General features: G+C 37.8%; 2 protein-coding genes across 2 annotated transcripts in view; both read left to right on the top strand.

Annotated features, from left to right (window-relative positions):
• The first annotated feature begins 27,272 nt into the window (after nt 1-27,272).
• On the top strand, nt 27,273-55,367 carry LOC110703816 (DExH-box ATP-dependent RNA helicase DExH16, mitochondrial-like). Its single transcript, XM_021881602.1, is given in 17 exon segments — nt 27,273-27,348; nt 32,036-32,095; nt 32,098-32,152; nt 34,366-34,487; nt 34,587-34,777; nt 37,920-38,060; nt 40,719-40,841; nt 44,890-44,967; nt 46,411-46,579; nt 47,264-47,376; nt 47,532-47,612; nt 48,376-48,441; nt 49,631-49,695; nt 52,829-52,874; nt 52,968-53,084; nt 54,547-54,638; nt 54,730-55,367. Coding segments are annotated over 17 exon segments (1,692 nt in total). The 5' UTR covers nt 27,273-27,287; the 3' UTR covers nt 54,842-55,367.
• Nucleotides 55,368-66,986: 11,619 nt separating this feature from the next.
• The window catches only part of LOC110703815 (probably inactive leucine-rich repeat receptor-like protein kinase At2g25790), a 6,008-nt gene continuing 905 nt past the window's right edge, over nt 66,987-72,089 (top strand). The window contains exons 1-2 of the mRNA XM_021881601.1: nt 66,987-67,371; nt 68,362-70,960. Of these exons, the coding sequence (XP_021737293.1) occupies nt 68,473-70,960 (2,488 nt within the window). The 5' untranslated portion in view covers nt 66,987-67,371; nt 68,362-68,472. The remainder of the gene's footprint in view (nt 67,372-68,361; nt 70,961-72,089) is intronic.

Genomic DNA, 72,089 nt, shown 5'->3' with positions numbered 1-72,089 from the left:
TGGGGAATGCTCTACCCGGGGACTGAGTACGCGTGCTTCGACTTGCGTTATAAATACGCGAGTGAAGTATACGACGCCCAAGTACTCGGGTTGGACCAACCGGCACCTTTTGACGAATGGGTGCAGGCGGAGCTGGAGGAGGAAGAAGAAGAAGAAGAAGTGCTGGCTGAGGGTGCTGAAACCCAAGGCCAGGCCATTGAAGCTCCCCCAGCCGGCGATAGCCAGCCGTCTGTTGACCAGCCTGAGCAACCTCAACCTTCGCAGCAGCAGCAGTAGTTTTTCTTTTTATCTTTTTGTTTCATCCCTGGCTTGTATGCCATGTACTGATTCAACTCTGTTTTTACCGGACCTTGATCCGGGTAACGTTTATTGATATATATTAACCGGTATAACCGGTTTTCTCAAGTTATCTTTGCTTTCAATTATTTCAATTTTTTGCAAAAATTTTACAAGTGTTGGGTACGTCTGCCCCTGGACGGGTGCATGCTTCAAGTTGTTCCAACTTGAAGGAGGCAGCCGTCCATATTGCTAACCGGCTGCATAAAAGCATCTGCCGGGTGCGAAGCCTTTTATATTGGTTATGTATAGATCCGCCTGCAGGGTCCTCAGATGAAGACCGGCTGCAGGGGCCTTTGGCTAAAACACCGCCTGTAGGGTCTTCAAATGAAGACCGGCTACAGGGGCTGTTCGTAAATTACCGCCTGTAGGGTCTTTGAGCAAAGACCGGCTGCAGGGGCCTTTGGCTTGAACACCGCCTATAGGGTCTTTAAGTAAAGACCGGCTACCGGGCCTTTGGTAAATTACCGCCTGTAGGGTTTCTGAATAAAAACCGGCTACAGGGGTTTTGGGACATTTATTGGTGCATAGAGTTACGGCTTCTTTGGAAGCCGGCTGTCTGCCTCTTTTGGACAGTTAGGTTGTAATTATTGCGTTTTGTTGTTCGCGTGCCCCTGTAGGGCTTCAAGATTTTAGATGCCGCCTGTATCACCTTTGGGTAATAGGCGCCTGTATCTTGAATTCGAAGGATCATTCAACTGGCGTTGAGTTATGATCTTAGAACAATGTACCACCCGGATGGGAGATGTTCTCTTCGACGTTTGAAGCCAAATTCAGAACGCCGGATGCCTGTCTTTTTGGACAGACGGTTTAAAGTGTTTAGGCATTTTATGCGCATGCCCCTGTAGGACTTTCTTTGAAAGCCGGCTACATTGGGGGCTCCAAGATTTAAAGCGCCGTCTGTATTACCTTTTGGTAATAGACGGCTGCATCTTGGATTTGGGGAATCGTTCAACTGGGTGTTGAGTTATGATCCTAGAACAATGTACCACCCGGATGGGAGATGTTCTCTTCGACGACTGAAGCCAAATTCAGATCGCCGGATGTCTGCCTTTTTGGACAGACGGTTTTATTTTATAAGTGCCCGGTTGCGTATTACGCATGGGACCTTGAAGGATCCGGATGAGTATCCAGTTGTGCTTTGCACAATTACAAACAAATATATACACAAGTATTTAGACCAATAAGTGCCGGCTGCGCATTGCACAGCTGCGACATGATACAAATTGAGAATAAAGCTTTTATTAATACTCTATTACAATTTATCAAAAGTAGTACTTTTTTAAGTTATCTACATTCCAAGTTCTGGGTAGCTGTCTACCGTCTGGAGTTTCCAGGCGGTAGGTACCACCTCTGACTTCTTCAGTAATTCGGTAGGGCCCTTCCCAATTTGGGGTTAGTTTTCCTTGCTCATTTGCCCTACCGGTTGCCTCCATTTTTCTCAAAACGAAGTCACCCACTTTAAGAGGCCGCTTGTGCACCCGTTTGTTGTGGGCTCTCGTCATTCTCAGACGGTATATTTCATGACGCAAGGCAGCATTGCCCCTGCGCTCCGGGAGAGAATCCAATGCTAGCCGCATGGCCTCCCAATTAGCCTCTTCGTCATAAAGCATGACTCGAAGTGCTGGCTCATACAATTCTATTGGCAGGACGGCTTCAGTGCCGTATGTCATGAGAAATGGGGTTTCACCGGTTGCCCCTTTCTCAGTTGTTCTGATGGCCCATAGAACATGTGGCAATTCGTCTGCCCATAGACCACCAGCCTTTTCTATCTTCTTTTTTATGCCGTCTGAGATGAGTTTGTTGAAGGCCTCAACCTGACCGTTTGCTTGAGGACGGCCTACGGATGCAAAGCAGTGGGCGATTCCTTGATCCCCTAGCCAACTCTTGAGTATAGAAGTTTCGAACTGAGGACCGTTGTCAAAGACCATGGACATAGGCACCCCAAACCGGGTGATAATATTTCTCCATATGAAGGAGATAACGTCCTTTGTTTTTATGCCCTTGACCGCCTCTGCTTCCACCCATTTGGTGAAGTAGTCTACAGCCACTAAGATGTACCTACGCCCGCCTGAGGCTGGCGTGTATGGTCCTAAGATATCCATGCCCCACTTTGCAAATGGAACCGGGCTGTAGATAGCCGTCAGATCTGTTGCCGGACGGTGGATGAGCCGGCCAAATTTCTGGCACTTGTCACACCTCTTCACCAAATTCATGGCATCTGATTCAAGAGTAGGCCAAAAGTATCCCTGCCGCCTGGCTTTCTTGGCTAGGGACCTGCCGCCTATGTGCGATGCACAAAAGCCTGAGTGCAGATCTTCCAAGACCTCTTTTCCCTTTTCAGGGGTTACGCATTTTAAGAGCGGCTGGAGATATCCTTTCCTGAAGAGTTCCCCTTGGAACATTTCAAAGCTGGCTGCCCGTTTTTTCAACAAGGCCGCCTCAGTAGGAGCGTCCGGCAGGATGCCGTGTGCTAGAAAATTCCGGATGGGGTCCATCCAGGTAGAGCTTCGGTCCAGAACTCCAATGGGATCATGTTCAATACTTCTTTTTTCCATGACTTCCCAGAAGACTGACCTAGGCGTATCAGATGTGGCGGATGAGGCCAGTTTGGACAACGCATCCGCCTGGTTGTTTTCTGACCGGGGCACCTGACTTAGCTTGAATTCGTCAAGTGTCCCGGCTTCTTCTCTGACCGCCTGCAAATATTTGATCATTGCCGGATGGGTGGCTTCGAAGTCACCATTGAATTGGCTAACAATCAATTGAAAATCTGAGCAGGCGTCAATCTTTCTTGCTCCTGCTGCCTTACACATGCGGATACCGGCTAGCAGGGCTTCGTATTCTGCCTCGTTATTCGAGGCTTGAAATTTGAACTGTAGTGCATACTCATAAGTATCCCCTTCCGGGGATTTGAAAATTACGCCTGCACCACAGCCGTTCATTGTAGAGCTCCCGTCTACATACACCTTCCAGACCTGATCCGTGTTATCCGGCTGGGGTGGCCTTGTCATTTCCACAATAAAATCGGCAAACGCCTGACCCTTCACTGCCTTTCTAGGCTCGAAGGTGATTTCTAAGCTTTGGATGGCGATTGCCCATTTCAGAAGCCTACCGGATGAGTCCAGCGTTGTCATAGGCCGCTTGAGGGGTTGGTCGGTATAGACCACCACCGGATGTGCCAAGAAGTATGGTTTTAACTTCTTGACAGCCATAAATAGAGCGAGGCCAAACTTTTCAACCGTGGGATACCGGAGCTCTACATTCCGGAGGACATAACTTATGAAGTAGACCGGGAGCTGCGTGCCGTCTCGCTCAGCTAGGAGAACGGCACTGAGGGCATGGTCCGAGGCGGCTAGGTACATGTACAACACTTCACCGGTTAAGGGGCTAACCAGCCGGGGTAACGAGTGAAGGTGTTCCTTTAGTTTCTGAAATGCCGCCTCGGCATTCTCCCCCATTCAAATCTGGTCTTCTTCTTGATAGCTTGGAAGAAGTAGAGGCATTTGTCACCCGACCGGCTCAGGAATCTTCCCAAGGCGGCCAAGCAACCGGTAAGTTTCTGGACTTCTTTGACGGTACGGGGTGACTTCATGTCAATCACCGCCTGTACCTTGTCCGGGTTTGCCTCTATTCTTCTTTGATCAATCAAGAAACCGAGAAACTTTCCAAAATCAACACCAAATACGCATTTCTTGGGATTTAACATCACTTTATGCCGTCTGAGTGTTGAGAAAGTCTCCCGGAGGTTAGCGAGGTGATCCGCCTGCTGCTTGGATTTGACTATCATGTCATCAATGTACGCCTCCACATTCCTTCCAATTTGATTAATGAAGACCGTATTAATCATCCGTTGGAAGGTGGCAGGCGCATTCTTCAACCCAAACGGCATCACCATATAACAGAACAACCCTTGATCAGTGAAGAAAGCCGTCTTCTCTTGATCTTTTTTCCACAAGGGTATCTGATGGAAGCCGGAGTAGGCATCCATGAAGCTCATCAAGGCATGACCGGCTGTTGAGTCTACCAGACTATCAATCTTAGGAAGCGAATAACTATCCTTTGGACATGCCTTGTTCAGATCTGTGTAGTCTACACACATCCGCCAGGTACCATTCGGCTTTTTGACAAGAACAACGTTTGCTACCTGTTTCGGGGTTTTCTGATGTCCTGCGGGAGAGTTACAACACCGAGACTGGAACCGGACGCCTGTACCTGCAAAACAACGAAGACTCCTTGTGGTAGGAGCTCCGCCTCCAACGGTCAAGTTAGTACCTGATTAAGGAGTAATAAATGCGGGAATTAAAAAGGGGGAGATCTGGTTCCTCTAGGTGAGGAGTGATCAATGTGTTTTGGTTTTCTCTAGGTGAGAGTCATTAATTGCTGCCCTTTTCTTTAATGAGGATTAATTAAGTATTTATAGTCTTGAGAAGCGTGCCAATCCCTAGGTTTAGGGTAAACCTAGGGCTGACTGGGCCTCTAAACAGGATTGGGCCTTGTTGGCCGGTTTTCCCATTTGGCATGGGTGGACACGTGGCGTGTCTCAATTGGTCCGTAGAGGACGTATCTGCGGTTGACACGTGGCAGGCTCCTATTGGCCTGCGTGAAGGACACGTGGCGGAACCTGGTTGGTCCACTTGTCAGACGGTGATTGGTGGATAAAAATCCCCTAATCATTTGCCCCTCACAGGTGGCACGTGACTGGTCACGTGTCACCTGTGACAGGTGCCGCATGGTGACAGGCGACGGCCTGCTACAGGTGTCACCTTGCAGATGGCCGAGAGATTTTCCCGCCCAAATTTTGAATTTGGAAGCGACCTTTCGCCTTCTCACTTTGCCTATATAAGGAAGTGCTGACTTCGGTCATTTTCACATTTGAGAACTTTGCGAGAGAACATTCGGACCCCTGAACTTGCTCTGACACTTTGGACTTTTGTTGCCTACCGCCTGCTCTGACAAGCCGTTTGCAAAGGATTTCAGAATTTCATCAGTCGTCACTCGTTCAGGTAACAGTCGGTTCTCTTTTTCTTAATTTTTTTCCCTATTATTATTTTTTGAAATGGCACCATGGAAGCACACGACACGACCTAAGTTAGTGATCAGCCGGTCACCGGGGACGGCTGAATCTAGGACTAGGAGTGCCGCCTGCCCTTTTCTGGACCCATCTTTGCCCTTTATACAAAGTCCGACTGTATCTGTGTCTATGCAGAACGTGATGGCCAGAACAAAGAAGACTGCTAGGATCTCAAACTCGGACGGCTCCTCCCAAAGGGTGCCCATTAGTGAAACATCTGACCAGGCGCCAGATGTAGAAGGGAAACAAGGCGGCTGCCAAGCCGACAGTTCTGAGGGAGGGGTCAAGGTGGTCCCTTCCCATTTTTACCGTTGATATGTCCAACTTTTCTCCTGCTCCTTCTGAGGGAGAGGAGGCGGGCCCCTCTGGGAGAGGGGAGGAGTCGTCCTCTTCGGACTCGTCAGAGGACGAGTCCGAGTCCAGCTCTTCTAGCCACGCCTCTCCAGGCTCAGAAGAAAGAAACAGCCGCCTACAAGAGGCGAGGCTTTCTCATGCAGTTGAGAAGGGGGGCAATTGGGCGGAGCCGTCCGCCTCTTACAGAGAGGAAAACACCCCCTACTACTGCACGGTACCCCGGGGCCGGATCGCAGCCATGCAAGACAAAATGGAGAGCTTTTATGGCTAACCACAGAATGGGCCCCGGATTTTTACTGTTCGTGCCGGATCCAGAAGACACTGTCGTCTGGCCGGCTGGTACCAGCTATGATGACGGCTGCTTTGGCTGCTATGTGGCAGCCATCAAAGCTGGACTGCGCTTCCCATTACATCCGGCTGTTCAGCGGATTTTAGATGGGTATGATTTGGGGTTATGGCAGTTAGCCCCCAACTCTTGGGTAAACGTACTCGGCTATGTGGCCGGGTGCGAAATGTACGGGGTGGAGCCAAGCTTTGAGGCTTTCGCCCACATGAACTATCTCAGCCGGACCCCTAAGTCGGGCGGTACCGGCTGGTATCAATTAACAAGCCATAGGGGCTACCTCATGACGAGAGGTAAGGCGAACAAATGGAAGGATTGGCGGAACACCTTCCTTATCATCGAGGGTTCAGACACGGAGCTGAACAAACGCTTTAACAAGTGGAATAGGGATCCGCCTCTTCTCGCAGGCGGCCGCAGCATGCCGCCTGTTCCCCCAAAGGCTAAAAAAGAGATCCTAGACAAAGGACTCTTCAAAGTAGAGACTAGGGTGAACTCTACTTCAGGGGTACGAGAGCAAGTACCACTAAACTGCGTCCCGAGCTTCAAGTGGCTCTATGACGAGTACTTTTTGGCCGCCTGTGGCCTCAGCAGTCGGTGCTCTAGAGGTAGCCGGCTTGACAAATACTCTGTTTTTTCACGCCTTGTTTACTTGGGATTTTTACTAACTTTGCTGTTTATTTTTTTGCAGCTGACGCCATGAGTAAAATAACAGCATCCAAGACTGCGGCGGCCATGTTGCGGGCCTCTCTCATGCAACAGCCTTGTACCGACTCCCCCAACAAGGGGGCACCCTTGGTGGGCTTTGAAACTCTTCCTCTTTTAGGAGTTGTTGTCTTATGCATATACTAACTCTTTTTTTTTTTTTTTTTTTTTTCAGTCGGGCACTCCAAGAGCTTCTTCCTCGCAACAGCCGGACCCCAAGGCCCGGAGGACGACTGTTGCAAGCTCTCCTGGGTCTTCCAGGAAAACAGTGGCGGCTGAGAAGCAGCCGGCAACTTCTTCTAAAACTCCGGCGGGGCCGCCTAGAAGTATGGACAATTACTTGTAAAAACTTTTACACTTGCTTCCTTCTTGACTAGGTCTAACTTGCTTTTTTACGCTTGATGCAGCCGGCCCTCAAGAGCCTGACTTGGTAGAGGTAGCAAAGTCTATGATCAAAGCAGTTCCTCCATCTGAAAGGGAGGCGGTCAGGGGTGTCGGCACCCTTGACCTTGATGGGATTGCAGGGGTCCTTGCTGAGGTACACTTAGCATATTTTTGAGTATTTGAATTCCAGGACGCCTGTTTTCTTTTTGTTTGGAAACTGACGCCTGTTCCCCTTTTTACTTAGGCCCTGCTCCGAGTGAACGGCCTTCGCAAGCCGCTTGACCGGAAGAACAAAGAGGTAAAGGCTGCAAAAGCTATGGCCGCCTCTGACTGTGATAAGGCAATGTTTCAAATTGCCCAAAATGAAGTTCTGACAATTGATATTCTTTATTATCAGGCGCAGGCTGCCGTCGCTATTCGGGCTCAGTTAGAGGCGGCCCAGAAGAGGAACAGCGAGCTGGAGGCGACCGTCTCCAATCTCAAGGCCGAGCTTAAACCTCTCCGCCAAAAGATACTCTCATACGATGCCATGGAGAAATCCTTGGCTAACGTAAAGGAACGCCTGGTGACCCAGGAGAAGAGTCTAACTAAAGAGCTCTCGGAGAAGGCTGAGCAAGAGAAGAGAGAGCTCGTCCGAGAGATGATTGAAGACTCTTCCCAGATCCAGCGCATGACCTGGAGCCGCCTCTTCCCCAGTGCCGACTTTGCCTCGTGGGAAAAAACGTACCGCTAGTGTTCTGAAACATATAATCAAGAGATCCTGGCGGCTGCTGAGGACGAGGCGTTGGAGGAGGCCTTGGATGGGGATGAGCAGCCGATAGTGGCGCTTGTGCCACTTGGGGGCAAGGCATCGAAGAAGGATGCAGCTGAGGCCGAGTCTAACAAGGGGAATGCTGACCAGGCGGACGCTGCTAATGTTGAAGACTTGCCCCCTTCTTAAGCTTTTATGTCTTCTTTCACGGCCTGCGTGCCGTTTGCTTGTATTTACCCGGCCAGGAGGCCGGGGTTCTGAATATTTTAATCTTCTTTAATGCAATTTTATTTTGCTTGAAATTTGTCTAAGTGTTGAATATTTGATATTGAATTGTACACTATATCGACTGTTTTGCATGGCCGATTGTAGACAGGTACGGATGGTCCGCCTTTGCCCCTGGACGACTGGTTGTCTGTTTCCAAGCTGGGCGATCAGTCGGCCATTTATTCAATCGGTATTGGTCCCGTTTAAAAGACTGGATTACCTTTAGGCAGGCGGTCCTGTTATTAGTAAAATTAACCAAGTAAGAAAGGGTTTTCTTACTTAGACTTGTAGGCAGTCTATGACTGGATTACCTTTAGGCAGGCGGTCCTAGTCGCCGAGTGATTGAGTAGTAGAGGTATCAAGCGGTGGGTACCGGTTGTTCCCCTATATTCGCCAATGTTTGTTGGCTATTAACTCGAAGGTTGTTAATCCTAGCAGGAGTAGTGGTTGAGAGCCCCTGTTTGCTAAAAACAGGCGGACGACTCATACCTTTTAGGCTCCATACTAAGTTTGAGAGAGTGACTATGAGTCAACTTTGGTGTTACTCAGTCGCCGTCACTCTAGCTTGAGTAGTATAGGTACCAGGCGGCGGGGGCCGGCCGATCCCCTTGATTTGCCAATGTTTGTTGGCTATTAACCCAAGGAGTGGTTACCTAGTATGAATAGGGGTTTGAGTGCCCCTGTTTGCCAAAAAACAGGCGGTCTACTCAAACCTTTTAGGTTCCATACCAAGTTTGAGGGAGTGACTATGAGTTAACGTTGGTGTTACTTAGTCGCCGTCACTCCTGCTTGAGTAGTAGAGGTACCAGGCGGCGGAGGCCGGCTAGACCCCTTGATTCGCCAATGTTTGTTGGCTATTCACTCAAGAGGTACCCCCTGCATTTATCCCAAGTAATACAGGCGGTCATCTGACTCAGATGTCAACTGCTACCACTGGTTTGGTTAGTGATAGAGTTATCCTTGTCTCAAAAACGGCTACGTGGTTGCCCTTGGGGACAGTCGTATAGGTGCCGTGTAATTAGTTTATAGAACAATGTTCCACCCAAAAGGGAGCTGCTCTCTGCGACGAATTTCATCCGGATGGATGCCGTCGGACGCCTGCTATAATGTTGGGACAGGTCGAATTGAATTTTTATATTTTGATCAGTTGGCTTGACGCCTGGTCTGATCATGTTTTTTTGATAGTTCTTGGTGAACTGTATTATGTGAGGGTAGCCGGTCAAGCGGCGTGCCCCTCTTAAATTAAACATAGAGAGTGGCCGACTGTTTGTCAGTTGGCATGCCCCTCTTAAAATAAAAATGAATATAAACATGGAGAGTAGCCGACTGTTGGTCAGTTGGCATGCCCCTCTTAATACAAAATTGAATAGTAATTTGCAACTTTATTCAAGTAGTCCTTGACTTTTCATTTTTTTTTAGAAGAAATATTTCTTAAGATTATCTATGTTCCAAGTTCGAGGTAACGGCTGGCCGTCTGGTGTTTCCAGACGATAGGTACCGTTTCTAACCTCTTCATATATTCGGTAGGGGCCTTCCCAGTTGGGAGTTAGCTTGCCAGACTCGTTAGCCCTACCAACAGCTTCCATTTTTCTAAGTACAAAGTCCCCCACCTTGAGTGGACGCTTGTGCACTTTTCTGTTGTATGATCGAGTCATTCTCAGGCGGTAAATCTCATGGCGTAAGACAGCATTGCCTCTCTTTTCAGGGAGTGAGTCTAACGCCAGGCGCATGGCTTCCCAGTTTGCCTCTTCGTCATATAGCATTACTCGAATAGTCGGCTCGTAGTGTTCTATTGGAAGAACAGCTTCCGCACCATAAGTTAGGAGGAATGGAGTTTCTCCAGTCGCCCCTTTTTCAGTCGTCCTAATGGCCCAGAGAACATGTGGTAGTTCATCCGCCCATAGGCCGCCTGCTCGTTCAATCTTTTTCTTCAGACCGTCTGAGATGATTTTATTAAAGGCTTCTACCTGGCCGTTTGCTTGTGGACGGCCGACAGATGCAAAGAAGTGTGCAATTCCTTGGTCACCCAACCAGCTTTTGAGAACAGGCGTCTCAAATTGGGGACCATTATCAAAAACCATAGACATGGGAACCCCGAACCGAGTGATGACATTTCTCCAAATGAATGAAATTACATCCTTCGTCTTGATTCCCTTAACAGCCTCCGCCTCTACCCATTTAGTGAAGTAGTCGACGGCAACAAGTATGTATCTTCTTCCGCCTGTAGCAGGCGTATATGGACCCAGAATATCCATGCCCCACTTAGCAAACGGTAGGGGGCTATGAATGGTGGTGAGGCCAGTAGCCGGACGGTGAATTAGTTTGCCAAACCTTTGACACTTGTCACACTTTTTCACCATCTCCATAGCGTCAGCTTCTAAGGTAGGCCAGAAGTAGCCCTGGCGCCTTGCCCGTTGAGCAAGCGTCCTTCCACCTATATGTGAAGCACAGTAACCAGAGTGGAGATCGTCTAGTATCTCTCGCCCCTTTTCTGGAGTAACGCACTTTAAGAAGGGTTGTAGGTACCCCCTTTTGTGAAGTTCTCCCTTTATAATTTCAAAATTGGTGGCTCGTCTTTTCAGCACTGCCGCCTGTTGATGATCATCCGGCAGGGTACCGTTTGTCAGATATGCCCTGATTGGATCCATCCAGGTTGAGCTTCTGTCTAAGATTCCAATAGGGTCTCCCTCAATGCTTCTCTTCTCCACTACTTCCCAAAAAACGGTTCGAGGAGTATCACAGGAGGCGGATGATGCTAATTTTGAAAGCGCATCCGCTTGGTTATTCTCTGATCTCGGCACTTGGACCAGATGGAAATCCTCAAGGGAGCCGACTGCTTGACGGACCGCCTGTAAATACTTGATCATGGCCGGATGGGTCGCTTCATATTCGCCATTGTACTGACTCACTATTAATTGTGAATCGGAACAGGCGTCTATTTTTCTTGCCCCTGCCGCCTTGCACATGCGGATTCCGGCTAGTAAAGCTTCATATTCTGCCTCATTGTTTGAAGCCTGAAAACTGAAGCGTAAAGCATACTCGTACCTGTCGCCCTCTGGCGACTGACATATGACGCCTGCTCCACAACCATTTGAAGTAGAGCTTCCGTCCACATATACCTTCCAGACTTGGTCTGGAACTTGAGAGTCAGGAGGACGAGTCATCTCAACAATAAAGTCAGCAAAGGCTTGCCCCTTCACTGCTTTTCTAGGCTCGAAGGTAACTTCGAGGCTCTGTATTTCTATGGCCCATTTGATCATTCGGCCTGACGACTCCATGATGGTCAGTGGCCGCTTGATCGGTTGATCTGTATACACGACGACTGCATGCGCCAAAAAGTAGGGCTTTAATTTTTTAACAGCCATGAAGAGTGCAAGGCCAAACTTCTCCACTAAGGGATACCTCAACTCGGCATTTTTCAGCACATGGCTGACAAAGTAGACCGGGAGCTGACAGCCGTCTCTTTCAGCAAGAAGAACAGCGCTTAACGCATGATCAGAGACAGCAAGATACATGTAAAGTACTTCTTTGGGCAGAGGGCTGACTAGCCTCGGCAAGGAATGCAAATGAACTTTCAATTTTTGGAAGGCCGCCTCAGCATCCGGCCCCCATTCAAACCTTGCCTTTTTCTTAATTGCCTGGAAAAAGTATAGGCATTTGTCGCCTGATCGGCTTAGAAATCTTCCCAAGGCCGCCAGACAACCTGTTAACTTCTGAACCTCTCGGATGGTACGAGGCGACTGCATGTCGATGACCGCCTGCACCTTCTCAGGGTTCGCCTCTATTCCTCTATGATTGATAAGGAATCCGAGAAATTTCCCAGACTCAACTCCAAAGACACATTTCTTGGGATTGAGCATGACATGGTGCCGCCTGAGTGTGGCGAAAGTTTCTCGGAGGTCCGACAGATGATCTTTCTGAAGTTTAGACTTGACAATCATATCATCAATATATGCCTCGACATTTCTCCCAATCTGATCAAAGAACACAGTGTTTATCATTCGCTGGAAAGTGGTCGGGGCATTCTTAAGACCAAACGGCATGACCGTGTAACAGTATAACCCTTGATCAGTGACGAAGGCCGTCTTCTCGTGATCCTTCTTCCATAAAGGTATTTGATGGAAACCAGAGTAGGCGTCCATAAAGCTCATCAAAGCATGGCCGGCTGTTGAGTCGACCAGGCTATCAATTTTAGGCAGAGGGTAACTGTCTTTGGGGCACGCCTTGTTTAAGTCTGTGTAGTCTACACACATTCGCCAGGTACCATTCGGCTTTTTAACAAGCACAATATTTGCAACCCAGTCTGGGAAGTAACATTGCCGAATGAATCCTGCATCAAGTAATTTTTTAACTTCGACGGCTGCCGCCTGACTTCTTTCTTCGCCATGGTTCCGTTTCTTCTGCCTGACCGGCTTCTTTTTTGGATCCACAGCCAGTTTATGTACCGCCAGCTCAGGACTAATGCCTGGCATTTCATGGACTTCGAATGCAAAGATGTCCTTGTATTCTTTCAACAGATTGTGAAAGTCATCACCTAGGACCCCTAGAGCAGTCGTCCCAACTTTGACTGTTCTGTCAGGACGCGAGACATCTAAGATTAGGTCCGTATGCTCACCAGCCGGCTGAGGGCGGAATTCATCCGACCGCTCCTCTGCCAATGATTGCTATTTTTTATCTTTTCTTGCGGCCCCCATCTGGGATGCCTTTCTTTTTTTGCCGCCTGCTTCTTGAACAGGCGCATTATCCTTGATATTGTCAAGGTCTGTTTTTTCACCGCTTGACCCAGTGACCATAACAGTGGGCTTGATATCCGAGAGATAGCACTCTCGGGCCATCCTCTGATCTCCCCTTAGGGAGCCGACTGTTCCATTGTCCCTCTCAAACTTGAGCAACATAAGAGATGGGATTATTACAGCCTTGGAATTATTTAGGGTTGGTCGTCCCAGAATCATGTTGTAGGCCGAGAGTTCTTCTACCACCAGGAACCGGACTACCATGTGTCGTCCTTCCCCTTTTTCACCCAGGCGGATGGGTAGATCTACTCGTCCTACAGGGTGGACGACTCCTCCTCCAAACCCTACTAAAGGGTGGGAGGCCGGATGTATACAATCAGTTTTGTACTTCAATTTTGACAGACATTTGCTACTGATAAGATCTGAGGAGCTTCCGGTATCTATGAGGATTCGGCCAACTCTCTGATTGGCCACTTTACATTCAATGACGATAGGGTCGTCATGCGGCCCACTGACCCCTCCTAGATCTTCTTCAGTAATGACAATCCCAGGAAATGAATTTTTGGAGGGCCGTTCTGGGTGAACAGAATTTACATCTAGCCGCCTGATATTGTCTTTGTTGCCCCTAATAGTGGGACCTCCTCCTGCGAAGCCGCCTGCAATGGTGTAGACGACTGCATCATCTGTATCGGAGCTGTCGGCCTGTTGATTCTTTTTGGCCGACTGCTTTTTTGAGGAAGTGTTCCCTGTAGATTTCTTGACATAAGTGTCAAGATCACCTTGCTCATCCAGGCGGTCCAGATACCGCATGAGACTGATGCAGTCATTGGTGTGATGACCAACATCATCATGATAAGCACAGAATTTATCTTGGTTCCCGTTGTTTGCAGAACCCTTCATGGGGACCGGCTTCTCAATTGAGATCCGTCCCTTGATTTCTTTTAGGATAAACTGGTTATCCTTGTTAAACGCAAACTTTGGGGAGTATGGTTTGAATTCTTTTTTCTTTTTCTGGGCCGGCTGTTTAGAAGAATCAGCCGCCCAGACCTCTTTTGTCTTCTTTTCCTTGTTTGACGGCTGAGCTTGGTAACGCAAGCTTGTGACCCAAGTGGAGCATTAAAGTGGTGGAACATCTTGAAGTTTGAGACGGTAGCACATTCAACATATGAATGAAACACAGCTGCTGGCTAACACACACGTAGGGCCGTAGGACAGACCTAAAACAATCCCCACAGACGGCGCCAAAATGTTTCGGGGTTTTCTGATGTCCTGCGGGAGAGTTACAACACCGAGACTGGAACCGGACGCCTGTACCTGCAAAACAACGAAGACTCCTTGTGGTAGGAGCTCCGCCTCCAACGGTCAAGTTAGTACCTGATTAAGGAGTAATAAATGCGGGAATTAAAAAGGGGGAGATCTGGTTCCTCTAGGTGAGGAGTGATCAATGTGTTTTGGTTTTCTCTAGGTGAGAGTCATTAATTGCTGCCCTTTTCTTTAATGAGGATTAATTAAGTATTTATAGTCTTGAGAAGCGTGCCAATCCCTAGGTTTAGGGTAAACCTAGGGCTGACTGGGCCTCTAAACAGGATTGGGCCTTGTTGGCCGGTTTTCCCATTTGGCATGGGTGGACACGTGGCGTGTCTCAATTGGTCCGTAGAGGACGTATCTGCGGTTGACACGTGGCAGGCTCCTATTGGCCTGCGTGAAGGACACGTGGCGGAACCTGGTTGGTCCACTTGTCAGACGGTGATTGGTGGATAAAAATCCCCTAATCACTACCCAATCCGGGTAGTAGCATTGCCGAATGAACCGGGCATCAAGGAGCTTACTGACCTCGGCGGCTGCCGCCTGAGATCTTTCCTCGCCATGGTTCCTCTTCTTTTGCCTAACCGGCTTTTTCTTTGGATCCACAGCGAGCTTGTGAACTGCAAGATCCGGATGTATACTCGGCATCTCGTCCACTTCAAAGGCAAAGATGTCTTTGAATTCTTTGAGAAGTTGGTGCAATGCTTCACCCAACTCCCCTAAGGCAACCGTCCCCACCTTGACAGTTCTCTCTGGACATCTGTCATCCAGGATGAGATCAGTGTTTTCACCAGCCGGTTGGGGACGGAACTCATCTGATCGTTCCCCAATCAGTGATTGCTATTTTTTGCCTTTCTTGGCGGCCAAGGGATGGTCCGCCTTTCTTTTTTGGCCGGCTGCTAAGGGAGCAGGCCCGGCTTCCATGCTTTCTCCCAAGAGGAGGGGTTCCTCATTGATGCCGGCTGTGTGCACAGTCGGCGTGACGGCTGTGAAGTAGCACTCCCTTGCCGTCTTCTGATCTCCACTCATGGAACCCACCGTCCCATCATCCCTCTCAAATTTGATCAACATGAGAGAGGGGATGATGACTGCCTTGGACTCATTGAGGGTTGGACGGCCCAAGATTATGTTGTAGGCGGTCAGTTCTTCAACCACAAGGAACTTAACCACCATATGTCGTCCTTCCCCCTTCTCGCCCATCCGGATGGGTAGGTCAATCCTCCCCACCGGATGCACTACTCCTCCCCCAAAGCCAACTAGGGGTGAGGAGCCGGCTGCATGCTACCAGGCTTGTATTTCAGCTTTGCAAGGCACTGGTAGCTGATAAGATCAGACGAGCTCCCGGTATCTATAAGGATCCGGCCTACTCGCTGATTGGCAACCTTACACTCTACGACCAGAGGGTCGTCATGAGGCCGCCTGACCTTGCCCCGGTCCCTCTCATATACGAGGACTTCGGGGAAGGTATCTGGCGACGCCTGGCCCTCATCTACTGAGTTGACCAGACGCCGGATGTTATCTTTAGCCCCCCGGATGGTAGGACCCCCCCCCCCCGGCGAAGCCGCCTGCTATGGTGAAGATTTGTTCTTCATCCGTATCAGAGCTGGCAGCCGGCCTCTTGGACGGATGCCCTTTGTTTTGCTTGGCTCCGCCCTTGGGCTTTATTATGTAGGACCTCAGGGCCCCTTCATCAGCCAGACGGTCCAGTTGCCGCCTGAGGGTATAGCAGTCACTGGTGTCATGGCCAATGTCCTCGTGGAATTGGCAGTACTTGCTCTTGTCCCGGCTGCTGACGGGACTTTTCATGGGAGCCGGTTTCTCAATAGTCATCCGGTTCCTGACCTCCACGAGGATGGAGGATGGGTCTTTGTTGAACTCGTACTTAGGGACGTACGGTCTCAACTCCCTTGCTTTCTTCTGGGACGGCTGACCAGTGCGGTCGGCTGCCCAGACTTCCTTTCTCTTGCCCTTGTCTTTGGCAGCCGGCTGGGAGAAGGCTGGGAGGTTGATGCACCCGGCTGGGAGGTTGCCAAACCACCTCTGGGCTATGCCCTTGAGGGTAGCCGGGAAGCACTTGCACCAGACGGCGTCATCCAACCCCTGCAAGTACATGAGGTTGGTGTATGCCATGAGGTGATCTTCCGGGTTGGTGGTACCGTCGAAGGTACCTACCAATACGTTCTTAACCTTGGCCGGCTGAGCCGCCTCGGCTATTTCCCGGGAGAAGGCTGACGGCTGCTCACCAAGGTTGAGCAGCCGGAGCTGCCAGTCGGTTGACTGGATGGGTGCCGCCTGACCTCCGAAGAGACCCGGCTGCATGTATGGAGACCCATAGGGCATGTATGGCGGCTGGGGCGCATACCATGCCGGCTGGATCACTTGAGGGCCAGTGCGCGCGGATACTCCAAGCGACTGACTTCCTCTGTTGGTCTCCGAATGCTTCATTGAAGTATTGCGGAAGCTGTCAGGGAAGGTCGAGGTGGAAGCCAACCCAGACAGTTGCTGACTTCTCTTTTCCTGGATTAAGATCCGGGCATCAGAGTAAGTCTTCTTTGACCCATCCGGCTGCATCTGCCGGATGGCTTTCCGTTGCCCTGATTCAGGGAAACGGAGTCTTGAAAGATCAATTTGGGGCCCATCCGCCCCCTTTGGCTTAGGGTGCGGAGTAGGCACCCGGTCTTTTACCGCCTGCCCCCTCTTTGAGGGAGAAGGCTTCTTTGCCGCCTGCCCCCTCTTTGAGGGAGAAGGCTTCTTGGCCTCCTGACCCCTGTTGGAGTCAGTAGACCTCTTGATGATGTCCGTCAGCTCCCCCTTGAAACTAGTCATGAATTTCATGAGTTCGTCTCTGGTGACGGGGGCTGAGCCCTCCGCCGCCTGGGGTACCCCAGCAGGCTGGCCGGCTGGGGGGCCATGGACTGCATCCAATCCCCGTTCCCTTATTTCTCGAGAACGGGTGTGTCGCGACCTGAGTGACCCGTCTGGGGCCACATAGGTTTCGACATCGTTATCATCACTACTGCTTGGGTCCGTGTGGACCTCGGCTTCGACCATAGGTCGTTTGCCTTCAGCAGGCGGTACATAGTCGGAAGTCATCTTGGAAGTACTCTCCCCACAGACGGCGCCAAATGTTTCGGGGTTTTTTATGTCATCTGCGGGAGAGTTACAATTCCGAGAATGGCTTGCTAACCGGCTGTGTACCTGCAAAACAACGAAACTCCGGTTGGGTGGAGTTCCGCCTCCGACGATCAAGTTAGGATTCGTACGAAGTGAATAGTGCGTAAATAAATGGTTTTCTCTCTGATTCAGAGAGAGTAAATGCTTGTTGGTAGTTGTGTTTTGTGTTTGGGAATTTGTGAATGCCCAATAAATAAGGTATTTTCCTCTATTTATAGGGTTGGGGAACTGTATTCCCTCCAATAAGCACTACTAGAATTCAGCTCATTTCCGACGGAAAATTTCCGTCGAAAAATTGTGAAATTCCGTCGGAAATCGTCATTTCCGTCGGAAATCCGTCGGAACATGTCTGTCGGAAAACCTGTCGTCGGAAAAAAGGTAGTTTCCGACGGATTTCCGACGGAAATGACTATTCCGACGAAATTTCCGACGGAATGCTTTCCGTCATAGCAGGATCTGACTTTCAAAGATATAGTCCGTCGGAAAATTCCGTCTAAAAAGTTATTAAAAAAAATAAAAAAAAAGCCCCACCCAGACACCACCCACCCAAACACCACCCAGCCCCACCCAGTAGCCACCCAGCCAGACACCCAAGCCCCCACCCACCCAGCCCCACCCACCCAGACACCCCAGCCCCACCCACCCAGCCCCACCCAGACACCCACACCCACCACCACACCCAGCCCCACCCAGACACCCACCCAGCACCACCCAGACACCCACCCCAGACACCCACCCAGCCCCACCCAGACACCCACCCACACACCCACCCAGACACCCACCCACCCAGCCCCACCCAGACACCCACCCACCGCACCACCCACCCCTTACCCAAACGCCCACCACCCAGCCAACCCCTGACCAAACGCCCCCCACCCAACCCCCTGACCAGACCCAGGCCACCCCAACCCCACCACCAACACGACCCACCCAGCCACCCCCTTACCCAACAAAAATCAAAATTAAAGTTCAACAAAAAATTAAACAAAAAATTAAACAAAATCAACAAAAAAATCAACAAAATAAACAAAATCAACAAAAAAAAATCAGAAAATCAATCCATCAACAAATTAAACAAAAATTCAACAAAAATTAAAAAATTAAGGAAATCAACAAAAAATCAGAAAATCAATCCAACAATTACAAAAATTTACAAAATTTACAAAAATTACAAATGTTGTTGTTGTTGTTGCGTTGTTGATGTTGTTGTTGATGTTGTTGCGTTGTTGTTGTTGTTGCGTTGTTGATGTTGTTGCGTTGTTGTTGATGTCGTTGTTGTTAATGTTGTTATGGTTGTTGATGTTGTTGCCTTCGTTGTTGTTGAGGTCGTCGAAGGAGAGGAAGGAGGAGAGGAAGGAGGAAGGAAGGAGAGGGAAGGAGGAAGGAAGGAGAGGAGGAAACAGGAGAAAGAGGGGAAAGAGGAGAGAGAGAGAAGGGGAAAAAGGAGAAAAAGGCGAAGAAAGGGAAAAAGGAGAGGAATGCAGTGAGAAAGAGGCGGAGAAAGGGAAAAAGGAGATAGGGTTCGGTTTTTATAAAAATAAGTTTCCGACGGAATTTTCCGTCGGAAACTCTATTTCATTTATAAAAAAAAAAATTTCCGACGGAATTTTCCATCGGAAATTCCCTCAGAAAATCGTTTAATAATTTTTTTTTTGTTTTTCCTGTTTTATTTACAGGTTCCGACGGAATTTTCCGTCGGAAAAAATAATTTTTTTTGTTTTTCCTGTTTTATTCACAGCTTCCGGCGGAAATGTCCGTCGGAAGCTGTAATTTCCGAGGGAATAAATTCCGTCGGAAAATTTCCGAGGGATTTTCCGACGGAAATTTCCTTTTGCCGACGGAATTTTCCGACAGGTCGTAATTCCGTCGGAAATGTCGAATTTTCCGACGGAATATACGTCCGTCGGAACTTTTCCGTCGGAATTTAGCCTATTTCTTGTTGTGAAGGACGTGCCACGTGTCAGATTGGGATTGGTTCCCACTTGCCCTTTCTGGGGCTGACACGTGGCGCCCTCTGACTGGGCCACGTGGCTAGGGTGTTTTTTTACCCTAATCACAATCAATTTATTTTGTTTACCATCAGAAAGCCTTGATATACTTGCATTATTTCCAATATTTTTTGTTAATCAACGAATTAGACCTGAAAAAAATTCACACCATGAAAAAGTGTGGATAAATAATATTCACATGTTTGTGTTTTTTGTATAGTATATACTTCCTCCGTTCTTTTTTTATCGCATCACTTACTACTTTAGTAAGTTTACTTATTATTGCATCATTTCCTTTTTAGGATAAAAAATATCTATGTTCACACTGCAAATACCCAACATACCCTTACTTTTTCACACTTACTTTTTATTTTATCTTACATTACATAGACAATGTTGTATTTTTACGTTTCTCTTTCTTACTTTTTTCCACTACCGAATTTTGCCTCTAAAACCCCTATGATGCAATAAAAAAAACGGAGGAAGTATATATATTGTCTATTTACAATTGAAAAAAAAAACAATCAAAATTATATTTTTGAGCGGATGTATACAAATCTGTAATATCATCCTACTTTATATATATGTGGAGTAGCAAATAAATCTCTTATAAAAGTTTTTATCTAATCATGAAATGGGTTGCTAGATAAGATAAAAGTTGAACAATATTGATTTTTTTTTTTTTTGAAGAAGAATATTCATAAAGACTGAACGTTATTGTTTTTTTTTTTAAAGAATATTGATTTTTTAAATTTATTTTTTTAAGAATATTAGTTAATTATTGATAATTTATATTTCTTTAAAAATGTTTTTTTTTTAAAAAATAAAATAAAAGTGATTGAACGTTTTCCTAAAAACAAAATGAACATATATTTTCCTTTTTCAAATATTTAATCAATTTTAAAGTGTTTGTATATAATAATTGTATAATTTATAGTTTTTTTTAATTCAAATCCTAATATCAAAAGATCATCTTTTAAAAAAGATAATTTTAAGTTTTAAAATAATTTAAATCTTAATAAATCATTATTCGTCTTTTTACCTACATGGCAAAAATTTTAAATTTCATTCGTCACTTTTGCTTATGTGGCGAGTGAAATTTTTAATTCTAAAATAAAATACAAATCTAACTTTTAATTGGTCGAAATAATACCTTTGCTTATGTGACGCGCCAAATGCTCTCGAAAAATGCCTACTTAATTTATATATACTAGATGGAAGCCCGTGCGATGCACGGTTTTTTCATCAATTTTTAATTATTTGATTTATTGTATTTAATAATTTCAGACAACAAAAGTTTAATATTTTTTTTTGCTATAATTTTGTAATGAATTTATTAAATATAGATAAATTGTAAATATGATATTTTTTCCGTTATATAAAATCTTTAATGTGAAATGATAAATTTTTAACAATTTAAATCCTAAATCATTATTCATTGTTTTACCATATCTTTTATTTCGATAGAATCACCAACCAAGTCCACAACCAACCAACTACATCAATGGATAAAAATGTTAGCCAAACTGAAATTGATATAAATTAAATCGTTACATTTATATAAAATAAGTCAATAATTTTACCAATAAATGAAAAATTGTTGCGATATAAAATCAAATCTATGCATTGGAATTTTTTCATCATTTCTAAAAATAACCAAAGCCATCCATATTAAGTATAAAACATCTAATCGTATGTCATTACATAAACAAATAATTTTTAAGTATCCTAAGTAAATACAATATAACTAATAATAACAAATATAAATTTAAACATAAGATTTTAAAAATTACCTGGACATTTGATGACCTAAAATTCGCTTGATGGGGTATTGTATTGATGCGAAATTTTATTTGTGTCGTATGATGTGTTAGATCTGCATGTAAGAAAACATTTAGTAAATAAAACATAAACATATAATCGTTGAGTATCCCAAATTAGTACAATGTAAATAATAATTAAAAATACTAATTAAAACATAGGGTTTTAAAAATTAAGCTAAAAATTACCGGACCATTGTTGACAAAAAATTAACACAAAATTACTAACACAAAATTCGCTTGATGGGGTTTTTTATTGATACAAAATTTTGTTTGTGTCGTATGATGTGTCAATTTATAATGGTAGGTATCACAAATTTTAATTTAATTATATTTAACGAACAATTTGTATTTCTTATCATAAATACTATCAAAATTTATCTTATATGATAGGTTTCAAACTTTATTATAAGCGTTTATCATTTAAATATTTTTTACTATATTTTTTTTGGATTTCTTATACTTTTAGTATTGAATTAATAAATTTATCTTTTTCTATATTTTTACTTTATTTTTTTCATTAAAATAATTTAATTTGTGGATTATAATCTACGTGACATTAAAATTTTAGATATATCAAATCTAATTAGTTACTTTTATTTAGGTGGTGATGCACGGTTTTTTTTTTTCATACATAAATCTCAAGAAAAGATATTTTCCTATAGACTCTAAGTTTATATATATATAATTATTTGATTTATTTTACTATTTAATAATACTAGACGAAAAAAACACATAATAATTTAATTAAAGTGTTATTGCCTATTACAAAAGTATAATTTTAATTTTTTTTTAATGTAATTTATTATGCGACTTTATTTATTGTTGTTTTGTATTTTATTCGTTGTTGTTAGTTATATGATAACTGAATTTAATAATGTGAATAAATTGTAAATATGATATCTAAAAAGAATTGTAAATATGATATTTTATAGATTACATATTAGGTTAAAATCTTTAGTGTGAAAAGATAATTTTTTTTTTTCATTTTTTGAATAATTTAAATCCTAAATCATTATTAGTTGTTTTTTAAAAAAATAGAAATAATAAAATTTAATAAAAACATGTATACAATTTATCTTCTATTTCAATAGAATCAGCTACTTCGTTCACACCCATATCTCTTCTAATAAAAGTGAATAAATAAAACATGTTAGCAAAAAAAAATTATATAGAAATAACCGTTATAGTCTTATAAAATAAATCAATATATTTACCAGGAAGTGAAAAATTGTTGGCAAAAATTGTTGTGAAATTGACCTAAAAATTGTAATTGTACAAAATCAAATCTATGCATTGGAATTTTTTCATCGTCCCTAATCGCCCAAATAATAGTATTTTGGAAAATTGAATCATTATTTGTTGTCACTGACAATGCGTGCAATATTGCTTCTTATTTGTAACGAATGAAAAATATTTAATTGAGTAAAATTTTCTTTCAATTAATTTTGGACGAATTGTACAAAGTTGGCTTTAATTGAGGTATGAACGTAATAAAAATTAAGTTAATTTGATGACTTGATTAAGCTACCTAAATCACAAAAAAATTGTTCTAATCATAAAATTAATTAATATAAACTACAAAGGTTTATAAAAAAATTTATAAATGTAAGCAATTTATAAAGATATAATACCTTCTCATCCAATATGACCATCATGCGAGAAACTCGTACTTTGATTTTCCAATCATTTTTGCTCTAATCTAATTCTTTGATTAAATCAGATCTGCGTGTAAAAACAAAATTTAGTAAACAAAATATAAACATATAATCGTTAAGTATTTCAATTAAAACAATGTAACAAATAATCACAAATATACATTTAATCATGGATTTTAAAAATTAAGCTAAGAATTACTCAGCCATTGATGACTAAAACTGACACAAAATTTGCTTGATTTGGCTTTGTATTGATACGAAATTTTGTTGGTGTTGTAGGATGCGTCAATTTATAATGGTATGCATCACAAATTTTAATTTATTTATTATTAAGGAATAATTTTTATTTCTTATCATAAACACTATCAATATTTATCTTAGATATATAAATCCTATATCTAAAGATGATTTTTTAAAAATAATTTTTAGTTTTTTAAATAAATTAAATCCTAATAAATCACTACTCTTTGTTTTAACTACGTGGAAAAATTCTTAAATCTCATTCGTCACTTTTTCTTAGGTGGTGAGTGAATTTTTTAATTCTAAAAGAAAATACAAATCTAATTTTTAATTGGCCAAAATAATACTTTTGCTTATATGGCGCGCCGAATGCTCTCGAAAAATGCCTAATTTATTTATACATATTAGATTAGAATATGATTTGCGACATATAATGATTTACTACATGAGAGTATTTATATTTTTTTCCCCTAAATTTGTTTATTTATTGATTAGAATTCACAATAGAGTAGTGCATATACTTTTACTACCCCTTAAATGATAATAACCCCGCTCTTTCCCTTCTCTAAATGAAAATGAGTTACTGTATTAAATTATTTTACTTTATTTATAGAAACATTACTATTTACTACCGTAATATATATAAATTAGTTAGACTATACTTCATAATATTAATATAAACACACACAACAATCTTATGAAGATCAATATTACAGTATTATTTATTGCCTTCATCCAAAACATATTGATACTATATATAATATAATTATATATTTGAATATAATATCTACACATCAATATTTCAGTTACTTAATAGACGATTTTATTACTTTGTATTTAAGAATATTAAATTATTCAATTTATACTTATTAGATATATCCAGTTATCTTTTATATTTTAATCAAAGATTGTCCATAGTGTTTTTAGATTTTTTGTTTTATTGTTGTAAAATAACCAATTACATTGACAAGTTGATATTAATTTTTTAAAATTGTCGTGCAATCGTGCATATATGGCACGAGACCTAACCTAGTTTTTAATATTTCCATACACCAAAGCTTGTATCAATTCTTTGTAAGTTTTTTGAGATTTTTTTTTTTAAAAAAAAAACAGCTGAAATTACATTAATTAAACTAAGTTTACAACAAACGAAAGGACAGTAAAGTAACATAAGTTACTATTGGCATAAGAAGCCCCTATACAATACCAATTAAGGTCATTAACGATATTTACTTTTAAGTTATTACAACGAGTGAGGACAACGCATATAAGGCTTACCTATATACATTTAAATATGCGATGGGACTATTGATAGAACAAGGGAAGTTGGTGATGATGTTTCGTGTTGTGTAAGGTATTTTCTAACATACAACTAAAAGTCTATGAATGTTGCTGAAATGACGGAGACAACCCAAAATCAATACGCCTTACCCTAAGAGACCCCAATAATTCAAATGGATAAAATTTTCTTGAGGTATATGTTTCATACATGTCAATCACATTTCTTGCGATCTGACAAAACCATATCTTATACTCCATCCGTCCCCTAATATAGTTCCTATTGTGTTTTTTTCACGGTATTTAAAAAATGGGAGGAGAAGTGGAAAAAAACTAGACAAAAGTACAAGGCAAGTGGATAATTTAAGGGGAAATAAGTAAAAAGTACAATTATAGACAAAAGTTAGAGAGAGAAAGTGAAAAAAGTACAATATAAGTGAATAAGTTAAGGGTAAATTAGAGAGTTCAATAAATAAAATTAAAAAATAAGGGTATAATGGTCTTTACATACTATTTAAAAATAGAAATAGGACTAAATTTTTGGGTCTCTAAAATAGGAAAGCAGAAACTATATTGTGGGACGTAGGGAGTATATATTCTCATACAAGGTCATGATGTTGTAATGACTTTTACCGTTATCACATACAAATGGGTTTAACAACACCTACTACCATCCTCCTTCAACAAGGGTTTATGTAAATCTGAAATTGAAATTTTGCTACATCTCCCAAAAAACATAAGTAACACCACTTCCATTAAAAGAACACATTTTTATTAAAACTAAAGATTCCTATTCCTAAACCTCTTGAAGTGACCTTGGTTCTCAGAATTCCCAAAGTCCTTCCTTTTCTCCCCAACCTTAGCACTCTCTCCCACATCCCTAGAGTTCAGATGATACATGTGTACAACTCTCTCGTATACCTTATCTAGGGTCTTAAAAACTTTTCCAGCAAGGTCTTTCTGTAACTGTTTGGTTAATCCTTGTTCAAACCTCTGAGCCTTTAATTCTTCAATTGGGACAACCGTAGGGGCAAACCTAGCAAGGGTAATAGACTTATTATAGTACACTGAGATTGACATTCGGCCCATCTCTAAGTTTATAAACTCCTGAGCCTTTCTTTTTCTGGGGGGTAAAACTTGTCTCTCAATGCAGTCTTAAACACTTCCCACCCAAAATTTGGTTTGGCTCTAACAACTTCAGCATTATCTCTCCACCAGCTATCAGCCTCATCCTTAAGGAACATAACAACTTGGTCAACTTTCAAACCCTCAGGACAATTTAGTTCCACAAATAACTAAACGAACTCTCAAATCCAGTTTTCCAGGAAAGTAGGATCAACACCTCCCTTGAAAACTGGTGGCCTAACTCGAGCCCACTTTTTAAACATCTCGGCTTGGGGATCGGGTTGGTCAGCCCGGTTCTGATTCAAGTTCTCAGCCAACACGCGGATGGCCTAAGCTAAAGCAGCATTATTTGCCATTCTAGTTCTACGCCTGAAAGAAGGTAAACATTCACTCCAGCTTAAACAGAATTCAAACATCGTGCACATATATCCATTCAATTACAAAACTACATACATTTTATCATATAAATTGGTTCCAAAAAGGGTAATTTAATCTTTGCACCCCAAATGAGTAAGAGCACAATTCACACGCAGGATTAAATAAAATTAAGAAAATAATTCTCATCCCACGCCACTCTTACTCAACTTAATCATAAACAAAGAAGTTTGCCTCAGAATAATAAGTAGTCACAAAAATTTAACTTGTTTCTAACTCAAAACCATAAATAAAATGGAATCTTAAAATAAAATAACAACTCTTAATATAACTCAAATGAAAATACTGATCCCAAACAATAGTTTTTAGCTCTCTGCCACTTATTAAAACAGTTACTTTATTTCCTAAAAAATCCTAATAATCACCAATAATAAATAGGAACTCCTAATACTATCTCTATGCTAGTAAGTATAACTTCAAGGGACGACATTTGAGTTATTGTCTCTCTCTTCCTCATAAGTGTTAACATCAAAAATAGGGTCATTCTCATCTTCGGAATCTTCAATAACAACTTTATAAAGTGGGTTTGGATTTCTAGTAGTCCTCTTCCCAACTTGTGGTTTTGGTGGCTCTAAGTCCTCCTCGTCGTCTGATATCTCATTAAGGATCCTCCGAATGGCCTTCTTTCTGTCTTTCTTCTTAGTTGTCCTGTACTCGTACCAATGCCGGTATGTTACCTCTCTTTCATCATGTTGGTTTGGATGTAAGGTCCATCCAAGAGTCCATGCTGTAATCAAATTCTACTTCTTTAAGGGAACCACCTTTTGTTTATTTCAAAATAAAACCACCTTTCTCCTAACTCTTCTTTAAATGGAGCAATAAACCGGTCACCTGTTTTACAGGTTACATTTGACATGAGTCGTGTTGTAAGTTGTTAAGATTTTTTTTTTTTTAATTTTAACATTTTTTTTATAGCAATGACTTTAATTGTTTTTTTTAAAAAACCTTAAAACTAAATAAAAAAGACCTTAATTTTTTTTTTTTTTTTAAAAAAAAACCTCCTTTCCATTAGAAGCCTCCCCTCCACTACCTCCCCACAAACTCTGGCCTACGAAAACCACCCCAATCCAACCGGAAATCACTGAAAACAACCCCCTCCCTGCCCCCACCCTCGAAACCACTTCTTCAAAGTTAGGAATAACCGCTTCTTCAAGATCTCGAAGCCGAAAACCACCCCTTGATATTCTGGGATTTTCGGGTTTGGTAATGGGGGTTGGGTTGGGGTTCGAGTCCGGTCAAGGGTAGGGGCAAGGGTCGGGATTTCAAAGGGTTTGCGTGAAGGGGAGAAGGGTGTCGGAATTCAAGGAAAACTTATAAACAATGGCGTCTTCCCTTCTTCGCCGGAGATTCTTAAACTTCAGCGTTTCTCGTCATATTTATGGTTCGATTCTTTTGCTCTAATCGTCTAATCTCGTAGCATCGACCTGAGAAGAGAGAGGCTATTTGAGGGATGGGGGAAGGGGGTGGTTTCGATGGTGTAGGTGGGTCGCCAGAGTGTTTTTAGGGGTAGAGAAGGGTCGACTGGTCGTTATCGGTTGCTAAGGGAGGCGGGCGGTCGAATTTCGGTCGGGCTGGGGGTTGGGGCTAAGGGGAGGAAGGATGGTAGCTGGCTGGGAAGGGTTTTTTAATTTTTTTTTCTTTTTTTTACAAAAAATATTTGGACCAATTATGTTGTGACACATCACACATTGCTTTTACAAAATGAAAATCACCCTTTCTTTAAGTCACTAGTTAATCGATCTAGTGGAAGAAAATCAACCCAAAAGTTCATAGTGCTCTCTAATTAACGTAATTTGGGATTATTGAGAGTAAATTGCTGAAAGTTCGGATTAATAAATTATAGTGAATTTTTCTAAAAATTAAAACTTAGATTTTGGAAGCATCTAATATAATAGATCGAAAAGCGAAGATAAGTCGAATTCAGGGTAAATTGGAGGATGAAATGGAGTCGTTTGACTCTTGAAATTGTCGTTTTTAATCTCTTTAGTTTTTTAAAAAATGTAATCCTTTAATGGAAGTGGTGTTACTTATGTTTGTTGGGAGATGTAGCAAAATTTCAATTTCAGATTTACATAAACGCGTAGTAGGTGTTGTTAAACTCATTTGTATGTGATATTGGTAAAAGTTATTACAACATCATGACCTTGTATGAGAATATATACCCCCTCTGTCTCACAATATAGTTTTTGTTTTCCTATTTTAAAGACCCAAAATGTTGTTCTTGTTACTATTTTTAAATAGCATGTAAAGACCATTATACCCTTAATTTTTACTTTATTCATTGAACTTCCTAATTTACCCCTAACTTATCCACTTGCATTGTACTTTTTTCACTTTCTCTCTCTAACTTTTGTCTATAATTGAACTTTTTACCTTTTTTTCCTTATATTATCCACTTGCCTTGTACTTTTGTCTAGTTCTTTTCCACTTCTCCTCCCATTTCTTAAGTGGATTGCTAAACATCGCCCGCAAACTTATATTGAAGTTACAATATTGCCCTTGACCTTAAAAAAAAAAAAACACAACCTCAAAAAAAATCAAAGTACGGGGATGTCGAGCCGGCAAGGCAAAGAGTTGGGCGGCGGCTGCGGATGAGGGAGGGTTGGCTCGTGGCGGCAAGGTGGTGGTGGCGCCAGGTCCGGCAGCCACGTCCACCGGCCTGGCGTCTGGGCAGGACGCCCGGCCACGGTAAGTGGCGTTTGGGACAGGCGCCAGTCCTGCCCAGACGCCAGGCCGGTGGACGTGGCTGCCGGACCTGGCGCCACCACTAGCCATCGGCCGTCCTGGCCAGGGCGCCCACCACCAGCAGTGGTTGTTTTGTTTTGTTTTTTTTTTTTGTTTTTTTGTATAATAATTTTTTTGTGTTGGAATTTGAGATTTTTTTTTTCTATTTTTTGTAATATCATTTTTTTTTTTGTTGGAAATTGATAATGTTTTGTTTTTTTTTTTTTTTTTTTTTTTGTGTAATATTGTGTTTTTTTTTGTTGGAAATTGAGAAAAAAAAGTTTCTTTTTATTTTTTTAATATTTTGTTTTTTTTTTTGTTGGTAACTGAGAAATTTTTTTATTTTGAATTTTAAGCAAGTCAAATGTAAAAAAAAAAAAAAAAAAAAAATTGGCCGGACCACCACCCTGGAATCGCGCCTGGCCGGGACGCCGCCACCATGATGGTGGCGCCTAGCCGGGATGCCAGTACCATGGTCATGGCGCCTGGCCTGGAAGCCTCAACCATGGTACAGGCGTCCTGGCTAGGCGCCATGGTGGCGACGTCCCGGCCAGGCGCCGGTGCCACGGTGGTGGCGGCTCCTCCGGACGCCAGCCGTCTTTTCCGTCCCCCGGATCTCCGGCCTCCCCCGGCGTCCCCGTACGACTCCACATTTTTCGGTGAGTGAAATTTTCGTTTTCAGAGAAAATTGACAAAGGGGCAAAACTGTCAAATCATATTAATTTTGTGGGCTTTATGTAGTAATTTGTGGGCGATGTTTAACAAATCCCCTTCTTAAATACCGTGAAAAAAACAAAATAGGAACTATATTATGGGACGGAGGGAGTATAAGATATGGTTTTGTCTGATCACAAAAAAATGTGATTGACATGTATGAAGCATATATCTCAAGAGGATTTTATACATTTGAATTATTGGGGTCCCTTAATGTAAGACATACTGATTTTGGGTTGTTTCCGTCATTTCACCAACATTCGTAGACTTTTAATTGTATGTTAAAAAATATCTTGCACAACACGAAACATCATCATTAACTTCTCTCGTTCTATCAATAGTCTCATCGCATGTTTAAATGTATATTGGTAAGCCTTATATGCGTTGTCCTTACTCGTTGTAATAGCTAAATAGTAAATGTCGTTAATGACCTTAATTGATATTGCGTAAGGGCTTCTTATGCCAATAGTAACTTATGTTACTTACTGTCCTTTTGTTTGTTGTAAACTCTGTTTAATTAATGTAATTTCATCTGTTTTTCCTAAAAAAAACTCTTAAAAACTTTTAAAAAATTGATACAAGCTTTGACATATGGAAATATCAAAAAATATTTTAAACATATTTACATAAAACCTTTATAAAATCCATCTATCACATGAACAGACGATCATATAAAAACCCGCCTCATTTATTTATCAGAATGGCGGGTCATGGCTTTTAAAGGCCTCCATAAGTCTCTGAGTTATTTCATTGCAGCGTACTCAAGTTCTCCATTGAAGCGCACTCAACGTTCTCCATCGAAGCGTTCTCCGTTGAATCTAATTCTTGTATCCCCCATTGAAGCAGCTTCTAAGGTAAGTTGTTTGTTGTTGTTATCATCACATCAATTTCACAATCTAGGGTTTATATTTGATCTAATCTAATTTAATCATCAGTGCTTTAAGTTTAGGGTTCGCAAATTCTTAGATTATGAAACATCATATCCAAGAGAAAAGAAAATTATGAGCGTAATTTGATTATTGAATCAAGTATCCTTAAAATTATGTATTTTTCGAGATAATTCAATATGAAATCAAATCTCTTTTCCCTGGGCCTAGGGCGGCCGCCCCTCCTGCCCTGCCTCAGGGACGGGCCTGCCTGGACATTGTAGGCTTAAATATTTTTAGTTAAATATGTTCAATTTAGGATCTAATTTTCAGTTTTGTTAAAATACAATTTCCATTTTTTGTATTTTAAAAATGTGTTTTTTGAGATTTGCTAGGAATTTTTTAATATTAGCTCTACGGAAAATGAATTAGAAGCTTAAAAGTCAGAACTATTTCAATTTTTTCGATGCATTTTATTGTTTGGGTTTCAATCGTGTACTGAGTAGCAATTTTGAGTAGGAAATTGTATATTGGATGATGTGAAAAGTGTGGAGAAAACCAATTTCACTTCAGAAAATTTGCCAAGAATAATACCTTTCAGCCGTCTTCCAATAATGGAACCACCTTTTGTTTATTTCAAAATAAAACCACCTTTCACCCAACTATTCTTTAAATGGAACAAAAAACCGGTCACCTGTTTTACAGGTTACATTTGACACGAGTCGTGTTGTAAGTTGTTAAGATTTTTTTTTTTAATTTTTTTTTTTTATTTTATAATTTTAACATTTTTTTTTAGTAGCAATGACTTTAATTGTTTTTTTAAAAAAACCTTAAAACTAAATAAAAATAAACAAAACCTTAAAATTAAAAAAAAAAAAAAAACAAACCTCCTTCCCATCAGAAGCCTCCCCTCCACTACCTCCACCACAAACTCTGGCCAACAAAAACCACCCCAATCCAACCGCTACTGAATACAACCCCCTCCCCGCCCCCACCCTCGAAACCACTTCTTCAAGGTTAGGAATAACTGCTTCTTCAAGATCTCGAAGCCGAAAACCACCCCTTGATATTCTGGGATTTTCGGGTTTGGTATGGGGGTTGGGTTGGGGTTTGAGTCCGGTGAAGGGTAGGGGCAAGGGTCGGGATTTCAAGGGGCATGCGTGAAGGGGAGAAGGGTGTCGGAATCTGGGACGGGGGAGGGGAGGTAGGGCCGGAACCAGGACTGGAGAGTGGAGCGGGGTTGGTCGACGCTAGTGGTTTTTCGGTGGTGGGAAGGTGGTTTGGTGGGAGAAGGGGCTGGGTTGGTTTTATATTTTTAATTTTTATTTTAAGGTTTATTTAATTTTAAAGTTTTTTAAATTTTAATTTTTTTATTTTAATTTATTTTATTTTATTTTTTTTAAAAAAAAACTTTAAAATGACCAATAACATTGTGACATGTGTTATAGGTAATCTATTAAACAGGTTGTTAACAAGTCACGTTCCATTTAAAGAAGAGTGGAGTGAAAGGTGGTTTTATTTTGAAATAAACAAAAGGTGATTCCATTATTAGAAGACGGCTTAAAGGTGGTATTATTCTTGGCAAATTTTCCTTTCACTTTTCAGATTGCATTGAGTTAGAATTATCCGGCAACAAGTACTTTAATATCTATTGATTCAGAAAGTTGAGGAAAATAATTAAAACGAATAGGTTTCCTGGTAGATTAAATTTATGTCATGATCATCCTGTCATATTAGTCATATTATTTTTCTTTCAATTTTCAGATAAGTTTGAGAGTTTCCCTTTGGAGTTCAAATTAGGACTGTTGGCTTGTCAATGCGGTTGTTAAGGCAGTTCAGCAGTGGTGCTTCTTCTCCTAGATTTGATTTTACAGACTTGACGTAAGTATTATCTCTTTACACTTGCTATTGTTAATTAATGTTTGTGTATAGATATATCATTTGTTTGTTGTCTTTGTATAACCTTCTTTGTTGATATGTAGCATTGCCTCATAAGCTCATAGTGGATTTTGATACTTCCTTGGTTCTTTTATATTGCACCATATGAACTTTACACTATTTGTAGACTTTCCTTTGACCATTTTTGCAATTTTAAATACCCGAAGTCATGTGGGAACTTGGTATTTCCTTTTTTTTTCTTAAAATGTTTTTTTTTAACTAAAAGCTAGTTGATTATATTATTGGTATGCGTTGTGCATTTTCAAGTGCGATGTCCAATGTTGTTATTAAAAAAGAGTAAGAGGAAATATTATTTATAGTAGAATATCCTTTCATTTTCATGTTACTAGTAATATTTATAGTGTTTGAAACTTATGAAGGGAAAAATTTCTATTATGTTTTAGTGTTGTACTCCATCCGTTCTTTTGTGTTCTACCCACTTTCCATTTTAGTTCATTCTACTCGCTTTCCATTTTAGTCTTTTTTTGTTCTACTCATTTTGCTTTATTCTATTTAAAGTCAATCACTTTTACCATCCACCCCTTTTTCCCACAGTAATTACAACTTCTTACACACTTGCTTCTCTTACTTAAGTTTATTTACCTTTTATTTTTAATTTTTATTTTCTTATTATACAAACTCATCTTTTTACATTTTCTCCTACTTTATTCTATTTTATCTTACACTCACTTATCTTTTTCAATAACTAAATAAAATCCGTGCACGATTTTATTTATTTATTTAAGCATAATTTTAATCACTGATTTAACATGTGGTTGGGGCCACATAGTGTGGCCCGCCACAATGGGGGGTTACCCAGTCAAACTGTCGTAACCTCAATGGTTGTTTTAATACTGCATAAATTTTTAATAAAATCCTAGTAGAGTGTGTTGTTTAAAATTAGATAAAATATGTTGTCAAATAAACTTTTGATTTTTTTATTTTATTTTATTTATTTATTTATAAAATGAATTATAAGTCTATTTTATCATTCAGTAGATATTTGGATAAAATATCTAATATATCATAAGAAATATAATTATTGTTTTGAATTAATTTAGATGATAGAATTTTTTTAATTTTAAATTAAAGTTGAATAATTTATTCACAAAGTTAATATGTGTTGCCCAGCAAGTCTTCACGCTATTTATAGAGCTGTAAGCTGATTTCAAATGTTGTAGGGCTGTTTCAAGCATTCCTTCAATTCTGCTTCTCCAAAACTTTCAGCCTTTTGAATTTTGAACAAACGTTGTTAGCTGTTTGTTTCTGTTTCAACGTTTATTTGAATAACTCTTTTGAATAAATCAGCCTTATCCTGTAACAACAAGATTAACAAACTCCTAGAAACTAGGTTAGGTAGCACAAGATAAAAGTATTCAAAACATGATTTATTTATCTTAACCGAAAATTAATCATGATAAAAATTCTAAACAAAAGATAAACAGTAACTTGATAAAATAATTAACAAAAAATAATCAAAACCATTGTCATCTAAAATACTTATGCAAAAATAATCCAAGTTAACAAAATTAATTTAACATAAATTTTGGGCTTTCAACACAAGTATTTATATTGCAAAAGTCCACGCACAGCCATATTAGTACATTAGTTGGGTTTGACTTCCATCATAATAAAGTTAGAATAAGTAACAAGGCTAGTTCATCAAGGTGGAGTCTTCATTTTCATTTGCTAAAATCCCTATTTTCCTATGTGGCGTTGTAAAATCTCTTGAAAAGCTGCAATCAAATCTATTGTACAATCTCACTCGAACTTATAAGGTGGAGCCTTGTACAATAGTTGTACAATAGTTTGGTCAGTTCAAAAGCTTCAGAAATATTGATAAACATAGATTTATAGACTTTTAACTGACCAAACTTAAATCTTGCATTTTCATGGTCTATCTTCTATTATCTTATAAGTACTGCAATCTGCATATAAATTATGATATTTTGGGTAGAGCTTTGTAATTTTTATGCCTTAATTTTGTCTAGACTTAGATTTCTCTTTATTATTCTTTGACAGCTAAGGTTAAGGCTACACAATACTAGTAGAAGCTGTATTCTAGACTTATTGGTCTCATTTTCTGTTCAATTCTTATAGAAACTCACAATGATGAAATCTAAAATACTACTTTCTTGTTGGGGTTTTTATGCTAGTCGTCCTCATACATGGTACCCAATTGCTCGAAAGAAGAAGAGAACTGTTTATCTTCACGTGGGACCCACAAACAGTGGTAAAACATATCAGGCTTTGAAGCAGTTGGAATGTAGCTCAACTGGTAAAGTAGCTGAACTTACTCAGCAAGTCAGCGGTGCACTCTTGCAGATATGCATTTTATAATCAGATCCATAATCTTTTTATGTGCTGTGTTCTGCAGGTGTATACTGTGGACCCTTAAGATTATTGGCTTGGGAAGTAGCAAAACGTTTGAATAAAGCTAATGTTCCTTGTGATCTAATCACTGGACAAGAGCGGGAGGAAGTTGAAGGTGCAAAACACATGGCTGCAACTGTTGAGATGGCAGATGTGGCATCTGACTACCAATGTGCCATTATTGATGAAATTCAGGCATGTAATTTGTTATAGCTTACTCTGCTGAACATCTTTCATTGTGTTGGTGGTAGAAGATTTCTTTGTTATTTGATTGGAAGTACTTTGATTTGCACTCATTTGCTGCACACATGTGACTGTCAAAGCATATGCGTAATCATTTTTCTTAGGCTTCACCTAATGCTTACCTTAAACTCTTTAGTGTCCATTACGAACCATCAGAATGATTTTAGGTGTTAAGTATTGAAAAAGTAGTAGAAATACTTTTCCAAGCAAAACTGTCTGATGCCAAATAAAACCTTGACTTGATATTTTCATACTGACTTTCTTGCTCTTGAGACATATGGTCCATGAAGTTATTTTTTCATTTTCTCACTCCCTCTCTGAATAAAGTACCAAACCTTCTTTTAACTTCTTGTTTTGCTTTTGTTTCTTTCTTTCTTATTTACCCTACTTGAAGTGTCTAATATTTTTAAAAACCAATATGGAGAAGATTATAGCTGAGAATACTTCAAACATAATTAACTTGAAGAGGACTGAGGGACTTTGGTCTGGGGCATCCCAGACTAATGATCAGAATCATCTTCTTGGATTGTGGAAGCACCATTTTGTTTCTTTTATCTACTACTTCTTCCAGAATAATTTTTTGTTAAACACCTTATGTGTGGTGTAAGGTCCCTACAACCTTTTAAATTAGGATGTGCCTTTGATAACTTTGTAATATGTAGTGCTGTACTGTGGAGGTATTGTTTTGTTTCTTTTATCTACTTCTTCCTGAATAATTTTTTGCTAAAACACCTCATGTGTGTCTAAGGTCCCTACAACCTTTTGAATTAGGATGTGCTTCTGATAACTTTGTACTATGTAGTGATGTATGCACTGCCTTAAACTGTGCTTTATTGTCGTGTAAGTCAAGAGGACGATGCTTGATTATGCTTAGTTGGAGGCATGCTTATACTAGATACACCATGTTCATTCAAACTTTCCCTCCTCTAATTGATCCTCTTCCATGGCCAAAATTTCTCATTACTTTGGTTGCGAGATTGATAGTTACCACAATCTCTTCCTCGGCCACTAAAAACCGCCTCATTGTTCATTTTCTGACAACTTTAATCCAAGTGCTTTCTCGTATCACTTTTGATCCATCATTCTTGTAAATCCTTTGTTTATTCACTTGTAGCAATTCAAGAAGCAAAACTATTGATAATGTATGACTGCCTTAAGATTTTTCTATTGCAGGTAATAATTTAATTTCTTATTGCATGATCAAAGTACTTTCTCAACGGTCTAAAAATCTTCGATCTTTTCTCTATTGTGCTTCTGTTGGTTAACATTTGTAAGAAGACTAGAAAAATAATTAGAACTTGACTCATTATCTGTCATATTCACCTCGTAACGCTTGTAATTTTTTTTTTTCTTGGAACTCTCTCAACTCCTTTGAATATTGTTGCAAGAGCATCGCAAGCTTTCTTTGCTTGGGGTTGTAAAATTCTGACAAACTTTTCTCGATTAATCCTGCGTATATCAAAAGTAATGGCCTTCAATCTTTTTTCTGAATTTCTTTTTTCTCATCGTTTTTTTTACTTTTTTTTTTTTAAAGTATATGAGACTTTTGTCTCATCAGACAGTTTTTTTAAGCCGTCACTAACAACATCCCACAACCAAATTGTGCCTTAATTTTAATGCACAATTCATCATATTGGTCTTTAGGTAATTGAGGTACCGGTGGTTGAGCAAAGTTGGTAGACATTTTTTGAGGTGTAGAAAAACATGGCTCTGATACTAAACGTAGGAGTTGCAGATTGCTAACTCAAATATTTGTTAAGGAGATATATAGGTAGAATAAATATGGGTTATGATTCTCAATCTCCCATTTTCTCTATTTATTTTTCCATGTATTAAATGAATTACTTACATATTTATATCATTAGGGTTTTTTTGAGAATCACACAAGTTATCCAAAATGTTTATATAACAGATTTTCTTTTGCATATTAATTGTCAATGTGTTAGACATTATTATTTTAAGGGGTTGGTGTGGTAGACTACCTTTTGCCCCGCTCACTTGGACTAATATGTTCTTGTTCTTTTCTATAGGCTTCTGTGAAAACCGATTCATTCTTGGCTTCTGTTGGATTGAAATCTCCTTTTCAACTTATCTTTGCTAACACTTAATCATTTTTCAAGTTGAAGCAGATATTACATGTGGCACAATCTTGATGTAACTAATTTGTGATTGTACTTACTTAGCTTATTCCATCAAACTTGAGCTCAAAAACTCATTGAGCTACTGCTTCTTTGGAAAGGGATTCACGGCGATCTATTAATTGGAAACTTATATTACGCTTTTCCCTTACCTTTATTGTGAAATAGGTAAAAGAGTTATACAAAACCAAACTGATTGAGCTTCAGAATGATCTTTTGTCTTGAATTTTTACTTACATCTTATTTATTGGATAAGGAAACTGATGTTTGGGATGATGTTCAAATCAAACGGAGGAATAAAATTGAGAATACAAAACATACTAGTGGGAGAAATTCATTGTAAGTTAAAAATCTACCATGAAAAGTGAGAAGGGCAAGACTATGGACGTACCATATCAGTCCATATGACTGTGCTGAGAATGTTATTATTGTTTAAAGTATGCAATGATTTCAAGCACTCCAAAACAGAATTAGCTTATCGTTTGAGCGTCCTTGTGATTAAATAAAAGATGACCATGTCCTTGACAATTTATTTGAAGTTGAACTAAAATATAAATCCCATGTATCTCTAATTATGGAGCAGGATTCAAGGTGTTATCACTACCATTTTTAGTGCTAAAACTCTTTGAAGGTGTGATTCTACATCTCTTTTAAGAATATTTAACAATTTAAAGTCTTCACCATAAGGGTTTAAGCATTTGCTGATTAACAAGTCAAACACTTGCAAAATAATGCAAGTTTAGGGATAGTGTTCTCTATGTTTGATTTGGCTTGGGAAAACCCATCATTTTCTTGGTTTTCTTGCTGTCTTGATATGCCCTAAGCAGGAGGTGTATGCTCCTTGACTTTAGTAAAAAATTTCTAGCATTATGGACCGCAATTGATGAGGCCCGTTGTGTTTATTTATTGTCCGTTTTTCATACACTTGTATTAATTTGTATTTTTTACCACATCAGATGCTGGGTTGCAGGACAAGGGGCTTTTCCTTTACTCGTGCTCTGTTGGGACTTGCTGCAGATGAACTACACCTATGTGGAGACCCTGCTGCTGTACCTCTAATTCAGGAAATTTTGAAAGTCACCAGTGACAATTTACAGGTAGTTTTTTTTCCCGGTTTGAGAGATTGTTAGGTATTTCATAAATTAGACTTTTTTTTTTTTTTTTTTTTTTTTTTTTGACATTATCAGCAGTTTTCTGATAAATATATTTTCATTTTTAATTATATCCCACAGCTATTATTTGTCACCTAATTGATAATTGAAGCATGCATAGCTTCTGAATGTTCTAAAAAATTGCTACCTATGAATGCTTCAATCAATGTGCATATGTTGATCTTCTGGTTGTTGATTGGTAGTGCACTATCTTATTTTGTTTGTGGGTGGGGAAAGGAAAGGAAACAAGAAAGAGAGTGGAGTGGAAAAGCATTGAAATCCCTATAACTTCCTAGCATGTTTACTCAACCACCCACCCTCCCTTTATTTCATATCATAGTTGCCCATAATTTTAGCTCACAAAACTTAGTGAGGGGGTGAAAGAATGTTGCTACATATTAGTAATTTCAAATCAGGGCTTTTCAAGGATTGCATAGTCCTTGCAGATAGAGCTTGTTTGTTTACTTCACTCGGTCGAATGTCTATGGTGTGATTGAACCATGAGTACGAACCTCATTTGGTTTCAAGGAACATCTATTACTAGTTTGTGACTTCTCAAGGGCTAGATGGAAGTCAAATAAGAATTTTGGGTTGGTTGAAGATGATGTGGTGTGGTTAAAGTAGTTGTGTATAGGTGAGCATTGGGTGGAATGGTGATAACTGCTGCAGGATAATGTGCCAACATTGGGGTTAAAGTTGGGTGGCATCTACCATGTTGGGATTAGAATGGTGTCTGTGGTAGTGGTGGAAGGACTTTGAGGGTTTAAGGGGAATTCAAGTTCCTAGGGGGGTGGGGGTGGGGGGGGGGGTGGAGAGGGGTGTGGTGAAGCAAGATGACCCAGGTTATGATAATTTATTACCCCAAACTAAGGAGTGGATACTAAATGACTTGAACTAAACACTTCAATTGGAAAATATGGGAGATGTTTCCTTTTTCCTACTTGAAATCCCCTAACCAAATAGCTCCTTAATGTTATTTGAGTTAGTATTGAATTTTTTGTTTTTTTAAAAATCTATTTTCTGAGTTATGTGGCTTTCAAGTGTTAGCATGTCATTAAAGACACTAAAATCACCTAAATAATATAAAAAAACTATTTAGTATATGTTAGGGTATTGTTTCCATGGGGTCACTGTGGAGTATGGACACTATTGTACCAACTCAATATTAACTTTTTCAAATATTTACAAACTACTTTTGTCGTTTAAAATCTGTAACATTACTTTATTTGACTAATGATTTCTTTGTATCAGTCTTTTCATGACATGGGTTTTTCATTTTAACTCTCTATCCCTCTCCTTATCCCATGGGCTCCTAGAATTTGGTGTTGTCCCTAGTGTACGCCTAAGTTAGGCGATTAGAGTAGAGTGGGTTTTTTTTTTTTTTTTTTTTTTTTTTTTTTTTTTTTTTTTTTTTTTGTGGTTCTAGGCAAGGTGCATTCAAAGAGGCACTTAAGGCGCACTGTGGTCATTTTTTTTGTTTAAAAATAATTTTATAGGGCGCCTCACTTAAAAAAGGCGCACCGAAGTGCGCCTAAGTGCAGCAAGACTGCTTTAGTGCCCTTTTGGCACCTTCTGTGGCTCAAATATTTTGGAATGGAGGTCGTGATGATTACCAAGGATACCAGTTAATGTTTACAAGCCACCAATTAGTACGGGTTGGATTATAAAAGATTTTGACAAATATAAGCCCTTTCATTCAAGTCCAGGTAGACATAATATTAGCAATTAAAATGCAAAATTATGGCTGTGATCAATTCATTTTCTTGCTCATGAACAATTTAGAAAGTAAGTTGAATCTAATTCTAGCAAACTTCACTTGTAAGAACTAAACATTTGATACACTTGCTGTGATTCGGATGAGCATTAAATTAGGTTTTTCTACCCTAGAACGGTTATCAAATGCCACACCTTATGGCTATATAGAATTATTCAAATGCTCTACAAGTGTAATTGTGCTATCACTAGTACCTGGATCAAAATTTATGTAGAAGAGAATTACACTATCATATTACAAATAACGTTGTTCATGCGTGAGGACTCAAATTCAAAGAATGTATCAACTCGTCAAGTAATAGAATTAACTATTGTAAAGTATGATAACTGGTTTTTTGTTAGAAAGAATATAGCCCTGGCCCTCTAATTTAACGCTGCCACATCTTATTTAAGCCTTCGAGTCTCATGAATTTGGTATTGCCAACTACAAAATAATGAATTTAAAATTAACTAATATGAATTAGATCATAATATAGAATGACAAGATTCTCAAAAGACTAAAAGAAGTTGATATAAATATATTGCCTCAAAAGACTATGACAAGCTATATTGCCTCATGGGACACACTTAGAGGAATTAATTGGAGAAGGTAAACGGACAACTTTTTTCAAATAATTTGAACACAGGTAAGAGGGATGTGTAAGGATATTGGCTGCTTTATTATTGTGATTTGTCATCTACTCTCCTTGATCTCTTCTTTAAAGTTTGTGCCAAGAGCCAATGTTGCTTCTTTATCAGCTAATATATGTTATTTCTTTCATTGTTTTTTTTTTTTTTTTTTTTTTTTTTTTTTTTTTTTTTTTTACTTCTTTATCCCTGTTTGTTATGCAGATAAAATATTATGATAGGTTATCACCTTTGGAACCATCAAAGGTGCCTCTTGGATCAATTACGAATATAAAAAAGGGGGATTGCATAGTTACCTTTTCACGTCGTCAAATATATAATTTTAAAGTAAGCTGCTTGCTTCTTTTTACCCTTATTTCTATTTTTGGGGTGTGGAACTCTATGACTGTACAAGTAGCTTTAATGTTATTAGGATTGAGATTCTACTTTGAGCTAGAAGAGGGCTATTGGGATCGGATTGTACAACCCTACAAATTTGTAGATTTTATGAGCTGCACTAAAAATTAGAGGTGTCAATTCGGGTGTTCGGATAGGGTTCGATGAGGTCGGGTCGGGTCAATTTTTAAAGTAAAGTCATGCTAACTTATTGTGTCCATGCGAGTCGAAATCTGAATCTGATATTTTTCAGTTTGGGTCGGGTGTGGTTTTGACACCTCTACTAAAAATGTTGATTGTTTACTCATTTTATTATTAAAGGACACTGAAATTTGAATTTTTTTTTTTAAATTGTTAATTTTTTGTTTATTTTTTGTTTGTAAGTGGTGATTTGATACTGCAATTTGCTTTTGTTATTACTGGTATTGTTGATGAAGCATTGGAAGATGAGAGAAATTAATTTTCCTATGAGTCAAATGACATCTCTTTGATGTGCATTTTTATGATTAAATATTTTCAAAATTGTATTATCATGCACAATATGTAGACAATTACAAGGATGTTGGATCATGAAACGATTCTAATGATCCTATGGTTGCTTCCAATGATTCTGAGGGATCCTATGGGTGATCCTACATGTATCTGATTTTAGACCGACCCGAGTTGTTTGGTTACATCAGATCGGATTGTATGGTCATACGATTTAGGTCGTGATTTTTACAACATTGTGTAGCTTTCATGGATAATATACGTAATTATTTGTTGAGATTTAGCTGTTTGAATAGTAAGTAGAGTTCTTTGTTGTGTATAATGGTTTGCTACTCCACCCTTAAAGGTTAGAAAGGTGCAAGTTAGGTTGCTAAGAAAGTTGGAGACTGAGAGCAAATAATTTTTTTAAGAAGATTACTTCACAACTTTCTCTCTCCTTCTCCTACTTATTGGGATTGCCATCCAGTCATTATCATAGGTAATTGGGAAGAGGAGAGAGGGGGTTAGGGTTAGAGAGGAAGAGAAAAATGTGTGGGGGCTTGGTAATGCAAAGAGGAGAGCGGGAATAGAGTGTGGGGCTAGGTAAAGATAGGAAGAGAGAGGAATTTAGGTGCTTTGTCATGTGTTAATTACTTTGTTTGTTTGCAAAGCACGCCACATACTGTATGCCACTTGGCACTTGTTGCAGTGGGGCTTCCTAGATGGATGACATAATATGAGGTGATATATAATGCTGGCAGTGGTAGCTTTGCACCATCCTTATTCAAGTACACCTCTTGTATCTAGATACCAAGGTTACACTTCTTGGATGTAGGAAGTTTTGCACACAAGTGTGTCTCGCTAGCTATTTGTATGTACACTCTTTGATGCGCACTTGGTGTCCATTTTTCCTCACTTACACTTTTTCTATGAGATCTGGGGGAAAGGTTGAAGGAAGAGTAATTTGAGAAAATATTTGAAAAAGACTGCTTGCATTCCCTTTATGATATACAAATGATGCCTTTGTGCCTATTTATATACCCCTTGAGTCCTAGCCTAGAGACTTTTTATATCTAGATTATTCTCATATCATGCAACGAGTGTTCTACACTTTATATAATATTTTATACAAGGCTTCTCTAGATACGCCTATTCTAGACATATCCACACAAATACATCTTTTAGAGCTCTTTGGTGATTTATAAACCCTTTCTTAAGAGAGTCTAATCATTGCTAGCTCTCATTCATCGAAAGCGGCTTCCAGCTAGGCTCACTTGATCTTATTTAACACATTTCTTTGACTCGGATTTCATAACTTACTAAATCTCATATTGACAAAATAAATATCAATGTTTTGTTGATGTTTAAGAAGCTTGTAAATTTTTGTAATAGATCAAAAGTTAATGTTTCCTTAACCCTCTTTCTCACAAAATTGTGTAGCTATACATGAGATATTTATAACTGAAAGAAATGTGCCTTGAAATGTGGCTAGGAAGTAGTAGGGAGACACGACCATGCCATAGGGAGGCACGTCTCACGTCTGTGCCTTGTCGGGGATTTTGTGAAGAATTGCAAGGAGTTCGCTGTCCGTGCCAAATGGTGGATGTTTGGTTAAGTTCATGTTCAGTTTCTGGGTTAGTTTTTGGGTTGGCACTGGTTGTTTAGGCCGGTTTCACGCGGGATTTATTTCCTTATACGTGGGATATATAACCTATTCTAGGGAGCACTATATAACCTCCTTAAGGTTATTCCTAGCCAATTACTTTAGAAATCTTAGAGTTTTATGTTGTATCTTTCATCTGAGATGTTAAAGAGATTAAGAGAGATAGCATCTGAGAGACCATCATTCTGTCCATTGATCATTCCGTTTCTATCAATCATTCTGTTTTTCCATTGATCGGTTTCCTAAATTCGTAATCTGTCATTCCTCAAGATGAATAAATTATGACTCTTGCCTGGGTTAACACGTTGTTGGTGAACCATGTAAATTCTGTGTGTGTTTTCTTGTTTGATTTTCCATTCAACATTTGTTCTTTCTTGTATCTGTTATAGCAATAACAACTATGCAATATGGATTTCTCGACTACATTTGTGCCAAATATGATGGAAAAATTACTTAAGCTGTTAATAACCAACACAACCTGAGAAAAATACGTTTAAACCCAAAGTGACCTGATCTCGCATTTGATCTGTGTGGACATAACCAACACACCCAAATTGACACCTCTAGAAATACCCTTGTAACTATGTTTTGTTACTGAAAATGGTTCTTTATGTAGTTTAATTCAACATCATCCCAATTTGGTATTAGATTTTATTTAGGATTCACCCAAAGATGCTCATTTGGACAGAACAAAGGCTTATTTGGATCAGTATCTGGCATTAAAGATGGAAACACAGACATTATTTTCTTACTTCAAGTTTAAGTTATAAGGCCGAAAATGCTGTTCTTAGCGCTCTCAATATAGCACCTGCAAGTAATCTTAAATATCCCTCTATTATTTGGCAAATCTTGTACAAGTTCTTGTACACTGTCAACTTGAAGTTTAATTACTTTAATATCATGTCAATGTAAAAAGAAGATATTACATTCTACTCCCTCTGTTTTTTATTGTAACAATTTGACCACAGAGTTTTATGCGATTGAGTTGAATTTGTAGTAATATTGTGTATTAATTGCAACAATTTGACCAGCACAGAGTTTTATGCGATTGAGTTGAATTTGTAATAATATTGTGTAAGTGGGGTTTGTTGGGAATTAAAAAATGACAAGAAAGTGATAGTGGCTGAATAGTTTATGTAAAAGTAAGGGATGGAGAGAAGAGAAATATTAACAAAGTGTGAGTAGGGTAGAATTGGGGACCATTTGAGGAAAGGAATATAATAAAATAGTGTTGAGTATTTCCATTTAAGGAAGTGTCGCGATTAAAAAAAAAAAGGCTGATTATAGAAAGTGTTGCAATTAAAGAAAATGGAGGGAAATTTTTCATCTGAAATAGTTTTTTGTCACTCGCTTGATTTTGTATACTTCACTTATTTGTTCTAAGTATCTCCATGATGTGTGGGTGGTTGTATTTTAGCTTTTCAGCTAGATTGATATTATTGGGTATGCAGAATTTTTTATACACGATCTGTCCTAACTAAATGAAATGAAATGGAATGTATTACTCTATTATACTGTGCTACGTTCTTTTTGCTGGATTTGCTGCACTCTAAAAGAGATCTAGTTTATAAAGAGAATTATCTCTATCCACTTAAAAAAATGAGTATACAATCCATCACGATGGTTTTATAGATGAGTGTGGCCCTCTTTTGAGATCCACTACTGATGTTTTTCTTTGTTTCTTGTCTAATGATGACTTTATTTGCGTGTCTTTGTGTATTGTTGGCTTCTTGGTTAGGTTTGAGTGTTTGTGAAATGCACTCGTAATTTAATTGTATGCTGTTGGTAGTGTCACATCTAACCAGATTGTATTTTTATGTATGCTGCTGGTTAGTGTCACATCTAATTAGATTCTCGTCTATTTCCCAGAGAAAAATTGAAAATGAGGGAAATCATCTTTGCTCTGTTGTGTACGGTTCACTACCCCCGGAAACTCGTACTAGACAGGTAATAACATTATCTATTCTCATGCTTTCTACATATTCTGAGATTCAGCAACCTTTTTGTTCTGTTGGGTTCAAGGCAAAGATTGAAATGTTCTCTGAACTGGTTATTGGGATGGCTGAACGTATCTCATATCTAAATGTGATTAAGTGTTTCGGTATATGCAACACAATGGATGATGTGAAACTTTCATGTAAAGAACCAAGTCATGAAATGGAGGCTTAGTAGTGTTGTTAGGACCTACTTTTGTTTAAAATTGATTATCTATGTAGAAAATGGATATTTTCTGCGTTTAGTAAGCGATAAAATATTCTCTAATCCTATAAGGTTAGACTATAAGTTAGATCTTAAGGGATTGGAAAGTTGCTAGATGTTACACCCAAGGCAGGAAGTTGAAAATCAGTGTTTTGGGCTATATTCTTAAATTTAAAAAATTCAAGCAAACTCTTTTGAATGTTAACAAACATTTATATCCCTAAAAATGTTTGTTTACTTATTTGCCCTCATTGATGTTAACTACTTTCTTTTTGAACTTTTATGAATAGTGTGCGGGCTTTTATACCCCGAAATATAACCAAGGAACTTAAGTAATCCCAAGTTAGTCATATAACTGAAAGGAGATGAATAATCCCAGATTTCTGCCACACAACTAAAATACTCCCAAGTTAGTCAATAATAGTGTTTTTGGGCCATATAACTGTAAGGAGATGAATAATCCCAAAGGGCCATATAACTGAAATAATCTCTAGTTAGTCATGATGTTACATGGGTGTAATAACTATTGGTGGAGTTACTTCCAGAACACCTTAAAAGTTTGAACCCTAACAAGCCCCTTTCTTAAGTTTTAGGGTTTTTTTTTTATTTTTTTATTTTTTTTATTTTTTTATTTATGTGTTGGACAATTAAAAAAGTATTAGCTCTATTTCTCATTTATTATCCATGCAACATAATAAGATCCTTGGGATTACAATTCAGTTTCAGGTTTTTTTAAATTTCATTTTTTTAATCCTGATCTTTCATGTTTACTCTTTTTATTATTATTGTTATTGTTATTCTTCATTGTCTTTTTCTTTTCTTTTGCCTCCCTTCTTCTATGAAACTTTTTTGAACATGCTTATATTCTTGTCACATTGAATTTTTTTCCTTTCCAATGTATATATGCTTCCCTTCGGAACGCATTTGACCTTTATGTTCTCCCCCGTTCCATTTCTACATGCTTTGGGCTTTCATAAGATCTTTACACATCTTAAAGATTAGAGATAATACTAAGTCGCTGAAAATTTGTCTTAAATCAGTCTGTGCACAGTATATTTACTGAATTGATGCTTATTCCATACCTTGCTCCTGGTGATAACTCCAAGTCATTTTGGTTAATATTTTGTGCTCTGTGCCCCTGATGCCTGTTTGTTCAGACTCACTAAGATCATGTTTTGCTTAGTAATGCAGGCAACTATGTTTAATGATGCTACCAGTGAGTTTGATGTTCTTGTGGCTACTGATGCTATTGGAATGGGTCTCAATTTAAATATTTCTAGAATCATATTTTCAACGCTGCAAAAGTTTGATGGTCAAGAGATGCGTGATCTGACCGTGCCAGAGATTAAGCAAATAGCAGGTCTGTTGTATTCTGTATTTTTATTAACTCCACTGTATGGAAGAGACGTGATTTTCTTATAACTGCAAATGCATCGATGAAATGATGACAATTCCATCAAATGTCAACACAGTGAATGAGGTTTCCAACATGAGGTCGGGGTTGGGGGGGGGGGGGAGGGAGTTAGGATTTCTGCATTGGAATATTCACCAATAGGTTACATTGACGCGTAACTGCTATAAGATTTCATGTAAACCAATTTTTTTTCTTTTTCTTTCTTCCTCCCTCCCTCATTTCTCTTTTTTTTTTTTTCCAACTGTATGATAACATTTATGCTTTTAGTTTTTCCTAGGCCTTACGTTTGAAGGATGTTTCCTAATAAGTTTCTCTCAGGTGTACCATACGTAGGCAATTTTTCTGCTCAGTTTTCCTGTGTTATGGAGATAAAGTTTAGTGCTTCCATCCTGCATTTTCTTTTTTCTCCTGCAGCGGATTGCTGCTTTCTGTGATCTTTGAATTGCAGTGATAGGTATATGTTGATGCAATATTAATGCAAGCACGGGTAATTCGATTATTTAATGTAACAGTAATCAAGCCCCTAATACATTCATGTTTCTTGAAATAAGTGAATATGTAAAATATCATGTTATGTGACTAAAATTGTCATTAATCACTGTTTTATGTGATGATCCATGGTTCTTGTAGGAAGAGCTGGTAGATATGGGTCCAAGTATCCAGTTGGTGAAGTGACATGTCTAAACGAGGAAGATCTACTACTACTACATTCGTCACTCAACTCTCCATCTCCAGACCTAGAGGTGAAAAAGTTAAACTACTGCAGCTGTAATTGCACTCCATTGAATTGTTTCTATTTTATAGCTTCCTATGAAACATTATATAGATGAAGCAAATAGGTTTTTACGTCACAAGTCTATTGCCCTTCTCTATTTTTGATCATGTATATTCTTTTCAGCGTGCAGGATTGTTTCCGAGTTATGATCTTTTGCTCATGTATTCAAGAGCGAATCCACAAAATGGATTGTACCAGATATTGGTAACTTATCTCGCTATCCTCCCCCATCAAACAACAAATCACATAGCTATCATGTGTCATTTATTTTCTGTATTAGGGTCTCGACTTCTGTTTGTATTGACAGAAATCGTGTAAACCAATTGTTTCTGGAATTATAAGGGCATCTCTGTTTGCATTGAGGGAGAGGGTTCCAATCACCATTTCTGTTCTGCTCCCTTTTAAATCATGAGGTCTTCAACATCTTCTCTCAAGTTGCTGAGGGATTCTCTCCAGTCCATTATAATAATTGTTAGCATGTATTCTGGTAGCATTGTCTTGTGGAAGGTGGGAAAAGGTGTTATCAGTGAGCTCAAGGTTGTGACGCTCAGACTTGTCATATTGACGGCTCGACGTATGTCGATACTACCCAACTCTGGTGCGGACATAAATACGGATTATATCTGGCAATATGAATGCGGACATGAACTCAATCTATAGGCTATTACTTGGTTGAGAGGATATTTTCCTACTTTCTCTAACACAAACCTCATGTGCAACACTCTCTTACTTTTTCTTGCAGGAAACCCACATGCAACACTTTCCTTAATTTTTCTTGTAGAAACCCCACATGCAACACCCTCTCTCCAATCTTATCATGCAACACTCTCATCAACACATTTTGGTCTTTGAGGCTACAGTGGGTGCAATTAACATAAGTGTATCAGAGGGTGTTGCTGATTTTGGTAGCATATATGTAGATCATTAGTCAACTCTGTTGTCGTTAATTTGGTTTCTTATTTTGCAGGAACACTTTTCAATCAATGCTAAATTAGCATCAAATTACTTCATGTCCAATTGTGAAGAATTGCTGGTATGTAAAAAAAAATATATCATTCTCATTGCAATCACATTCTTTGGTATAATGCTGTAAAATCTTTTATTCCAACTAATGTAATATATTAAAAAAAAATGTAAAAGGAGTTATCCAATCCTTCCCCAACCTGGCTCACTTTGTTTTGGAACAAACTCCAACATAGAAGCTTGAAATGCCGCCTGTTCATTGTACCATTTTTTACGATGTCACACAACCCACATAAGTAGCAAGAATCCCTAATAAATAGAGGGTTTGAAATTATGCCGCTGTACTCACAGTCAGGGGATTTAGTTGACACATTGCCTTGAGGTCTGTCAATGGAGTTTGGGGATGTGTTGGCACTCTTAGGTACAAAAAAAAAAATATATTCAGTGTACATAGAGTGTACAATAATATTAGTGTACAACTAACAGTTTAGGGTAACTTTCAACCTGCTTTGGGGGTAACCTGATATTAATGTAAATAGGCCATGTGATGAGCTTTTTAAGGATAATATTATTACTTTCACATACAGCGACGAGATTTTTACAGTTTCAATTGAGCAATTTTATCAAAAAAAATAGGTGAATTTTATTATGTCGGGGTAAACTTTTATTATTCTAGTGTAATTTTCAACTGATGTCAGTAGTTATTATGCACCCGATATATCTGTGTCCACTACTGAAGTCTGATGACCTTGTTGTGCATGATGGAGGGCGTTTTCTTTTTTTTGAAACTTATTTAAAGATAGGGTCTTCGTCTCTCTATCACGATTGGGGTTTTAGACATTCTAGCTTCTGACCTTCAAAACTGCTGGCATGCAAAGAGAGATGAGGTGAGGAAAATTCTGTTTCTGTTTTATTTTGATAAACAAGCTAGAATGAAATTCTATATTGTGATACACAATTGACTTTGTAAATGATTCTTCTTTTAAGATATTGTCTATTTATACCTATCTTGTTAAAACAGATTTGTCTTTGGTTATCATAGACAGTTACACAAATATTAATAAAGCTATTTTAGTAGGATAAAATATGGTTGTGTCAGAGAAACTTAAGGCATCAAGATGGTTGTTGATAAACTTAACCCCCACCCCCTCTCTTATAGTTTTTTCTTTGCATTTATGTTCTTTTCTTGTAACACTTATGCACCACATAAACATATTTTCGGAGCTATTTTAAATGCTAACAAGCCGAAGTTGACACAGAAAGTAGCTGCCATTGTTGATGAGCTGCCACTTGGTTTGCGTGAGAAATATATTTTCTGTATCAGGTATCAAAATTTTTGTGTTACCTCTTTCTTAGTGATAAAAAGACTTTGGGCAGGTTTTCTTTGATTGGCCCTTTCTGTGTGCACTTGCTTGTTTCTTTTATCTGATTTTCGTTATTAATTACTGTGTTGCCATCTTCAAGTTTTATCAAAGAATGAATTTCATCAGATGAAGAAAGATGATTAAAATTATAGATCTCTAGACAGAAGTGTGACAAATTGTCCTCTCTGAAAATAGAAAGAGAATCACATTATATATGCAGATATATTGAGAATGTACTTATATTATTTACTCAACCTGTGTTTTGTGTACTTTAATTATTTCCTGCGCTAAAGTTCTCTCAAAACTTTGTGTTTTTACTCACATGTTTCTCCTCCCCTTTTTATCACCTTACCACTGTTTTCAAACTCTCTTAACTTTTATTTGTATAATTTTTCTATTTCTCACTTAACACACTTTTTTTTTTTTTAAATAATAAAAAAAAACACTTTTATTCAATCAATTAAATTGTTATGCTCTTGTTCCGTTTTGGAAGATTCTTTATCAAGGTTCATGTTAGCCGATCCCAAATCACTTTGGGATTTACTTCAGCTGTTAGACACGTGGTCATTGTCCAAAACTTGGACTTGGATGCGGGAATATGGCTATGGAACATATCTATTTTATGAGAAGATTGTTTCACGTGTTCTAAATGTAAAACACATGTTCTAAATGTACAGATACATATACGCATTTTGGCTGACTTGTTAGTTATCATCGATGTGCTTATTTGTAGCCCATATCACACATATTCTTCTCTTTCTTATGTTTTCACACGTTCTACAATTATGTGGATTGAAATAATTGAACTGAGTTTGGTTGAGTCTTGTGTAAGTTTTCCATACCCTTGTTAGAATGTTGAGAGTTTGTAACAGGTGCAGAAGACAAATTGAAAAAATTGAATGAAGAGGACATTGTTTGATGTCTACCAAGCCATTTTTCACTATAATATATGCTTGCAACTTTGTTTAAGACATGATTTAAACTGAAAGCTTGATTTTGTAGAGATTTCGGAATAAGCTTCAGTGACAAAAATTGGGTAAAAGTGTATATATATGAAGATTTCATCTATGTTACATGGACTCGAGAATAGGTGTCGAACACAACACATGTCCAAGTGTCCGATCCGGCAAGTTGCAAAATTTTAGGACACGGGGACTCTGTCCGAAATATGGACATGGGTACAGGGACACGTCAATACGTCACTTAAACTTATATAAATTATATATTACAAAAGCTTTAAATTTTTCATTACGTCTACCCCTATTTTTTTTATTTTAAATCTTTCCTCGGCAAATTCTTCTAATAAATGACAGTCTTCTTCTCTCCATCTTTTCTATATCAATGGTGGTCTTCAAACAAGATATGTTTTACTTTCATGCTTCTCCTCTTTTTTTCTCTCCACTTTTGATGGAAGTGTCCGAGTGCATAGTTAAGGGTCGGACACGGATCCCGTGTCGTGTTGTGTCGACACGGACACTCCGCGATTTTAGCCATGTCCAAGTAACATAGGATTTCTTAGCTCTTCAATGTTTGGTTGTTGAATATAAAATAACAAAATAGAATAAGTGAGTAAATATGATGGGTAAATCCCTTATTTATATTTTGCTGTTTTCATACTTTTTTCCCCTTAGAAGTGATGGGAATATCTGTGGAAGTTATGCAAATCAATATGATAAATTTAAAGGATAGTACCCTATTTCTTTGTATTTCCATAATAACAAATCAAAATAGTGAAAATAAAAGATTTCCACATACTTTTGTAGATTTACATTCTACAAATATTTAGTCTTAATCATTTTTTTCCAAATCACCCTGGCTCCCAAATACATTGTTAATTCTGTGCCTCTGCATGTTTTTGGTCGTTATCCATTGATCGGAAAAAAGTATTGTTGGGAAAAGGCATAGAGAGAAATAATACAGAGACTTTGAAAAGGCATAATCCTTTATCCATAATCCATATTGTTCTACAATGTATTTTTGCCATTGTCTATGGATAAATTTCTGTAGTATCATTCACTCTTTGGGGTAGCCTCTTATAATTCTTACCAGCTTTCTGTCTAGAATCGCCTTTACAAAAAGTCTACTGGATATTTTTGAACATTTTGTAACCTGCTGTCACAAAGATAAACAATTGGTGATGGGAATTTGTATTTCTTCTCAGCATTGTTGGATTTGGTATGATATGATATTGATTTATTGATTTGAGAAGTTGAAATTACTTTTATATCATAGTATATTATTCATGATGAGCTACTTCAGTAATTATTTAGTTAGAATTGATTGTTGTTGGTATCGCAAGGCTTGAGATTTGTACACAAGTTTCTCTCACGAGTCTCCTCACCTATCACCAAGATAGAGATGCACAAATGAAAACCCACTATGTCATATAATTGTTTAATTAATTTTGGAGGTAACAATGTTTACTTCTAGATATCCATACGATGTAGGAAGGGTCGGCAGTCTCTTTGTTCTATTCCTGCAATCTCCCTTTTTAATCTTGTTTCCTTTTCTGGCCTCTTTGCTCATAGATATTTCTGGTATCAAGGAGAGCATATTGTGTGGGCAGTCCTTGCAAAACAATGAAAAACTTCCATCTTTGAAAATATGAATTCAGACACTCAAGCTGGGTTCACATGCCTGTAGCGCTCCCTCGTGTCTCCTCTCTGCCTGATAAATATGCACTGCCCAGACCTTCCTAGATTTTTAAGTTGTGGCATCTTGGGCTACAGAACCTAAGGCATGCGGTTATAGATATTGGTTTTTTATTTTTTTAAAAGCAGATATTGGTTATTTAGATCTACATTCATTTGTCTTTTATGTATTCTTATTATGATCGCTGAATTTTGGCCCTTATTGTATCAAAACATGATGGTATGCATGACTTTTGTATACTACCTCTGGTATGGCACAATTTACTTTCCATTTCTTTAATATTTTATCGTTATCGTATTTTTTATCTTATTTTATTTTTGTATGTAATCACACTCTGACGCTGTGACCTAACTGATTTTATGCTATTAGTTTGCAATGCAATAACCATGTTGTGTTGAGTCGTACACAAACCACTATAGTCTTAACATTTATTCTGTGCAGTCCAGTTGATGTGGATGATGATATATCAGCGCAAGGACTTGTGCAGGTAAATAAATTTTATCCACATTCTATATGTGTAATTATTATTTTTTTTTTTTTTCCACAGTTGTTTTTACTCTGTAAATATATATGTGGACAGTTTGCACAAACATATGCCAAGAAAGGCATTGTTAATTTACGGGAGATTTTCACACCTGGGACGCTTAAGGTGCCTAAAACACCAGCTGCTATGCAAGAACTGGAATCTATTCATAAGGTCTGACTGTCTGAATCCTAATAGAAGTTATAATTTATCTGAATCCTAATAGAAGTTATAATTTATGTACCCCCCCCCCCCCCAATTCTCCCAAATAAATAAACTGCAAGGTAACATGATTCCCTTATAAGGAAAATGGGCCATTCCCCTACGAATCAGTGCATTTGCTTTAACAACTATATATCCAATTTCTGCCTGGTTTCAGATATCACACTCTTTCTGATTGCAATAAGAATGACATTGATGACCTATGATATAGCGTAAAAGTGCTGTCTGTGACCAGTCCTGTTGCTATCACTGTATCTGAGGTTTGCATTAATTAAATGCCCAATATTCCACTTATTTTATTGAATATTGTCTTGGTTCCCAAAATGACAATAGTGCATTGGCAGTTTAGGTGACAAATATTATGGGATCAATAATGTTTTTTTTTTTGTTTTTCTACAAATAAGAGGAGATAGAAGTTATCTTATAGAAAATTGATTTAATAAGATCCCTGGGAATGCTTGATACAAGCGCTTGTTTGGCTTAGTTACTCCGTATTACTTTATAGTCTAATCGGAATGTGAAAATGTAGGAAGGTGCGTAAAAAGTTGAGGGAGCTTGTGTTTCCTTTTCAATAGGAAAATAGTTGATTTGATGCTTCGGAAGCCTGTTGCTTTGTTACTCTGTATTGTTTAACTGAATTTGAAAATGTAGGAAGGTGCTTAAACAGTTGAGGAAGTTTGTGTTTCCTTTTTAACTGGAAAATAGTTGATTTGCTGTTTTGGAGGCCTGTTGGCTATTTTATCATCATCATCATGCTGAAAAAGTAGTTGCTGGTGGTTGTGATGGTGTTGGTGGTGGTGGTGCCGTGGTTGTGTTCTTGTCATTGTTGGATTCTTGCAATTTTCTGTTGTCTATATGCTCCCTCCGTATTTATTACTTGCTTCATTTCTTTGGACTTGGAGTTTTAGGAGAAATAGTAGAAAGTATTGTTTTGTGATAGAAGTGGGGTTGGTTGAAGAATAAAAAAAATCTACTACGTAAAAAAGCAAAAGTGAGTATAAGTGGGTAGGAGAGAGAATATGAAAAATACTAGTATTAAAATTTGATATGAGGGGACCACTAGTGGGAAGAAAAATAGTAAAATATTGTTTTAAGTTTTCAAAAGAGGAAATGGAGCAATTAACAAACTATGGTCGTAAAAAGAAAGTGTAGCAAGTATTAAAATACGGAGGGAGTATAAAGTTAGAATTAAGGGATTATGCTGTTAATCTTTGTCATACATCTTTTGTCAACTTTGATTCTCGGTTTCTCATTAGTGTCATTGAAAGATGCAAATTATGCATGATAGATCTCCAATATAATACTTTGGCCTTGAAGAAATGGAATTACTCCTATTTTGTGACAGATCTATTTTCAATTTACTGTAACTTACAGCTCCTTAAACATCTTTAACATACGTATCTCTTTGCTGAAGGTCTTGGAGCTTTATGTGTGGTTGAGCTATCGCTTGGACGATTCATTTCCTGACCGTGAAATGGCAGCTTCCCAGAAGTCTATTTGTAGCATGTAATAACTGGAGATCAATTGATGTTTTTAGTATGCCTGTCCCTTTGGTGTTATCTAATCTTTGTTTCTTTTTTCCCCGGCGATTTACTAGGTTGATTGAGGAGTTCCTAGAGCAATATGGTTGGCAGCAGCCACAGTTCAAGAAAAAATCAGCCCTTTCAAAATTATCTCTTTTATCCCTGTATAAAAGGCCACAACTGTAGTCACCCCTTTGGTGTAATCCTGATAATATTGCTATTTCCGTCAAGCCTATCAGTTCTTTTCAAAAACTGTACTGTGCGAAGTAAGCGTACGGGACAAAGTACTCCTCAAGTGACTGCGATGTCATGCTTCTCCAAAGTGTTTGGTCTCATAGAGTTCACAATTGAAATGGCAATGACAGTTCATACACTCAGTCGACAAGCAAAATATTACTCGTAGTTGTTGGAAGAAAATACATGATCAACAAGACTTAAGTTGCTTTCCTCATGTATACCTCATTGTAATAATACAATTGTCTTCTAAATGAAAAAATTTAAGTGTAAATAGCTTCACTTTATATTTTGTTAATTTATTTATTTAATACCTTGTTTTTAGTGTACGTTTTTGTTAATTTATGAATATATTATAAAACAGTTGAGAACTAAATACATAGGGTAATCACATATTGTACAGATTGTGTTTGATTCAACTTGTGCAGTCTTGCTCAATTTGGACTTTCAACTTTTGGAGTCCAATGGAATTTTAAAACGTACTTCGTATTTGGTAAAAATTACCTTAAAAGACTAGAATTATTATTATTTATTTTTTTCTCAGATCTCAAATGGGTTTGATAAGCTTAATGGTGGAGGATTGGAAATGGAATGGATGTTTGCGTTTGGTTTGATGCACGGCTACTTGGGACACCATCAAAACCTCCTACACATGGTCCGCTTTATGATTCAGATTTGCGGGTGTTGTAGTTGATTGATGTACCTCTGCTTGTTGGACCACTGAGGTGTTACGAGAATTATTTTCAGTGGATGAGTGTACTTCCATTCTTCAAATAGCATTAGCTGTCTCTATGCCTAATAATTCGTTGATTTGGTGGCCATCTAAAAATGGTGTTTATAATGTATAATCTAGGTACCGGCTTGGAAGAATGGGTTACATTTAATGGCGTCGATGTTGGGGCAGCAGATGAAGAGCAAGAAGCTTGGTGCATTATATGGAAGTTTGGTGGCCTTCCGAAGCTTAGCCACTTCTTGTAGGGAATGTGTAAGGGTTGTGCTGTGGTCAAGCAAGAACTCTTTCGTATGCATATAGTAGGGGATGATTTGTGCGGGGTGTGTGCTGATGGAGTGAATCTGCATTCATGTGCTTTTTTTTTACTGTGGTGTCGCACAAGATGTCTAGAATAATAGCCGCTTTCAATGAGTGTTGTGTGATTCTCCAAACTCATCCTTTTCTTTCCTTGTGTGGATTGCAAGTAAGCTAGATTAAATGAGCTTCGTATATTATATGCCATGGCATGGTCCCTTTGGTTTCGAAAGAACAAGTTGGTTCATGAGGGCTTGTCTTTGAATGCTCCTCAGATGGTTGTTGGCTATATTAAGCTTGTTGAGGTATGTATGCCAAGAAAGTGTTCTCCAACAAACCTCGAGGTGCAAATCTCTCCTTCCGAATGTGGCAATATCCCTTAGAAGGTTTATTAAATTAAAGTAAATGTGGATGCTCATGTAGCTGTTTCCTATGGGCTTGGGGGCAGTGGCAAGAAACCATTGGGGTGGGGGGGGGGGGGGGGTGGAGGTTAGACAAGTTGAGGGTGTGTGGGAGGTGGAGTGTGCAGAGGCAGCAGCGGCACGTTTTGGGACTTGGTAGCTAGGCGCTTGGGCATGATGCAGGTATGGTTGGAAGGTGACTCTTCTTCTGTGTGTACGGCAATCAACAACAGTTCTAGAGGTTGCTCGCTAATTTGGTTAATTTATGATGATATTAGCATATTTTCAAAGTTTTTTTTTAATGCTTTTTATGTCCTCTCATGTTAGAAGGGCAGATAACACGATAGCCCACCTTGTAGCAAGATGGTATACTCGTGGTTCTTCGGAAGTTGTTTGTATGAGTCCATTCCCGCAAAGTCTTGTACCTTTAGCGGATTCTGATTTATAATGTTCTTGCCTAACATTTTTGTTAAATAAAAAAAAGGTTTAAACTTGTTTTTGAAATGAACTATTATTTACACCTTTCATAAATAACACGTTTGACCTTTAGACTATTCATATACTTATCTTCGTTTTTAAGTTGACATGTATTCCTTTTTAGGAAGTTTATTTATAGTTGAAACGTTTCCTTTTTGGGTAAGTTTAATACCTTGTATTTGCTAATGTACCCCACTTGTTTTATCATTTCCTCTCCTCTCCTTAATATATGTGTCTAAATTGAACGCGTCAACTAAATGGAAACGGAGGAAGTGCCAAGTTTTGACACATATTTTGAGAAAGTGATTGGAAAAGGTAAACAAACGATTTAAGCTACAAAGTATAAATTTAAACCTTAACTTAAGACTTTCTTCAGATCGGTGTTAAAATTGTTATATTCAATTTGTTCGTTAATCTTGTCTTATATCTTTTTTGAATTGCGTGAGAAATGGTTTAGTCTTTTGAACCTAGTCTTGGACGTACTCTCAATGAGAGCATGTTAGTTGAGTGAATTTGCAGGTAATGTCAATACCAAGGTTGAAAGCATCAGGGTTTTTGCTTATTGATTTGGTTTATAGGGTCTTGATCACTACTTTTTTTTTTTTTTTTTTTTTTTTTTTTTTTTTTTTTTTTTTTTTTAAGGGTTTGTGTATTGTAATTGTTTTAAAGAGCTACATTTTTAGATATTTTACTCCATAGTTTGTTATTTTGTTTAAATGTTGCTGAAAGTCCTTAATTATAGCTTGTTACGAATTAAGACAAATCAGAATCTGTTTAACATTCTTTGTTTCTCGAATGGACTACTACATTCCATGTCTGTAGAGTAGACCTGGCAAATAGGTCATTCGGGTTGGGTCGGTCACTTGCGGTCGGGTTATTTCGGGTTAGCTAACATTCGGGTCAGGTAATGGGTCCCGTTTGGGTCGGGTCAATTTCGGGTCAGGTCAAAATCTGGTTGGGTCATGTTCGAGTTGTTTCATTTGTGAATCAAGGTCAAATGAATAATTTTATACGGAGTATATATATTGTTATTATAATAATAAAAACTATCAAATTCAGTTTATGAGCTTAGCTACGGTTGAAGATGAACAATTTGAGTTACTTTTGGTACAAGACATTTTAAGTTCATTTATAAGGTAATTTTAGTTTTGGATATTTCGAGTATCGGGTCTGTCCGGGTCAATTTTGGGTATCGGGTCATTCGGGTCACACTTCGGGTCAACTTCGGGTCGGGTCAGTTCGGGTGTCAGGTCAGAATTGGGTCAACTCCATTTTCGGGTCGGGTATGAGTCGGGTCGAGTCAATTTCGGGTTTCGGGTCATTTTCAGTTCAATGTTATTGGGTCAATTTCGGATCATGGGTCGGATCATCGAGTCTGGGTCAGGATTGTCAGGTCTAATGTAGAGTAAATAACCACAGTTTCCACTGCTTGCCCATATACATGCAATATTAAATATATTTTCTTTAGATCTTGTTTGCGAAGTTATCAAAAATTTCCAGAGCATATATTTGGCAGCAGCATAAAATGCATCAAATGTAGTCTGACAATCTCTTTTAAAGCAAATATTTGGCAGCAGCATAAAATGCATCAATTGTAGTCTGACAATCTTCCTTAAAAAAAAAAAAAAAAAACAAACAAACAAACCTTTTTACATGTATATGTATTATTATTAATTTTTTCCCATAAAATTTTTACATGTATATGTATTGAATGAAGGGAGTATTAGAAGAATAGTGGATTATATTACAAGGAGGTAGTTTAAGTATAATAAAACAAAATAAAGACTTTAAAAGCGTGGACTGTAATAATGTACTGATATTTATAACGTTCGTTAGAAGGACAAGTATCTTTATTACGTAAGATTAGTGGATATTCCTTTATACTTTTATAATGTACAATCGCTTTTATTTCAACATAATAATAGTGTATGACCATTAATAAAAATCATAGATCTTAATGTATGGCCACATAGTGAACCAGTCATTAGTGTAGATTTTTTAATTTTATATAATATGGAACATCATATGACTCCATATGTCGGTGATCAAAGGTAAGATTTTTCAATTAGCTTCACCGACATTAGTGGAAATCTCCAGATTATTCCTTTGACTTCTAATATTAGGTGGGAGCTAGATTAAGTGCTAGCAAATTTTGTATAATGCTCCTTAATGGGATTGTAAGGAATTTGGGCCAACTTTAACAAATCTAGTTTAGTAAACAAGGGAAACTCTAAAACCTCTCTAGTCCATAGTTCTAAGACTATTTTTTGGCACGAGTATCAACTTAATCTTGTCGTTCGAAAAAACTATAAAATGATGATAGATTCATAGTAATAAGATATGATGATTCTATATGCTCTTTGTTTATTTATTTATTTACTTTTAAGCTTTGATTTTATGAGTCTTGGTAAAAAAAAATCAGGGTCATTTTTGGTGTTGCTGTTTTGTGTCTAGTTATTCATTTCGACGTGATTTTGGGTGTTGGTTGGTTAACTAAATTGTTTTTTACATCAACTTAGCAGTCAGGTTTTGGGAACAAGATCATTTATTATTTGGAATTGGTCCCACTTGGAACTTCAAGTATGATGCAGCTTTGGGGTTTATTAATTTAGTTAATAATTAAGTAAATACAGTACTTGGTATTAATTAAGTGATGTGACGTCATTTTCAGTGGTAATAATTATAGGATGATCATTGTTCCTATCACAATGGTGTGCCATATACTCTCAGATGCACCTAATAGGTTATCAATAATGGGAAGGGTTAGTGGTTTTATTAGTTCTGTAAGATTAAGCAATTGCACCTTTTCCATTCCTTATTGAGGTGCTGTACAATTAAAATCAATCCATTCCGTACTATGCAACTAAAGGTTGCTGCTATACTAAGATTGTCTGATAGAAAACCAGTTCTGTCTTTCGTTTGTTGACATGCTGCATTAGATGGGAGAGCTGAAAAAACTAGTAGAGGAGGGGAAAAATCAAGTACATAGGTCTATCTGAAGCTTCATTCAACTTCAAGCATCAAAAGAGCGCATGCAGTTCACCCTGTAACAGCTGTTCAGCAGGAACTGTCCTTGTGGAAAAGAGATGTGGAGGATCGGATGAAAGAATCCCTACCTGCAGGTGACATTTTTCTCATGCTCGAAATTTAAATGAGAACATTAAACCGCTGTGCTCAGATCAGAGTTCTGACTTTGGGGAACTTGGAATTGGAATTGTGGCATATAGATATAGTCCTCTTGGAAGGGGGTTCTTCTCTTCAGGGCCTAAGATAGTGGAGAGCTTCTCAAAGGAGGACCTTCATTCGGCAGGTTTGTCCAAATTACTGACTTATTTGTATACAATGTATTGCATGTGTGCCAAATAAGTTGTCCCGTTTTGTACAGTTTGAATCACTTTTGACTTGGTTCAAGAGCTATATATAACTATAACCTGTTGAATAATTTGTATCCTCATCGTAATTGAATATATTATTAACACTGGCAAATCAAGAATTTTCAGTCTTTGCAGAGTGATACCTTTGTAGTTAGTTTCATAGTCTACTCCCTATTGTAAAAACTAGCCTTTCGGTTGATATTGCTTACCGACTCTAGTCATTATCCTGTGTTCCCGATTCCAATCAACGTCAGCTGTTAATCACCTAGTTGCACTGTCCAATAAGTGATGTATATATAGTTGAGGAAAAATCATCTTCAGTGTAACTGTAAATGCATGGAAGATAAGAATATACTATACATCTGCTGCCTCCTTGTTTTATTGTTTAGACTGTCACTACTTTGTGAATATTACCTTGCTTGTTTTAATATTAACCTCTAGCTAGATGTTACTGCTATTGGCTTTCAGAACTTGTGTCAAGGTTCCAACCAGAGAATATTGAGCACAATAAACACATTGTTTGAGCGAGTCAGTGAAATAGCAGCCCGAAAAAGATGACCACAGCACAACTAGCACTTGCATGGGTTCATCACCAGGCTAGGGAGCTGATGTGTGTTTCATCCCTGGAACCACTAAGATTGAAAACCTCAACCAGAACATTGGAGCCTTATCTGTCAAGTTTACTCCTAAAGAGATTGCTGAGCGTTAAGGGCCATCGATATGGAGGTCTTACTAGTACTTGGAAGAATTCAGAGATTCCATCTTTGTCCTCTGGGATGGTCACCTGAATGATGATAGGTGCATTGGTGCGTATACTGAATCCTATATTTCTTAAATGTTGCCGACTTTAATTTGTATGATGATCATCTTTTTATTGGTAATTACTATTTGTCATAAAAACAAACAATTTATTTCGTTTTTGGGTTTTCTGTATCAATAATTTTTGCAACAATAAAGAAAACTCTTCTTGAAAGTTATTTTCGATCAGCTATTGCACACACAAATACAAGTTCATATCTAGCCTGTTCAATTAAGGGTTCTGCCATTCTCTCATTTTCTTTTCTCTTTTTTTTTTTTTTATTAATATTTCCTCCATATTTTTTTTTTTATTGGATGCATCACTTTTGAAATTGTGGAATCGTAGGCAATTTTTGAAATAACAAAATAAAGAGGTCCATGTGATATGAGAGATAGGTAGAATTAATTGACCAAAAGGAAAAGTGACAAAACATCTAAATTGAAACTTTTAATAAAAATGGAGAAAGTAATTGAATACCCTACATATACCAAAATGTCTTAGCTCATTTTTTTCTATTTCACAAGGGGTGTTAAATACCACCATAAAAATGATCAAAATCGCTAACAGTTATTGTGAATGAACAACCATGCCCTAAGTATTTCACCACTATCTTCCCTCTTGCTACCAATCACTAACACCATAACACCACCACCCCGACCGGCGATGACCACCGCTACCTCCCTTACCAGCGACCCACCACATCCCTCTCAATGACGATGACCCACCACCTTCCCTCGCCGCCAAGAAGGTGGTGGTTTTTTATTTCAGGCAACTACACCAATCGAGGTGGAAACCGGGTTTGGGTGCTGGTGCAATTGGGCCAGCTGAATTTGGGCCAAATTCTGCAATTGGGCTTTGTCATGGGCCTTATTATATCATCACTCTGTTGGCTGATTGGATTCACGTAACCATGTGTTTGAGGTAAGAACGTGCATGAGTGCATTAAGAATTGAGACAATAGCAAATAGCGAAACCGCGCACTAGATAAAGGAGTCCATTAGGTCAGTTTCAGTATAATAACGTTGTTTTTTGGGGGTCAAACAATTAGGGTAATTACGTGCTCTATTACGAGGGCCGGACAAAAAAAATCCGTTTTGATTGACCCGATTTGTGATATATCAGACCTATAAATAAATACGTAGTATTTGAGTTTTTAATTATAAAATAAATAATTTTTATCTTTGTAAAACCCTAAACAATTGCTTTTATAATTTTTGGATATTAAATTCAGACACATTCATATTTTTCATGAAAAATATATGTGATTTAATAGATTGAATTCACATCTTTATCTTAACATAATATTTATTTCCTTAAATATGAAACTTCTAATCGGACCAAATATCCACCTTGACCAACCCGATCATTTAGATTACCTCTAATAAAAAAATAGTTTAAAATTTTTTATGTAACAGCATAATAGAATGCAATGGAATGAAAATCTTAGGAAAAATACACTTTAATAATCCCAACTATACCAATTTACTTTTAATAATCTCAATTAACTAAGGTTTATTATCTAATAATCCTCACTATTGGGCATGTTTGCCTCTAATGGTCCCAATGACCGGTAAATTGCTGGAAGGGTAAATTTTTTTTTTAAAAAAAGTCACGTGTCAGCACGTGATTGGTCTAATATATAAAAAAAAAAAAAAAAAAATTAAAAAAAAAAAAAAAAAAAAAACAAAAACAAAAATAAAAACCATTCCCAGCCACCCCCACCACCGTGAAACCCTAGGCTAACCCCCAGCCCACCGGAAACTGCCGCGGGCCACCTCCCTAACCCCCTAGCTAAAACGAATGGCCGACCTCCCAACCTCCTAAACAACACCGTCGACCCCCTAAACCACTCCCTCCCTTCACTCCCCTTCCGCTGGAAAACCAATCAAAACCGGAAAAAAAAAAAATCGTGAAGTGCCACTTCGGCGCTCCCCCTCCCTTCCAACACCCTCAAAATCGCCCTGGGGCTGAATTCGGGAGTTGGGAAGGAAGGAGGCAGGGTCGATTTCGTTTGTGTGGAGATTGTTTTTGAGGGAATTTAGGTGGTTTGGCAGGTAGGAGTGGGCTGGCTAGGGTGGTTTGGGGGTTGGGAGGGGCCGGCCGACCGTTTTCGGGGGTTAGCGGAGACGGCCAGCCGTTTTTCGATGGGTTGGGGGTTAGCCGTTGGGTTTTGCGGTGGCGGAAAGGGAGGGGTGGTGGTTGTTAGGGTATTTGGTTTTTTTTTTTTTCTTTATTTTAGACCAATCACGTGCTAATAACACGTGTATTGGTTACCTATTACAACAAGTTATTGACTTGGTGTTGACCGGTTGGGATCACTAGAGGCAAACTGACCCCATAGTTAGGATTATTAGATAATAAACCTTAGTTGAGATTATTAAAAGTAAATCGCCAACAGTTGGGATTATTAAAGTGTATTTTTCCAAAATCTTATTAGTCTTATCGTCATATATCAGACTTGAAATTAGCCGCCTTTAATAATCTTATCTTTTTTGGACTTTTCTATAGTTATATATAAAACCTGAAATTAGCCTTTAATTATCTTTTTTGGACTATTCTGATATTTGTATATCACACCTAAAATAGTTAAAACTATGTGAGGAGGACAACGTCTTTACCCCCTAATGTTGGTTTTTCTTATTAATTATGCATATATCAAACTAATAATTTTTAATTAAGAATTGGTTTAATCTTAATTCTATGAAGAATGAATAGGCATTTAAATACTAAGGACTACATACGGAGTTTAAAAACTATTAATTTCGAGTTATTGGTATTTTTTAATCATGTACCCTTAGGGTGCACATAGAAAGAATAATCAACTAGCTAGTTAATGTTACATTGATATTCCTTGTCACAAGCTAAGATCTATCTAAGTGCATGATTACACAAGCTATAATAAATGCATAATCCATCTTAGTTAAACAATACTTAAACCTAAAAAAAGTACACTTTGTCTTTGTTATGTTAACAATCATAGTTATTAATTAATTAAAGTATTAAACATAGAGTTTAGTGGTCTAAAATTCCAAAAGGAAGTCCATATATTGGAGACCACTAAAGAAGATAATGGTGGAGATGCAAGATATGGTGTTAAACCCTAGACAATGGCAAAGCATGCCGTGGTGTTTGACAAAGACACTTCACTGTATATTCCTTCGAGAAAAAAAGAAGATGGTAGGCTCTTTTTTTTACCAACGCACGAGCATTTTTCTATTACTACATTATTCAAAAGCCAAATAATGTGGGAAATCCGTAATAATTTCTTCATTTTTTTAGTAGTTTTTAATTTACTTTACATTATTCACATTATTTATTACTATCATTATCGTTGATTTATCTTGATATATGCTACTAAAATTTCAACAATTTATACTCTCTCTATTTCATAATAACTGACCTGACAATCTGACTCGGTTTCTTAATTGCCATATATATCAAGATAATTGACAAAATAGGATTGAAAAGAGAACACGTTGTTAAGATATATTTACCTCATCTTATCAGATTAATAGATAATTTACCTAGTTGGATTGTGTCAAATCAAAATGGAATAATAATAAAACAAGTAGAGAGTATAAACAAAGAAATATACACAAAGACATTCTACTTTCCCTTTTTATTCCTTTGCTTTTTCTTACTTTCCTATCAACTTTATCTAGTGTACACAATTACATGACATCTACATCCTCTTTTGCCTCTCTATTAATCTTAATAGACACCTTTTTGTATGATTGTATTTGACTATTTGCATACTCTGCAAATTCTCGTCTTTTTTCAGAGTTATGTATGGTGGACGAATTGTATTGAAAGAAACAATTTTTGACAGATTTTCTACAGTTATGCATGAAGTTTGCTGTATACGTACGAAGTGTTTTTTTGGATTTTTCTTACATAATTTAGCCCTACAAATTCATTAAAATATACTCCACATTTGTACATAGGAGTTTTAAGTTTATAATTATAACTAACCATGTACTCGTACGTAAATATAAAAAACATATAGGCCAGGTTATAAAGTCAATGCGTATTTAAAATCATTATCTACTAATGGTTTTATTTTCTACAATATGTTTAGATCAGTTCGTTGATTATTATGTTATTGAAGGTTATGTTGTCTAGCTAGCTCAATCACTACATACAATTATTTAGGATAAAATAAACCATTACTTATTTTCTATAGTTTAATAGTTAAAGGTGTGCATTAGATGATATGTAGTACTATTTTAAAACGCAAATGTGAATAATTTTAAGAGAGGAAAAACTATGTCTACAAAAGTAATAAGAATACAAATTCATAGGGGCATTTATTAAGTTTTCCATCATTTCGATCAGCTATTTAGTGACCTTCATAAGTTGAACAACCATGCAGTATTTATCTAGATTTAATACTGCTACTAATTAAGTTTAAGTCGGTAATGATGACGGATGGCTGATTAAAGAAATTGATACAGTATTATCAACAATAATACATCTGACTAACTGACTTTAGTCCATCTTAATATTGTAATGATTTAATTTATTAAATCAAGCACGTAATTTTAGTGGGCGACCAGATAGAGTTGCATTATTTAATTAAGTGATTTGACCAAAAAAAATAAATAATGATAAAGTTAAAATTGGTGAAAATCCTTGGACAAAGTATCTTAGTTTGGGATTTACTCTGGCTCTTGGATGTTTCTACTATAACCATCCTTAAAATGACTATTATTATACTTAATTGTCATTGGATGATTTTGATTTATTTTTTTGTTGATCAAACTTATTTAAAATGATTTTACTTTTTAAAAATTCCATTCTTTTCGTAATTTAATTAAAAAGATTTTTGAAAATTTAGAAAATTAATTTCCTGAAAAAAAATTCAAAAATTCATTTTTTATAAGTTTGCCCAACAAATAACAAATCAAAATTTCAATGAAAATTAAATATTGTCATTTAAATGACTATAGTAGAATTTTCACTGGTTCTTACTATTCTTAGTGTTGTGAATAGGTGGCTAAAGATCCTAATCCGTTATTAGTCTCAAGAAGAGATAACTGCTCATTGATTTGAAAAATGCAAAATGTGAAAATTTTGAATTATAAGGTAAACACAAAGCTCAATAAATTTAATATTACAAAGAAAGAGCAATAGGTTTTCATAAGGACAATAGGTTTTCATGTGAAAATTTCATAAACGTCTAGCTAGAGTCTTGCAACAATTATGTTCTGACGTACATACCCGCATTGCAAGACAAGGATAGACTCACTTGTGAAGGCCGCAAGTTTAATAAAAATAAACTCACAAATGAGTTCATTGGCATATATACATATATTCTACGAGTATACGTAATAGAGAATTGATTAACTCATATAACGTACTATGTAGAGCGTCAGTGTTTGTACTGTCTTCGATTCATCTACCAATCTATAGGCTAATATATTTAGTGGCTTTGTGTAGGTCTAATAAGTAGTATCAGAGCCGATATTTCATTCTGAAAAATGCGTAAGTACCGAGCTCCATAGAGTGAGTTGGCCTAATGCTATAGCACATGGATTTTGAGCATATAAATAAACATGCTCCACTTGCAAGCAAGAAGACTCGAGAGCATATTCATGTTGGTTCCGAGCACACACGAATCGAAGGCGAAGGCATATTACATTCAATGTGGTTAAGTATGCATGCTTATAATCTTAAAGAAGAGTGTGATATTGTAGACATTAATACACAACTACTAAAATCAAAGTCTCAAGAACAAATACATTTCTTGCAAATAAAGATCTTTCTCTATTAAGTTATTTTTATTAGAACTCGTGATTTGTCTTGATTATAGAAGGATGATTTAAAGGAAGTGTAGGGAAAAGGTTACAGTCTTGCACACATGCATGCATGATGCTTTTAATTGCTACTTTTACGATTACATAATGTCAAGTACAAGATGGAAGCTAACCAAGTATACTCATCATTACTTCCCAAAACTTTGAATTCCTTTTCAACGGCTAAAAGCACTCCCTAAATTTAAATAAAAACCAAAAATAAATATCAATTTATATAGTTGTTATCAATTATCATCACCATTTTGATCAAAAGTGAGTCAAAGGGAGGATTTTGATCAAATCTCAGTCCGACAAATTCAATTGAGGGCTTTTCCAAACATCTGTCCCCTTTCAACCGTTGTATATTTTGCATTCAAACTACACACACAAAAAAAATAATTAAAAAAAAGGCCAAATTTTTATAATTATCTTTCAATTTATTGCCCTATTTGTTGATCTATATTCTTTCTATTTAAAGTTCTTAATCACTCACTCTTTGCTTCACTCTTTCCTCTCAACAAGTGTTATCATACATACACAGTCTTACCTCTCTCTTTAATTATGCAAAAGTTTCTCTCAAGTTCTTTGGCGGTAATACTAGTTTACAAGGTAATTGAATATCATAAGCAAGTAGACTAAACTTCTAACTTTACACTATTTGATATAATATCTTAGATGTGATGCATGTTTTGTGTTGTTAGTTTAAGGTTATTAGGTTTGCCTATTTCATTGTTTGTATATTGCACAATAATACATATGAAGCCTCAGTAAGAAATTGTCTTCGGTTGAAATGAGTTGTCATATCTATGGTGTATTTTTAACTAAAAAATTGTATGTAACAACTATCTCGATAGAGAATAGGATTTTTGTGTATCTAGTCGATAGATAGCAAATTGCTTGTGCATGTTATTTGATGCTCAAATTTTGTTGTATGTGTTGTGTATTTTTGTGATCTACATAAAAGTCTATTGATGTTTTTATATTTTATAAATTTACACGTTGCACTGTACATCATAATTGCCTTATGTGGTCAATTTGCAAGTTAATTACATATACATTTAATTCTGATTAGAAATCACTTAAGTATACTCATTTCTAGCATTAAATTTGAGTATCAATAATATAAGTAACAGCGTTTTACTTATAAATAAAGTGACAAACTACAACATTATTACAAGTATAAAATGAAATAGATGTGACTATATAAGAGAAATTGATTATAGAGATAGATTATGCATCCTAATTATAGTAGTTCATATGTGTTATTTCAATCAAACAACCACTATAATTTCTCATGAAAAGATTACAATAATACTACCGCCTCTTTTTTCTTAATAATTCAATCTATTCAAATTTGGCTCATTCATTCCCTCCATTACCTTGGGATGAGAAAAGACCCATAAATCCCACTATCAAAAGAACTATAATAACAAAACAAAAATAAAGACATACCCCTTTAACTCAAAACTAGTGCATGTATAGCTAATGTATGAAGATACGCCTAACATTAGTATAAACTCATTATTTCATAACCTTTTACTTTTGTGTTTTATACCAAACTTTATGTCTGATTTTATAATTTTATGTGCTTTTGATCAGATCCAAGGCATAAAAAGGATGATCACACTCATCACTTCACTCTACTAAATCATCTCCTCTGTTTCCTCTGACTCTAAATCCTCATTTATTCTCTCCAAAAAGTCCAAAAAGATGAGGAAATCATCAGAAATTACCAAAATTCTCTTCTTCTTTATGTTCATTGCATTTGAAATATCCAAAGGTAATGAAATGGACCATCTTTTATCCTTCAAAGCTTCAATAAAAGACCCAACTCGATCGCTTTCGAGTTGGGATCATTCAACCTCACTCTGCAATTGGAGTGGCATTACTTGTTCACCCAACAAAGCCCATGTCATTACTATAAATTTGTCTAGCAAGAACATCTCCGGCGAGCTTTCGCCTTCGTTGTTTCGCCTTCCCTTTGTTGTTTCCATTGATCTTTCAGTAAACCAACTTCATGGGAACATCCCTGAAGGTGTGTTTTCATGCTTATCACTTGTTTACCTCAACTTAAGCAACAACAACCTCACGGGCCGTGTGCCTAGTCCCGTGCAACACATGACACGATTCGAGACATTGGACTTCTCCAACAATATGATCTCAGGCAAAATTCCGGAAAATCTTGGTTTGTTGAGTAATATGAGGTACCTTGATCTTGGAGGGAATGCACTTGTAGGAGAAATCCCGAAATCGATTTCGAATATGACCAAGATTGAGTACATAACGTTGGCTTCTAACCAACTTGCAGGTGAAATTCCAAATGAGTTCGGGAATTTGAAGAGTTTGAGATGGATTTACTTGGGTTACAACAATTTATCAGGAAAAATTCCTAGTAATTTGGGTATGTTAACCTCATTATATCATCTTGATCTTGTTTATAACAAGCTTAGTGGCTCAATACCCTTTTCATTTGGCAACCTTACAAATCTTCAACACCTTTTTTTGTATCAAAACAAATTAGGTGGTGAAATTCCACCTTCAATTTTCACTATAAAAAGTCTTGTTTCATTAGACTTGAGTGATAATTTTCTCTCAGGAGAAATTCCTGATAAACTTATCCATTTACAAAATCTTCAAGTTCTTCATCTTTTCACCAATAATTTGACCGGAAAAATCCCAAACTCGATTTCGTTATTGCCAAATCTTCAAGTTCTTCAACTATGGTCTAACAAGTTTCATGGTGACATACCACAAGACCTAGGAAAAATGAACAATCTCACAATTCTAGACCTTTCTACAAATTTTCTTACAGGAAAAATCCCTGATTCCCTTTGTAACTCCGGAAATCTGTATAAACTTATCCTCTTTTCCAATTCCCTTTCCGGAGGAATCCCTTCAAGCTTAGGATCGTGTCGTTCGCTTAAGCGAATTCGCCTTCAAAACAATTCCCTTTCCGGTGGGTTGTCTAGGGGGTTTACAAGGCTTGAAAATGTTTATTTTTTGGATATTTCGAGTAATGATCTTTCGGGGAGTATTGACCAACATAAATGGGATATGCCAATGCTTCAAATGTTGAATTTGGCTAATAATAGGTTTGTTGGAGGGTTGCCTGATATGTCAAGAAGTGTTAAGCTTGAGAATTTGGATTTGTCAGAGAATGTTTTTTCGAGTAGTATACCTCCAAGTTATGGTAAGCTCGCTGAGTTGATGTTGTTGAGGCTAGCTAGGAACCGGATTAGTGGCGAAATTCCAGAAGAGTTAGCATCATGCAAGAAAATGGTGACACTTGATCTTAGCCATAATAGGCTAAGTGGCTCAATCCCTCTAGGGTTGGGCCAGATGCCGGTGTTGGGGCAGTTGGACTTATCGGAGAACCAGCTCTCCGGTGAGATACCGAAGAATTTAGGGGTTGTGGATTCGTTGGTTCAGGTTAATGTATCTTACAACCACCTTCGTGGTGTGTTGCCCTCCACTGGAGCATTCCTGGCCATTAACTCGAGTGCAATGGCCGGGAATGACCTATGTGGTGGGCTACACTCCGCTAGTGGTTTGCCACTTTGCGGAGGGGATCAGAAAGGCCCCACCACGACTATATGGTGGGGCCTAGCTATATCCCTTGGTGTGATCATATTTGTTGTGATTATTATTTTTTGTGTGTTCATTATCATCAAGAAAAGGAGGCAAAAATTGTTGCAAGTCCAAAGGGTGGAAATGAAAGATGGAGTTTGGGAAATTCAATTCTTTGATCCTAAGGCATCCAAGCTTATATCAATCCAAGATATAATTACCATGAAAAATGATAAAAACATGCAATTTGTGGTGGAAGAATGGAGTGTTAATAGTTTGTGGGAGGATATTTCACAATTTGGCAAAATTAGGCATCCAAATATTGTGAAGCTACTTGGGGTTTGCAAGTCCCAAAAATTAGGGTTTTTGATTTATGAAAAGGTGGAAGGGAAGTATTTGAGTGAAGTTGTACATGGTTTGAGTTGGGAACGTCGAAGAAGGATTGCTCTCGGGGTTGCTAGGGCTCTTCAGTACCTTCACTATCATTGCTCGCCGAGTGTTTTGGTTGGTGAAATGTCGCCGGAGAGAATCATTGTCGACGGAGAGGATGAGGCTCGCCTGAGATTAAGTGTTGGTGGCTTTTTTTGCTTAGGGCCTAAGAGCTTCATGTCTTCTGCCTATGTTGCACCAGGTAATTAATCAGTACTATCATTTTATACAATACATGATTTTGATTGCATGACTATATTTGTGATATACTTCTTATATTTTTAACAACGTTATTACCCCTATCTCAAATTTATTACAACATAATCTACATCTCAATAATAATATAATATACATGAAAAAATATGAGACAAGCAATTATGTGTGTTAGATTAAAATGTGTTTTAACATTAGCTTATAATAAGTTTATTAATACACATAATTATTAATACTAATTGGTCCAAGGTGTATCATGAAGACATGGTTGCGGTTATATTATCCTCGTTAAACTGCATTAAGTTACCTATTGATCTGAAATCAGCTATATATCCATGAGGTAATGAGATAATATATTAAGCTTGGATTAAAGTAATGGGTTAAGTCACTGAACATTTACTGGAATATGTCAGTAATGTCTCTTATTCATTAAACATATGTAATATAAGTATATTAATTATATAATTAAGTACAATTGTTGTTGTGGTTTGTTTTGCTTAAACAAAAAAAAATAGGAACATAGACCGTTATGTGAGAGTACTTTATATTATGGGACTATTAATATACCGGATAATGATCATATATAGACAATATAATAGACTTTAATAGTGCATAATCATCATTTTTGAAACCTTTTACACCCTAAATGATATCCCAACACCTAATCTTGTACCATCTTCAAGACGACGGTCTTAATTAATATGAAGTATTTCTCTAGTAGAGCAGTAAAACGTCTTATTCGATAAGGTTAATTCAGATCATACTCGTATCATTTCTTTTACACTGTTTCTTTTAGGTTTTATGTTTTTTACTGTAAAAAACGACATATAAAAGTCGATAAAATTTATATTGTCACAATTAGTATCTGACTTAAAGAAATTATCACGAGTCCAAGGGATGATTAGTTCATGTGACCTACACCCAAAAAATGTTTCAGAAAGAACACACAACAAAGTAAAATGAGGATCATATAATTGCAACTTTTATGAATGCAAACAATTCTGCATGAATATGCAACATGTTTACACGATTTAAGGGTGTAACACAGTTTCCCAAAATTTAAGATGACCCCATTTCTAAAGTTAAAGAAAATTATAACAGCTCACAACATCATTTCA

Source organism: Chenopodium quinoa, unplaced genomic scaffold (genome assembly GCF_001683475.1).
Source record: "Chenopodium quinoa cultivar QQ74 unplaced genomic scaffold, ASM168347v1, whole genome shotgun sequence".
In the NCBI taxonomy this organism is placed as follows: domain Eukaryota; kingdom Viridiplantae; phylum Streptophyta; class Magnoliopsida; order Caryophyllales; family Amaranthaceae; genus Chenopodium; species Chenopodium quinoa.
The sequence above is the reverse complement of the archived record's forward strand: the minus strand, read 5'-3'. Positions and strand labels throughout refer to the sequence as shown.